A 72,089-nucleotide genomic window follows, 5' to 3' on the forward strand; every position below is an offset into this window, starting at 1 on the left:
TATGTTCACACGAACACATAAATTATGTTCACACAAACCCTATTTCATTATGTGTTCACGTGAACATAATTTATGTGTTCGCGTGAACATAATTTATGTGTTCACACGAACATATAATGAAAAAATGTTCACAACTTTATACATAATCTTTCACAATATGTTTGCTTGAACATATAATATATGTTTGTGGGAACAATGTGTTCGCGTGAACATGGGTCTTTTTTTTAAAACTTTGTTCTTTTTTAGAAAAAATTAAATTAAATGGCCTTTTGACCCTCAAAACTAGGATCAAATGACCTCCTACTGTAAATCTAAAAATATCAAATTGTGTTGCTCGGAGCAAGCTTTCCAAAGATTGTAATTTTAATCAGTATTATATTCATTACGACTTTCAAATATGAGTTTAACTCATTATAGGTTGATTGAAAATTATACATCAATTGACTTCAACACTTGGGAAAATCATAAATTAGGTCAAAAAATCTTGAAAATTCTCTAGGAAATAGGTTATTGAGTTAACTATCTATTGAAAAAAGAAAATTTGATTTATGATATACTAAGTTCAAGTTATGCTTGTCAAAGTGGACGTATGTCTGAGTTGCAATTGATGTCACTTCAAAACTTCATAAAATATACAATATTCAACCAAATTGAATCAAACCAAGTGAATCCTCTAGATATTGATGTTACAAATCTAACATCAAAATAATTTCCTCATTATCATTTGTAAAAAAAAAGTTATGCTTGTCAAGCAGACTGTCACTCCTTAAAATTTTGATTTTTCATATGTACCACTTTTCAAGGGAGAAGGAAAAATTGACTAAAAAATTTTTAAAATAATAATAATAAAATATGGTTACAAAGTAGGAACAACGTACTAGAAATCACTAGTTTACTTCATCTTCAAATTATTCATAATTTTAGAGATGTAGTCACTCAAATTTTAATGTTTGTTTCAAAAATGTTGATTTTAGTGTCAAAATTGGTCAAAAAGTGGCACCCACTATTGTGGGATCACCCTAATATGATGCTTTTATAACCAAGAAAATATATTTCCTTTATACCAATTCCTAATAACTAATTGAGTTGGCCTTGAGACTTTCTCATTGTACAATAAATAATAGAGGAGCATCATAAGATATTGCATTTAAATTCCACACACTACAATACAAGTTACATTAATAATATAACATAGTCAACCTCCAATGAATAACCCACATGTTATCCTTCACAACTCTTCACAAACTAAAAATCAAATTATGCCACCTCAAAAATAGCATCATGAACATGTCTCTAACCAAAATCCAAGTCTTTTGAACAAGCTTTAACTCTAGCAAAAAGATATAACATGATCAGCAACATACAATTTCTTATACACTAGCCTTCAACCAGTCATCAGCAAAAAAATTTGAACTCTCGTAAAAATCCATAACTCTTTCCACAAACATAGATATAAAATATATAAACATCTACAGACATATGTGTAACCTAGTTGAATGAAACTATGTAACCATAAATCTTTTCAAACAAAATTGTTGTTGTAACTCTACTTGAAATGTCCACAAAATTGATATGTTGACATCAATGACAAACCAAGTCATGAATGCACCACATAAGTACTCAGTTATAGATCCCAAGGAATACTGACAATCTCCATAGGCATTCATTCCAACAATATCCCTCTTTGGCATTGATGGAAATATATGACAAAAAATATCAAAGTACCAAAATATATTTCCTCCTCATCAGCTAAACTCATCCAGTAATACATGCACATAGATACTCTCCCCCATTCAAGCAACTCCCCCATGAATGTATATCTCTCCTATAACATCAATAACTAAATGAAAAGGGTGGTTTTCATGTATTACTCTCCTCCATTGACATCAATGACAATGGTTTCATCATGACAATTCTCGAAGTTTAATCATCTCTAATACTTGATCTAAAAAGGATCACCAAGTGTCAAAAGACACTAGTAAGTAATTCTCAAGAGTTATCAATAACTTTGTCCAAAACTGACTACTCCCCCTAAGGAATCATCTCCAACACATAGTCCAGATGTAAGGATAATCTCTAGATATATTGGACTGAGGCAATCCTGATTAACTGCTTTGAAGAAGATTGGGGTGTAACCCCAAGTATGTCTTGCAAATACTCAAAGGTGCCCCTTAGACAAAGGTTTTGTTAATATTTATATTATCTTCTCCTTTGTGCTAACATACTCCAATCTGATATATTTTCTCTCAAGAAATGATACTTTTTTTCAATGCGCTTAGTCTTCAAATATAACATTGGTTTCTTTGACATATTAATTGTGCTTGTGTTATTATAGTGAATAGCAATAGGTTTTGAAAATTCAATACCAATATCTTGTAACATTTTTTCATCCAAATAATTTGATTACACTTGTTTGTGGCTACTACAAACTCTACATCTCTTGTAGATTTTGATATGCGATCTTGTTTCTTACTTAGAAATGAAACCAATCTTGCTCCCAAAAAGAATACTTCACCACTCTTGCTTTCCTATCATCAACATTTCCTTCCTAGTCTGTATCATTTTATGCACATTAGGTAAAGTCATGTGACATGTCATACCATAAGACATAATTGGGTGTACCCTTCAAATATTTGAATATCCCCTTTGTTGATGCCAAATGTGTCTCTTTAGGATCTTCTTGGAATCTTGCCACAATTCCAACTGCATCATCTATATCTGGTCTTGTTTGAGTTAAGTATTGTAATCCTCCTATCGTATATTTGTATCTTTTTTGTTATACTCAAGAAGATTCATCTTTACTTGGCAGTTTGTATCCTGTAACCATAGGTGTTCCAAAAACTTTAGAATTCTCCCAACCAATCTATGATGTGAAAATGGCATCATCGCTATAATTTATTTGTAATCCAAAGAAATACTTTATTTCATCAATCATACTTGTCTCAAATTCATTCTTCATTTCTTCTAAAAATTTCTTACTATCCTCATTATTTCCTCCAAAAATAATGTTAACAAATACAACAATAATCAATAAACCATTATCATTCTTCCTTAAGTACATGTCATTATCTGCATTACCTTTCTTAAATCCAAAATTCTATAAATATTTATCCAATATTGCATACCAGGCTCTAGCTGCTAACTTCAATCCATACAATGTTTTCTTCAATCTACAAACTATGTCTTTTTCATTTGTTAGAAGAAATCCATCATGTTATTCAATGTAAACTTCTTCCTCAAGCTCACCATTAAGAAAAGCTAACTTAACATCTATCTGATAAACCTTAAAATTCTTGTTAGCAACATATGCCAAAAATATTGTTACTACTTCAAGTCTAGCAACAAGGGAAAAAGTTTTCTCAAATTCAATTCCATCTTTTTGTGAATAACCTTTGCATACTAACCTCATTTTATTTCTTACCATTTCTCCTTTCTCATTCATTTTATTTATACATACCCATTTAGTTTCAATAACATTCTTATCTTCAAGTCTAGGAACCAATTCATATGTCTTGTTCTTCTCAATATGCTCTAGTCCCTCTTTCATAGTTTTTATCCAAGATTCATCTTTATAAGCTTCATATATAGTCTTAAGTTCAACTTGAGATATCAAACATAATTATTCACTCACCTTGTTTCTTTTCATCACTTATTTGTTTGCACTTCCAATGATCTAATTCATAGGGTGATTCATTGTAACATGTATATTATATGGTCCTTTCTCTATTCTGATTTCTGCTCTTGGTTATGATCTAGGTTCTTCTTTTTGGATTTCAATCTACAAATTAGTGTTAGTCTCATACATAATTTCTTATCAAAATTCTAATTGTTAGTCCTTTGATTAGTATTTTCATCATAATCATATTCAAACATACTTTTTTCAATTCTAAATTTTTCATCCACTTTCACATTAACATTTTTAACAATAGTTTTCAATCTCTAATTAAAACATCTATATGCCTTACTTTCAATAAATATCCAAAGAGCATTCCTTCGTCACTTCTAGAGCCAAATTTCCCAATATCATCATCTCTTTTAATATAATACTTGCTTCTAAAGATTCTAGAGTACTTTACAGTGGATGTGTGTCCAACAATAGTTCATAGCATATCTTACTAGTACCTTTCCTTATCTACATTAATCTCATTGTGTATATTGTGATGTTCACTATGTCTCTCAAAAGATATGTGAAACATTATTCACAAACATCATTACTCTAGCTACCTCACTAACTACTATGTTCCTCCTTTATGTTATCCCATTCTGATGTAGGGTCTTAGGGGCTAAAAGTTATCTCTTAATTCCACTATTCTCACAAAAGATGTTAAACTCATTTGAAATGAATTCTTCACCTCTATCTAATCTTAAAACCATATTCATTCTCTACTTGATTCTTAAATAACTTGAATTTCTCAAAAGATTCAAACTTTTCTCTAGGAAATGCTACCTACACCATCCTTGTAAAGTCGTCAATGAAATGCATAAAGTACATTTTACCATAGAATACTCTTTTTCTTGTAGTACCACTCAAATATTTCTACACAATCTCCAACTTTCCTGTAGTAGTAATATATTGCTTAGAAATGAACTCTTAATCTACTTTGCCATCACACATTCCTTACAAACCATGTTAGAAAGTTGCACAATCTTAGGAGAATCTCTAATTACGTGTTTAGTACTAATATTCAAGAATTTATCAAAGTTAATGTGACAATCTCTTATGTCATAATAAATTTTCATCAACTTGTGCAACCAAACATGTCATCTTAGTAGAATTCAATTGAAAAACGTTACCTCTTGTCCTTGTTCGTATACCAATCGATTTACCATCTTTATCCTTGATAATACAAGTCTTATCTATGAATTGCAATAGATATCCCTTATCCACAAGTTGTCCAACACTCAAAAGATTATGTTTCAAACCATCGACAAAGTAAACATCTTTAGTGTTAGTTTTCTCATCAAGTGTAATAGATATCTTTCCTTTAATCTGACAAGGTGCATTATTTGCAACTCAAACTACTGCTCCATCCTAATTGTTAAACTCAACAAATTTATCCATATCTCCTATCATATGATGAGAGCTATTTATAATCCAACCAGACTTTTTTTTCAACATGTGATAATAAAACTTTCTCTTCTATTACATCTTCTTTGTCAAGAATTTGATCTTTAATAGCAACAAATCCAATTTCATCATCGCCATCATCACTTTCTAATAAATTTGTCACCTTAAAATTGAATTCATCATCCTCATCAATGTAGAAGAAATCTTGTGTAAAATTTGACTTATAATGCATCTTAGGTTTTGTCTTCTTTCCTCTTTTAGGACAACTAGATGAAAAATGATCAATTTGTTTCCAAGTCCCAAAAATAGAAAATTTATTACCTTTAGGTTCTCTCTTCATAAGCAATGCAAGTCCTTCATCAATCTTCTAATATTTTTCTTGTTTCATTGTCCATTCTCTAGCATAGTCTCCACTTGTGCTCACACCCCTTGTAAGGTTAGCTCTGTCTTTCTATAAATTAAAAGTTGATTATATTCTTATTACTCCTTGATTCTACTTTAACTTCTATTCAAATTATTGCAACTTCCCAAGTAAAGTTTCTTTTGTAAAATTTGGTGTCACGGAAATAATTTCTTCAATGATCTCAACTTTGTGTGCATACTCAGGGGTCAAAGAATTTAATATATTCCATACCACATCATCTTGAGTCATAATTTCTTAACAACTCTTGATCCCTGCAACAATCTCATATATTCTACCAAAATATGCTCTAATAGGTTCATCTTCCATCATCTTAGCATCATCCATATTCTTCCAATTCTCTAATCTAGACTACTTTGCAAAATTATCACCTTCAAATAAATTTTTTAGTTTAATCCAAATTTCATTTGCAAGACATAAACCTTTTACCTCAACTTACTCTAATTCTAGAAGAGCTAACAACAATACTTCTCTAGCTATATTTTGTACATTTATAGATTTTTTTCCTCCTATGTGCACTTCTCTAATTCTTTCTCCTCAATCATTGTCTTTCTTTTCCTTGTAACCAACCAGCAATATGCTCTCATGCATAGAAAATGAGTCATCGTCCTATCATTCCAGTTGTTCTAGTTTACTCCATCAAATTCCAAACTCTCTTTCATAAATGTAGCCATGGATCTCCTTAAGATGTTAAACTTTCTCTTCAAGGACTTGAGGCTTTGATACCAATTGTTAGAAAGTAATGTCCACCAATATAACTGGGAGAGAGAGGGTGAATTGCTTATGCACTTTAAATATTCTTCATCAACTTTAACAAAATTGAAATATTTAACCAAAAGATATAATAACCACAAGATGATAACCATGCAAAGTGACACAAGATATGTAAACTAGGGAAATCCTTGATCGGGGGGAAAATCCTAGTGGGAATGATGCACACAAGATGATGTACTAATATAAAAGTTCTTTGTGAAAAGATGTGACCCTTTTAGGAGTCAAATAAATACAAGCAATACATAAGTTTCCCTCAAATGAGACTTTGAATCTCTATCAGAATATTTCAACCCTATTAGGAGGTGATAAGAAGTCAACTAAACCCACTATCTAAATTGTTTCAAAATTGTTCTCACCAAACAATTCAAGATAACCTATCCAAGAAAATGAATTGACTAAAATAGCATCTTATCTTTTCAATAAAGTTATCCTAGGCATCACTCATTGCTTTGTTCTTCATATTTTCGCATCTAGATCTTGCATAACATTACATCACAATACATATGACCACGTATGATACTTTTACAACAAAGAAACATCTTTCCTTTATACCAAGTTCTAATAACTAATTGATTTTCCTTGAGGCTTCCCCAATGTAAAATAAATAATATAGGACCATTATAATATATTACATTTAAGTTCCACATACTACAATACAAGTTACATCAATAATATAACACAATCAGCCTCTAATAATAACCCACACATTATCCTTCACAAATCTTCACAGACTGAAAACCAAATTCCACCATCTTGAACATAGCATCATGAACATGTCTCTGACCAAAATCCAAACCTGTTGAATAAGCTTTAACTATAGCAAAGAGATACAATACGATCAACAACATACAGTTTCATGTACATTAGCTTACAACTATTCCTCAACAAAAAATTTGTAACTCTCATAGAAATCTATAACTCTTTCCACAAACATAGACATAGTATCTATAAACATCCACGAACATACTGCTAACCCCACTGAATGTAACTCTATAACCAAGAACATTGTCAAACAAATCTGTCTTTGCAAATTTCCCTAAACTATCCAAAAAAAATGATATGTTGACATTACTAACAAACCAATCCATAAATGCAACACATAAGCACTCAATCATCTCCCAAAGCATATTGACAATATCCATAAGGCATTCATGCCAATAGTATGTCCATAAAAGGTTCTTTTAAGTGCACTAAAAAATAAGTGTAAATTAAATAATCCATCTATTTAGTCATTAATTCAATCTACTATGTTGTCTAATCATTCTATAATATTAACAAACCTATCAATCCAAGCAAATGTCTACTTAATTGAGTTCACTCTTCAATCAATCTAAATTCAACTCTTAAATCAAAGTCAATCAATCCCACCAATCATAGAATCCTAATTGAAATCCTAAATTCCTTTAAATATAGAGTTTATTCTCATATTGTAAAACCACATAATTTGTGTTCTTGTGTTGTCCAAGTGAGCACTATCTACGATCTCGCATAGTTGCATAAAGGAGAAACATACTTTGAATTCTTATGTTGTTCAATCTTTTCCTATTCTTCATGATTCCTTAACTTTTTATTACCTTTGGAAGATTATCTCATACATTATTGTTTGGAATTTACGGTTGGAAAGAAACAACAAAGTTTTGAAAAGTTCAAATTCTTTTAGATACTATTAGAAATTGAGCACTCAATCCCTCAATCGGTTATCTTTTTGAGAAAGGTCATGTTGGTTCCCAAATAAATAGATTAGAAAATTCTAAGAACTTTCCAAACTTAATTCTTAAATTATCCACATGATTTGGCTAATTGACAAGAATGGTTGATTATGGTTCTCTTCCCTTGCTCTTTAGGCTCTACAAGACAAAGGTAGGTGTACTTATTCATTAACATTATTTCTTTGTTAAGGTTTTTTTTATAGAAAATGTGATTGTATTCTAACTTGTGCATGATCTCTCAAGATGGCAATGGGCTCCTAAGAAAGATTGAATTGTGTACTTCACAATTTAACTTAACTTCTGATAAGTTAGATTTTGAGAATGGTGAATGTTGTAAATGTATTTATATTATTTCTTGTCTATACTGAATATTTTCGTGTTGCTTCCTACTTGTAATATTTTTATAGACGAGTCACCTTCCTATTGGGCAATAAAGACAATTCCTTCCTCAACCCTATGTACAATTTTAGTGAGACAAGAAATATCTTTATAAAATATTGCTATCAACTACTTTTCTTTCAATGCTTGTAATGCCCGCCCCTACTTGACTTTTTTTATTTGTTTTGACTGGATTCTTTTAGGGTTGTTCTATTATTATGTTTTATGATTAGCAGTGCTGGATTATCGGAATTGATTAGTTGTATTTCATATTCAATTGATACTTACATACATATATATATATATATATATAGAGGTACTTAGTGCCAATTATTTCAGTTATTGAATTATGTTAATTAGACAAATGATTTATATGAATACTTACCCTATACTTGCATGTGTATGTTTTCTTTATGTTTGACATTTCTGATGTGGTTGAAGAAGGGAGTTGTAGTCACCTACTAGTCAGGATCTACACAATGAACCACTTCCTTTCATTGCCTGTTTAGTTTAGAATATTGTGTTTGTACAAGCTTGGATTTTATGCAGATTGCAGGGACTGGGTATCGACTTCCATGAATTGCCAAGATGAGCATACCCTATTGCAGTATTTCAATGGTATAAGTGGGGAGATAACACTTGAGTCCAAATCCTAAACCCTAAGTCAATTGTCCTAGAAAATAGGACAAGTATCTGATTTAGTTTACCCATCTGAATTCGTCAAGTGACATGAATTCGTGATTTTGACCCTAGAGTTTGATTATTTTCTTTACCTTCAGTTGAGTTGTCATTTTTAGTTTTGTGAGTATGTGGTGATTTTTTGTCATAATTAAATCAAATTAAAATATAATTTAATATTTTAATTTAATAGAAATTGTATATAGAAAATTCAATATTTAATTACATTTAATTAATTGAAAAAAAAATAATTAAATAAAAGAATTAAATTTAAAAGGATAAATTAAAGTTCTAATTTTGGCATATTTATAATTATTTAATTAAATAATAATTTATTTAGAAATTTTATTTTGATTAATAAACTCTAAATAATATTATTAGTTAAATTAATAAATATGATATTAAAAAAGTCTCATGATTAATTAAAGTGAGAAAGAAAATTAATTTAATAAAGATATTTTAATTTAAATTGCTTAAAATTGTTGCATGAAAATTGTATATAGAAAATTCAATATTTAATTAATTGAAAAATTAAATAAATAAAAGAATTAAATTTAAAAGATTAAATTAAAGTTCTAATTTTAGCATATTTATATTGATTTTATTTAATATTTATTATTTAAGAGTTATATTTTAATAGCAAACTCTAAATAATATTATTAGTTGAGTAATAAATATTATTTGATTAAAAAGAAAATATTAAAATATGTGAATATTTGATTATTTAAAAACTAATTAAATTTAAGCTTTCAATAAAAAAGTCCAAATTTAGAAAATTGGTTAAAGAAATATTAGAATATAATGTTATTTAATTAATTAGAAATTAATTAATTATGTACTTCAATTTAAAATATTTATTTTAAAAGTCTAATTTAAGAAGTTGGATAAAAATAGAATTAAAATATTAAAATATTAAAGATTTAATATTATTTTATTATGATTATTTAATTAATAATTATTAAATTAGAGTTACATTTAAATAATGATTTTTAATTATTTTTATTAATTTAAATAATAAACTATGTTTTAAATAGTGCTTACACTAATAAATAAGCGGAGGAAAAGAAAATCTAACAGAATATTTTAATTAAAAAGTTCTTTAAATGTGCATGAAAGAATTAAATTTAAAAGATTTGATTAAAATTCTAATTTAAACGTATTTATATTTATTTAATTTAATAATAATTTATTTAGGAGTTTATTTTTAATAAACTCTAAATAATATTATTAGTTAAATTAATAAATATTATATTAAAAATGTCACATGATTTAATAAGGGAGAGAAAGAGTTCATTTCTAGATACACAAGTTTGGAGGAGCCAATTTCTGAAAAGAGGGTTTTTGAAAGAAAAGGAAGATTTCTTACGTGTTTGTGCGTTCATTGTTTTAGCATCAGATCCAGGTAGGATCTTGTGGATTTGTGCAGTAGTTGTTCGTTCTTCGAATTCATGTCTTCTTCATGTTTGTTGTGTTTCTGTCTTCAGAAGTTCTCTGGGTTGAAACTCTTGTTTAAGAAAATTGATTTCCATTATATAATTGTTTGTGATTTAATCTCAAAACTTTTAGTAAATACTGAACTTTAGGGTTTTCAAAACCTAATGAACTATGAAATTCACTTTTGTATGCACTTTATGTAACGTGTGATTTACTGGTGTTGGGGTTTTCGGGTTTGACTTAGCTTTGGCCAATCGGGATGTTTACCAGAGGCTCAGGAGTTATGTTTTGTGATGTTATGATGATATTTTGATCTTGATCTTTTATACTCAACCATGGTAATGTGTCCGGTATACTCTATGAGATGTCTTGATGTATTGATTGTTATTGCTTTCCAGTGTTCTTGTGTGAAACTAAGGTGAATGGTGTGACCTATCTGATATAACCTTTGAGTCTTCGATCAGTTGTATTTGGATTGCTTTCTAGTCGCTTTTATAGGACTGAGGTGTTTGTATGATTTGTTCTTGGTGATGTCATGTTATGACATGGATTGGTTTATGTATACTTGATTTTGGGATTGATCAGTCTTGTTAGGATGATCATATTGGTGGAATCCATGATTATGATCAATGTTTTTCAATACTTGTCAATTGCTTGTTTAAGAACTGATGTATGGTATGTGGTCTTTTGTAATCTTTTGACTTTACTGAGCTTAGGGTAGGTTATATGTATGTTAAGTTTGGAAGTGGTTTGCAATGGAGGTCGAGGCCCAAAGTGACTGCGAAGGTAACCCATTGTAGGTTATTTAATAAGTGATAACATTTCATTAAATGGGTTTAAAATGAATTAACAAGATATTGGTACCACAGAAAGTCACTAAGGGGTCGGAGGATTAAAAGACTAGCCGAGTAACCTTAGAGTTGATTCGTTAGCATGCCTTGTCAATACAAAAGGTTACTAGTGCCGCATAGAGTCACTTGGGGGGCGAAGGATTAAAAGACTAGTCGGGTAACCCTAGAGTTGGTTCGTGCGATGACACTTGCCCACTTGCATAGTAGATTTCCTATGTGTCTGTGTTGCCTCTGGGATTAGTTGATAATTGTGTTTTAGTACCTTTGAGTTAGATTGCTTTCTGGTGATTCCTTGAACCTAGATGTTGGATCTGATTGTTGAGTTTGTTATCCTATTTGGGACTTGAGACTATCTCCTCAGTGCAGTGGGAGTGGACCTTTTTGGGTTTCACGAGGTATGGTGGTAGTGTTTTTTCTTATAGCATTGAGATCCAACCGTTAGATGTCGTTGTTGAATGTGTTTGTGCAAATGTTCATTTCTATCTGTTCTTGTATTTTTATGATGGATGGTTGTACTATTGTATTGTATTTGATTTCATAAGATCTTAAAAGATGATGTAATTTATTTCATGATGTATAGTATTTCAGCGTTTTATACCCTGTAACATGTACAGTGGATGATTGTGCATTCTGTTTATTGCCAAGTGGCATCATATATAATTGTATATTATTTAAATGGATTCATACTGGTATATTATTATTTGATGTGGATTTATTAATAATTAAACTTAAATGTGATTCAACATCATGGGACCCTTAAGAATTGTAATTTGTTTTATGGTATGTGTTTATGTGAATGTTAATTGCTTCCGCTATGTTATAACTATTGTTGTTAAGTTATTATCTTTAATTTATTTATTTAAAAAAATGTTTGAAAAACTTAGTAAAACTTTAGGTTAACTTCTTTTGGGTCACATGGCAGAGCGTTACAATGCTTCTTGATTATTTTGTCACACTACAATTAGTCTTATCAAATTTAACCCAAACTTAATGAGACCAATAAGATAGAAATATTAGTGCCTATTATTCTTAATGATCAAATTGCATAATAACATAAATATCTTCCACACAAAAATTTCAAAAGAAGCTTTACCTTCTATAGAAAAATCACAAAGGACTAACTGATTTGAAGCAATCGGATCCACAACACCAAAGTAGAGAAAATATTGATTTATATTAATTATTCTAAGTCTTTTGTATAATAAATTACTTGCAAAAAGTGGAGTAGAAAATAATATATTTGTGTTGTGATATTATTAAAATTTGAATTCCTTCTTTCTTTACATTTTACATCACATATATATGTGGTTGAATGGTTTTCACATCCCTTTAGGGTGAAAAGGCGTCACCCTTTTAAATACAAATAATCTCAAACCCTAAAGTTACATTTGTTTATGCAATTAACTACTATTTTACAAGTTGCTTAGGCATATCAGAGGTACATTAAGGTTATTTTAGGGTTATGTAGTGGATAAATGGTTTAGAAATTATGTAAATACCCTTTCCGACGATTCATAGTTCATTATTTATGCCCATCATTATATTTATGTTTTGGTTTCGCACTCTTCCACATAGGTAATACATGTCTTACATTTATTGACCTAAATGCATGTTATAACTAGCCTTGTTATATTAAGGTTACTTCAAAATTGGCCAAAAAGATTAGGGTTCCAATAGGTCTCAAACTCTCATATAGTTTTCTCCTCTTGAGATCATGCCATCCCCAAATAATGATATTCTAGCACTAGGAATAGTTGGAACATGCTCTAAATTTGACAAATCAAAAGCTTTTTAGTTTCCTTCTTGGTACTTCAAGTTCATTGTTTATGCCCATCATTACATTTATGTTTTAATTTCACACTCTTCTCCATGTGTAATACATATTACTTCCATTTGTTGCTCCTAAATGTATGTTATAACCAGCCTTTGTATATTAGAGGAACTTCAAAATTTGCCAAAAAAAATTAGGTTTCAAACTCTCATATAGTTTTCTCCTCTTGAGATCATGTCATCCTCAAATAATGTTAGCATCGGGAACAATTGGAACACGCTCTAAATTTGACAAATCAAAAGCTTTTTGGTTTCCTTCTTAAGCAAGTTGGATCAAAATGAATTTTGATGATGCCTCTAAGCGCAACTCAAAAATCTCAAGGATTGGGACCATTCTTAGGGATTCACAAGAGAAGGCTATCAAAGTTTCTTTCAAGCACATATCTCATGCCTCAAACAACATGGCTAAGTTCTCAACACTCATCCTAGGACTATCACTAGCAATTAAATGTGGGGTCTGAAATGTTAGTATCGAAGAGATTCAATGGTGACCAATAGGGCCCTCTCTTTACTCTATTCTAAAATGACAACTAAACTATTTCTTACAACAAGCCCTTGTATTTTTATAAGTATCTACTAATTTTGAGGTCTCACGCTACTATAGAGAAGCCAATAACTTGATTAGCACTTTGTAAAACCAAGCTATATCAACAAATCTAAAATATGTTGAATGGGCCAACTTCCATGTGTAATGATTAAGTTCTTTTATCTTATCCTTCACTTACATCTATCAATTCAGTTGGAGAAATGTGATTGACGGGTTTATCACAATATAGCTTTTTCAAAAAAATACACATGTTGGTAATCAAGCAATGTGTGGATTCTTCTTCAATTGATCAAAACTGTCCAAAATGACCCGTACTTTTGTTCGTCTTCATCTTCCATTTAGTTGTGTGTTTTATGACGGTTATAGTTTTGTTGTCCCTACTCTTACATGTCAATCGCATTGCACCCCTCGAAGGTCTTCACAATGCACCATCTCTTTTTGCTCAATCCCTTGTATGGCTTTCTTTGTGTTTTCACCTAAAACATATGGCCCAACTATTAGTACTCATATCTCTTATACCATCACATATAACTTCATTAGGTGTCATTCAAGGCTTATTATTTGTGGGTGCGAAAAATTCCCCCATCAAATTTTCAAGCTTTTATGAATTTAAATCTAATTTTTTATTGAATACTCGAAGAGGTATATGATGGTTATTAAATCATTTCCAATCTCTCAAGGCTTTGTAGAGCCATTATATACTGAGGGATTTTGATCCCTCTTTGGGAATGCATTTGACGACAAACATTTACGAGAAGTGGACACTTGGTGTTCAATTCTAGAAACCTATTCCATGCGTTACTTGATTGATTTTAAGCCACAACTTCCACAAACATTCCTTCTTTCCACAAAGGAGGGCCCACACCCTATAGAGATTGTGTGCATGGTACAAATTTTAAGTCAACTCCATATGCTCAAGTTCTGCCTAGGATGGTGAGTCTTCTCATCCTCAAGAAGGGAAATTGAAGGAAAAGTTGCTCGTAAAGGTTGAGAAATTTGTTCTCTACACTAGGAAGGGTTTTACTATGTAAATTTATTATGTGCACATTATCATTTGTTATAATAGCATATAGTATAGTACTCTATATTCAAATTGGTGCATATGGCCAATTTTTTTGTTCTATCGGTTTGATTCCACTTGAAGTATCTCCATGTCACATCTGCATAGTTTACAAAATATGTAGATTTCTTCTCCATATGCATTTTCTTCTTCATGTTAATCAAAGTTTAGGCTCTATGCCTTTTATTTTCTGAAAAATAAAACAAAGAAAACAATGGGGCAAGCTATGGTCATTGATTATTCATTAGTCTTGTCTTATGAATAAATCTTAAGCATTAATGAGTGTGTGTGCTTGGATGTTCCATTACATTAATTTTATTTCATGTCTTCCAGACATACACTAAGACGCTCAATTGCAACTAGGGAAAATAATTTTTTCATTATCATATTGAGAATACAAGCAAATGTAATGAATCAATTTCCTTGCACCAAGACATGATATTGTTGCTCTCTCCAATCTTTGAGAACTAAGATTGCACACTTAAACCCTCTATTATCACAATCTTCAACTCCTTTTTTTGTTAGGGCATCATGTGTGACTGACAAAGCGTTCCTTCCCCTTGTTCTCAAGGGTAAAATCAAACTTTCTCACTCATGTCTAGTTTGATCTCTATCCTTTCCCAATATTCCAGTGTCATATTGAGAATACAAGCAAATGTAATGAATCAAATTTCCTTGTGTTAAGGCATGATACTATCGTTCTCTCCAAACTTTGAGAACTAAAATTGCACACTTAAACCCTCTATTATCACAATCTTCCAAACCTTTTTTTGTTAGGGTGTCGTGTAACTGACAGAGTGTTCCTTACCCTTATTCTTGAAGGTAAAATCAAACCTTTCTCACTCGTGTCTAGTCTAATCTCCTTTCACATGCCTCATGTGAGCCTCTTGCTTGTGATGATCACTTCCTATATTTTTCCTACATGTCTTGTCTTTTATCACACCATGTTTTCCTTTTTTCAATGCCATATCCTCCTTACTACCACACACCCAAAACTTAAGGTTTCAAACTTTCCCACTAAACAATAGAATGTTTGACACCAAAAAAGCGAGGACATGAGTTACATTCTTCTATCAAATCAACCATTTATCAAGAAATAAATACACAACTCGAGGTTTTCAACACTCCTACCCAACAAATGAGTATTTGACACCACAATGCAAGGTCATGAAATGTGGTCTTCACTCAAATCAATCACTTCTAACCAAACAAGCATGCAATAAGGTTTTCAACATTCATACCCAACAAATGAGTGTTTGACACCAAAATGCAAAGGCACAAAATGTGATTTTTAATCAAAGCAAACCCTTCTGAAGAAAAAAGCAATTGGAAGGAAAATGTGAAGGCCATAACTATGAAACACAACCACCTACCAAGCATTTCTAAAAGAAAATTCACAAAAGAAAAAATAAAAGGAAAAAGTAATAGCTACTATAAAGCATTTTTTTTCCACAGCAAGTCAATTTGTGACATTGTTATGAAGATCAAGTTGTGTAAAGTTTACGTCAAACTCACTGACCCATATTTCATGATTCTACTGGATGGGTCACCTCTCAATAAGTTTTGGTGCTTCACCTTTGAAGGCATCACCTAAATGCAATAAGTGCAAAGAGTTCCATTCATTCTCATGAGAGATGAGTTCTTATGAACCACTACTTGCAAAACAAGGGTCAATCAATTTGACTAAAAAACTACACAATTCAATCCTAATAACATCATAATTTGAATTTATGTGAAAACCGTCTCCTACTTATTAATTGTTGAGCTTAAGGGCCTTTATAATGAATGGCTCATAAGACAACACATCAAGTTTTGCAAATGGAGTTGCAAGCAAAGTGAGTTAAACCTTGGAGGAAACTTTGTGATTAAGCACACTTGAACTAGGGTAAATCGATATGGGTGACCCCTCGAAAGGTCTTGATGCATCACCGTTGTGAACATTACCTAGATGCAATGAATGCTAAGTATTCCATTCATTCCCATGAGAAAATGGAGACCGCTACTTAAGAAACATGGGTTATGAAATTGACTTTAAAACTATGCAATTAAATCCTAATGTAAATATCATAATGAAGCATATTGCTAAGCAATGCTCCTACATTAGAGGAGTAAATAAGCTTTCCATCAATTGATCAACGAAAGGAAATGCCCGCCAATGGAGCAACTAAGAAAAAGTTTCGATGAAATAATGGTTCAAAAATGATTTAAAAACTTTTATAACAAAACAAAAAATCACCATAGATTTATGTGGTTCACATAATGGCCAAAAATATGTGGAATAAAGATTAACCTAATTTCCACATGTTGCTATAACTAAAGTATTTTACTACGATGGAGCATGTTGCAATATTGCACACCAAAACAAAAAGTGTGTAGAACTATAGTGCCACATCTAAGCAAACAAGAGTAGATCGTTGCTTAAAATGTTTAGGCCTAACAATTGTAATTCCAATATTTATGGCTTGTAATTAAATGGGAGATAAACCAAATGGAAGATAGATTGCATAATATGACATTTGAAAGCCTCAATAAGTGATGCTTTGACGTTTCTAAATAGCCCTTAGAGCATTGCCTATTGGATCATTTTTTACAGGAAAATAATTTTTTCCTGTATTTATCTCAGACCTCTGTTGCAAATAATGACTATACCTCTACAACCAAAGTGAAAAATAAAAGTGTTCCTAAACCCACATATCAAGAATTTGTTTTGATTAAGTAAAAACAGATTTTGAAAGGACCCAAAACCTTGTACAAAGGGACAAAAAAAATATAACAATGAAAGATCTTAATACAACTATTGAACACCACCCGACAAACTAGAGGGACATACCAAAGTTCCCAACAAGAGGGCTAATAGCCCAAAAAACCACAAACCATCAAAATTTACATTTTGGTCCAATTTTTTTAGAACGTAAAGACATATCAAGAACTTGTTAAGAATGCTCCCATGCCACAATTTTATGGTCTACAATTTATTGAATTTCTGCTTAATCAAAATGTATATTTAATCACACACTATCATCATCCACAATGGCAATCATGTCACTAGACTTGTGACAATGCACTAACCACCTTAATTTAAGGACTTACACTTATGCCTAGATAAAGTCGGTTTTGTTACCAAGTAGGTTTTATGGCCATAAATCTAGAACAGTAAGGCAAACTCAAATCCTCCGATTTTGTGTCTTGGTATTTAGAACAATATGACTAATATATGGTAAACTTCAATGCCACACAACATCGATGAAACTGGGGGGCAGAATGAAAAGTAGAATAAGATTACAACCACCCCTTGATTTAATGGTTCCAGGTCAGACTGTGTTTTCTGTGCATTAAGGTCATGTGACCTTGAGGTTTGTAAAACAAAATTATGGCCATCAGTCTAAAACAGTTGTGCAAACTTGAGTTCTTTGATTTTGTGTCGATGTTTTCAACAATATGACAAATATGTGGTAAACTTTGATGCCCTGGAACATCAATGAAACTGGTAAGCAGAATGAAAAGTAAAGAAAAATTACAACAATCTGTTGATTTAAAGGATCCAGGTCAAACTGTGTTTTCTGTGCATTAAGGTCCTCTGACCTCAGGTTTGTAAAACTAAATTATGGCCATCAATCTAGAACAATTAAGCAAACTCAAATCATTTGATTTTGTATGGTATTTTAAACAATATGAAAAATGTGGTAAACTTTGATGCCATAGAACATCGATGAAACTGGTAAGCTGAGTGAAAAGTAGACTAGACTACAACAATCCCTTGATTTAAAGATTCCAGGTAAAATTGTGTTTTCTGTTCATTAAGCTCATGTGAACTCTTGGGACCCCATCCGTAACACAAGTGGTTGAGGCAATACAGATATGGTTGATTTAATAAGTTTGTAAATGTTCTACTTGCCTCCTACATGTGTAATCCACATCAGAAGTGGGCACTCCATAGAAAACACAGCAAATTATTTAATTTCAATTCTTCTAACATTTCAAACATAATGACCATGAGTAAAATTTGGGGGCCCCTGGCAAAAGCAACGTCAAAAGCAAAAATAAAAACAACCAGATGACCTCCCAAGGGGCAGTCTACATTCTATGGGAGTGACTTCAAATTTAGGAGTTCATACATCTGCACTTGACTCCATTCTATAGAAATGTCATTGAGGTCCAATGAGAATCATCAAATAGTCCATTTGAGATCTCTTGTGAAAGAAATATCCAATTCAGTGTTAATCCTGAATTTCTGCAATTAGTACGAGTGAAGTCATGTTTTCATAGCTTTCTATTTAATGGGGAATCTGTTAGCATAATTCTTTACTCTCATTCAAATATAACTTCAGACAGAAATCAATCTCCTTTGGAACATTACTCAGTAGCTCTGCCACATAAGCAGTCTTGATGGTTATCTTGAATGTTCATAAGAAACTAGACCATGCTAGATGAACTTTAAATACACAATCCAGTTGCCCTCTAGTCCTCTACACTGTTCTGGATAGAAAACGAATCAAATAATTAACATAAGTAGGCCTTAAGGCATTCAAACTTTGTTCTTCCTCTTTGCTGTCAAACTTACTTTAAGCACTAGAATGTAGTTAACAAAACAAACATACAGGATAAAAGACGCATAATTCAAAAATCATACCTGGAGCCTGCAAGAGCACAGTTCTACATTGGAGAAGCTTCCAGCATTGGAAGCCCCTAATAAATGATTTTACACTATTGAATAAAAGAATAATTTTCTTTCAAGGGTCTAGCCCACAAGCAGATATGTTCATCCGATGCTTGCCTCCAATTAGGCATTCGCAAAACCAATGTGGCATATGCAAAAGCATCACTCACCGCTATGCCTGAACAAATTTTCATCTCCTCTTGAGATGCACTGTGTACACATGATGGTACATTATCTGTTAACATTACAATCTAGCATGAAGTGATCATCTCGTTTTAAGTACTTGGCCCAATAGGACTTATACCTTTTTATCCCTATCTCTAACCAAGGCTTCAAGGCACCATTATAATGCAAAACAGCAGAGCTTTTAATGTCATGTTGATCAATTCCATAGTTATGACCCAAACCAACTGAAAGCCAAGATTTATCCAAATTGTATGTCATATTATAGAATGTAGTCAAACTGGCTGGTAATGCTCCAAGCCTCCATGGAACTTTGTATCGGCTTTGCTGTGAAATCAAGAACAGAATCTCAGTAGTAAGAACATGGCAATTTCTGTATTTTAACCATACTATTATAATAGATAAACATGCATAAAGATGTTTCCTGATAATCTAACCATGGTTTCAAAAGCAGACCAACATTAGAAATTCTTATGCTTGTTCAGATGCTTCTGGCGAAGATCTCATTCAAAAATAAGGAGAATTTACCAGCTTTAGCCATCTCTTGTAAAGTCTTGTCAAATCTTGCTTTCTCCACTGTTGCAGATCAAGAATATTCATTCCAGACATCCATGTACATTGATTTCCATCAAAACCAGTCGCAAATAATTTTGAGCTATTGAGGTATTTCCTCAAGTGATGAAACCTCACTTCACAATCCTCCACTGCACCATTTACTTTTCCTTGCAAATCAATACTCCAAAGAGGTGTCAAATCCTTTTGCACAACTACATCTTCATCCAAAAGAAGCACCTTGTCTAAACTAGGTAAAATTTCAGGAAGCCAAAAATGAGGATGATTGAAGGTAGACAAATAATTAATCTTCCTGTTTGAAATAGAAGGATCACTAGTTTTTTTAGTGTAGCTTTCAACTGCAACACGAAACTCTTCTGATGATATAGAAGCTATCATAGAGTTGCTGGAATGAAAAAGGTTTAAATCATCAAGTTTCTGAACATGGACAGTTGAGCTGCGATAGGTGTTCTCCAGAAACCAAAACTTCATTGAAATGTAATTTTGTCTATCTGTTATGATATGAAACACATGCTTCTCTGGTTCCTGCAATGTATGACAAAAGAAGGAATTAAACCTATATAGTAAGAGCTATAACAACAACAGTCATATCATTTATTGCTCTTATTGATCATAGAGTCATACCTTTGCATTAATAATAGTTGAATTAATGACCACAGATGCTGCAAGGATATTAGTAGAATAAATGGCATAATGATAGAGACTCAAATCTTGCAAATTCTTGCTCAAGGGTGGCTCAAAACTGCCTTCATAAGTTCGAAAATATTCAACAGTCAATCTCATTGAGAGACAATGATGACTTTTAGGCATTGTTTGGACCGCTAGCTGATAGAGAAAGACACTTTGTTTTCTGTGGAAGTGGGCTTCATCCTCAGTAAGATCAAGGATTTGTCCCAACTTTTTAACAACATTATTACAATCAAGTGGGTAATTTCTTGCAAGAACAACTTCCATGGTCTTTTTCTTCTTCTGTGCACTACACAAAGAACACAACTTCAAATCACAACGGATTCAAATACAAGCAATTCTATTAAATGTTTCTTTTCATAAGCACTTACCCTTCTGGAAGATCAGCATCTGCAGTTGCCTCACTTAGCATATGTTCAATGCTCTGGATGTGCTGCTTGAGCTCATGTTGGATCTTCTCACGATTGCGGTGTTTGACAATACTTGGATAATAAGCCCTTGCAAGGAACAGTTGATTTTTTAACACTTTAACCAAAGAATCACCCATTTCTTCTCTATGCTCAGTGCTCCACTTGCAGTAACTTCCCAGAGCAACTTCACAATCTTTGTCCATGTCATCAGAGAAGCCATTGCCATTGATGTTTGTTTTAACATTACTCTCAGCTGAATTTTCACTCTGCTGAATTTTAAACAGTAGAGAGTTTTGGTAAAGTAAGGAAAATAATACATACAACAATCTCACATGAGATTGTGTAAATTAGAACAAGTCGAGACTCAAAAGAGAATTTTATAAAAAGCTTTTGAGACTACAGTACTACAGACTCTTACCTTCATTTCTACAGTGCTGTCTGGAAATGAAGAAGCATCGAATTTCTCTGGCAATCCTGCATTTTTTGCAGAATGCCAACTGAAATTCAGAACATCTGATCCTGTAAAGAAAAATAACTTATCTCAAAATTTTGGTGCTTTCCAAAATCTTGTCAAAGCTTACAGAATCTTACGTGTGTACCTCCTGAGATTGGATGCCTATTCAGCAATTTATCCAGGCTGTCTTTAAGTCCAGAATCTTTGGTAATTTTACCAGCCTTTATCTGGAAACCAAAAATCAAAACCACTAATTAGAATACATAATAATCACAGACACAATCATGAAAGAAAGTTACCATATTCCAAAAGCTATACTAATAGAATAAATAATAGAAGAAACAACAGCAGATCTGCATAATATGAGAAAAATAAAAGTACACTGGATTCTTAGACCAAGCCACTTAAGGGAGAAACCTTCAAGTGTCTTACAACAAGAACAGAATTTGCAGTATGATGGTTTTAAAACTACTCACAAACTACTATATATGTCATCGGGTAATAGTGATCCTTAATCCCAAAAAGGCCAACTACCAACACAGTTATTGAATCAAGGAACTAATAAATATGTCAGGGATTCTGCATGCTCAGGTTGTCCATCACATATCCAAATACATCCAATAGATTTAGACCATAACAAATCAATCATAAAAGTAAGGAGAAAGCTTCCTTTAAAGCCGTGAACTTGGAAAATCTTGAAATACTTGTGCTTACATCAGATGCAGAGAAATTTGAAAACTTTGTTACAACTCCACCATTGGAAATTTTTAACTGTGATGATTGTGATTTGTTGGGAAAACCAGCTACCTGACTAGAACTATGTCTCTGCAAAACAAAGACAACAAAAACGCTGCATCAATCATAAACGTGAAGCGGGGCAAAATGTAAAACAACCTAAAATCAAAATTTCAGAGGGAAAATAAACAAATAGATGTATTATGAAAAAATATAGTTATTCCAGTTAACCCTATGCTATAGCAGATGCAGGATTGTGGTCCACTTAAAACTGCCCGCAATGCCTCATAAAACATTCCAACAAGCAGTTTGCAAAATAAACCTAAACATATCAAGACTCGGCTAGGTGTAGCCATCCATACCACTGCTTCCAGCGAAGAATTGTCATGTTCAAGCATACTATGAAGCCTGGAATCCTCTGTCTGGTTCTGGACACAACGCAAAACATAAGAATAGTACATCTCAAATCTTCTGTGACATCACTGCAAAACTTGAAAATACTGGATTTCAAAATAAGAACACTAGTAGAAACCATTCCATTCCTCCAATTGGAAACTACTTCAAAGAGATTGAATCATATATATCACTTTCTGTGACTTCTTTTGGAAATACGTGAAGGTTATACTAACAATTTGACTAGAGAAAAGAAAAGCGAATCAAAAAAATTAAGGAATTTATTTAGAAAGAGGTTTAAGAGAAATATGATTGGATATCTATATAGCAATGAGATCAATTAGCATTAGGATTTGGTATGAGAGCCAATAAAGACTACTTGTCCACATACTGCAATTCTAATTCCTATATGTTACAAACTGGCTATGTAAGACATGATTGTAAACAAGCATCTTCTTGTGCAAATATATCTCCAAAAGAAGACACGTGCCTTGGCCAGTGTCCTAGAACAGGCAATACTTACCTATATAATACATACAAGGTCACTCATACCAACTCTTGTGCAACTTGTAACAGAATTTCTTCCTGGCATCAGCTTGTGTTATAAATTTATTATTGTGAGAGTAACACATCTATTCCTGGCAGGAAAGAAGAAAAGATATGACACACAGGTAGCAGCCATGGCAATGGATCAAATACATTAATGTCTGAATTTTAATGTGATCTGAATTCCATACCCTCATTTACATCAAAAAGCCTAGGTGATCCACACAAACCAACGATATGACACAGATGAAGTAGCATAAGGTTCAATTTTTGTGTTATGTGGGCTAATATGATGATGCCTCTGAATACAAATAACCATCCTAAAATAAAAATTCTAATATGATGATGCCTCTGGTGTGGGGCATGATCACCACACAAGAACATTCTGGAAATGGAAGTGTATGTTTTTATGGCAAAATCAACCCTGATTCCTGAGCTCTTTGGTAGGGTTGCAAGCTGGAAGAGAACTTTCCAAAACACATCAACATCATGAGTAACGTGTAATCCTGAATGATATTTGGCATTTGCCAAATACAAAAAAAAACATGCTTGTATTGCTATTAGATCAAGTAGAGGAAAGTCTGTTATCCCAATGATTTGAATTGTGCACATGTTATAAACAAAATTTATGTTTTTTGAATTTTAAAGGAGCTATGCTAGTATTATAATTTGATATTTTATTCATCACCAATGAAGAGAACTTGTAAGAGAGGGAGAATATTGAGATCAATGAGGCATGATAGTGTGTCAACTGGTGTGTTTAATGGAATCTTAAGTTATAATAATATTATTCCATGATTATATGATATTTGTTTAGATGTGAAAATCCTTCCAAAGTTTAGAACTAATTGTTTGCTTGTGACAAAAGGGGGCATGTGCCATGAGGAATAACAAGCATAATAACCAATTAGTCTATGGTAATGAAGCATATGATAATGGAACATTAAATTAAGTAAGAATCCAAACACAAACACAAACCTAAATCCAGATAAATGAAGACAAATTACACAAGCTACATGCAAACAAACAATTATGCAAGATGCAAACATCAACTACATTCAAATAGATGTATACAAAACATTGTACCCGAATATATAGGCCTTTGAGATCCATAAGTCAAAGAGATACTGTCTAGAGGCCATGTGTTTAGCTCTCAATCCCTCCCAATCAAGAGAGAAGTTAACTCACTTTAACTACTAAAAGGCAAAGTGTTGAATTGTGCAACAATGTATCACCCAACTCAATTTGACTAAGACAAAGATGGTCTTAACTAAATAGAAGCAGAACCTAACTAATATCAATTAAAGTGCAATGAGGTAAAGGCAACACTTATATATCTCAAATGAAGGTAAATACATGTCCTTATTAGCTGTTTAAATGAAGAACTAATTATTCCTAATATCATAGGTGTTAGCAAACAGGGGAACATAGACTAAACTGTCATGCCGATGCTCTTTAGTGTTGCACCTATATCCCAATTTAAGGATAAGAAGAGAATTGGAGCTTGTGAGGTGCATAACAGATCAGTGTAGTGGAGTACAGAAAAAATAAATCAAATGATATAAACATATCTATTCACATTACTTTCTGGTATACAATCATTAATATCTAACTTTATGTATTATACAATAATCTCAATTACATATCATATTGTCCTCATATCTCTTCCCTCTGTCTTCTCTGGTGTTTCTTTCTTCTACTATGCATTCCCTACATTGTTGCTCTATCTCTCTTATCTACTTATACATGCATTACATGAGTGTGCATTGTTCAGCACAGGAGCGTGTCCCTCTTCCTTCGATGCCACTTCCTTCTTGCTGCAAGTCAGTTGTATGCGCTGCATTCAATTTGCAGTGACCGTATCTTCATGAAAACTTCTTTGGGTGTGTACCTCGTGCTGCTAGCATTTGACACTCCTATGGATTTTCATCATTGGCCTCCATTAAGCCATCCTTTTGGACTTTTAGCCTAATGGGAGTGCCACAACTATGTAATCAAGCACTAAACTTATTAATAGGTGCAATATTGCACCAATAGGCCCAAAAATCCAACAGTTTAGACAAAAGGTGTACCTATCTACATGAAAAGTGTTTGAAGAGGTAAAACACAACCAAACTAGAAGGGACAAACAAAAGAATTACTAAACTTGAAAGAGTTGGCAAATTTGGAGCTGACACAAAAAAATGCAGCCAAATATAGATGTCAACTAGATAAATTTAGGTCTCCAAATCTAGAGAATACACCAGATATACTGGAATACTACAAATTTAGTGAACCTGTTCATTTTTCCACCAAATTTTGGATAGTTTGTTGTTTCTAAAGAAAGTCCATTGTCCATAGAAGGTAAAAAAGCCATGCAGATCCTCATATAAGCGGGTTACTGAAATGGTTGTAAATGCCATGTAGACAATGGCTGAAGAACAACAAGGGCAGCTCCAACAAATAAATTTGTGGCTCTTAGTAGTTGCAACCCTAACAATAGATCTTGGGCCTATGAAAACGGACACATACATTGTATAGTTTGTGCATTTTTCAGATGTCCCCCTTTTTATTTTAATTTATACTGTGAAAAAATCCTGTAAAAGAATATAGACAACTCGTACCTTAGAGAACAATAGCAATTCGTATACAAATCTTGCACAAAACTATATCTGCAAAATAGAGGCTTTAAAAACTTGCCTCCAATTACCTTACTCCAACATCAATTATTTTATAGTCGATTGAAGACAATGGCACAATCTTTTTTGAGCTATAAGATACACTGAAAATTGATCACTTGACCAGATTCAATCTGAAACCCCAAACCCTAAAGAGATTTGAAATGGCTCCAAACACCAATTAGTCTCTAATACCATGTGAGACTCAATGAGAAACAAAATGCAAAACCTAGATCTAACAGAATGAAGACAAGCTACATGCAAACAACAAATGTAGAATGTAAATATCAACTATATTCTAATATCAAAGATATAACACAAAACATCATAACGAATGAATAAGCCTCTAGGATGCACGGATCAAGGAGATGGCGTCCTTAGTCATGAGTTTAACTCTCAAACAGGAGGTGAGTTAGCTCGGTAAAACCAAATGGTCAAGAGCTGAGCTGCCAAACAGTAAATCATTTAACTCAATCTAATAAAGATAGAGGTGACCTCAACTTAACAGAGGTAGCACCTTACTACTGTTAACCAAGAAGTGATGAAGCACTAGCGGCATTTGTGTAACACAAATCAGTGTGTGTGTCTGTGTCTGTGTCTGTGTCTGTGTCTGTGTCTGTGTGCATGTGTATTAGCTACATACACACAGTCTATCGTGTTCTAAAGTTGAGATGAGATCTGTATGACTTTAGTTTTTATCTACTCGGGATCTTACTAATGTTTTCTTTACTGTTATGCATAAATCAGAGCAGCAAAACATGGTAGTCATTATTTACACTACATTTATTTGTTCTCCAAGGATGAAAATGATTTCCAAACAGGAGGGTACAGGAGGGCGCCTGTGGTAGCATGTATTACAGAAATATATTGATTCTGATCTATAATGGTCTTTTATGCAGAGTTAAGAATATATATATATATATATATGAAGTATATAGAGAATGAAAACTCTATTTTTCAATATTGACATGGATTGTTTTCATTATCACACATTCGTGTGACATGAAAACATTCTTCAGTGGGATAAATGATGAATGATACACTTTGTTTTGTTTCACAGGATATACATGATGAATAATTGTCTGTTTTGATCAATGCCATTGTTTAACTGGACTCTAATCATAATCAAGAGGTTCAAAGTCAGTGTTTCACTGTCTAACTAGGCTATAGTTGTTCCTTTTGTCATTTGTATTTCAATATTGGCAAAATCAAGGTAGAACTTGAATGATAAAATTGGTGATTGAACTGATGAAAGCTTATTCTGAAAATGAGCAAATTGATAGAGCTCTTGAAGGTGGCATGGCATTGAGACTGGATATATCAAGTTTGTTCAACCAAGTTAAAATAAAACAGATTAGAATGTACCTCGGATATACCTGGTCATGTTTCATGTGGACAAATTCTGGATATCATGCAACTTTTGCAATGCATTACCTCTTAAACTATGATAGATCCTGAGATTCCCAAATATTTATAATTCCGATGAGATCTCATACATAATTGCTAAAGAAAAGTGTTTCATCGGAAAACAATGTTTCTCCAAGTTTTGAAAGTGCAGGGAAATGTTTTGGGGATGGCAAAAAGTTCCATAGTTTGCAGACTCGGACTCAGAGAGCACTTAGCAAGCCCAAAAGTTTCAACTCGGCAAAATCTCGGAGAAAACTTGGCTACTTCGAAAAAACTAAAAATTATGATCTCTTTAAGAAACAATATTTTTTTGTAAAATCCAATTACAAAATGTATTGAATTAAAAATTGACATCTTGAAAGACAAAATGCATGGTTTTATATCAAAAACAGCATGTGGAAAAAATGTTTTAACCAGCGTTTTGCCTAAATCAATATTTTACCCATGGTTATTTGTGCCAAAAAAATGCAAGAGCTAAACTTGCGAGTACTCGCTCAACAAAAAAATAGAGAGTACTATATGACTCGGGGAGTACTCAGAGGGTTTGCACACTAGAGCAAAGTTGACAAACACAACTCCCAATTTTGCGAAGGCAGAGGAGCCAGCTATTATACACACACATACAAATAGATCAAAATACCTAAAATAACACAAAAGAAACTATGGGAAAATGAGAATTTTAAGTATAATAACAATTCACTGATTCTAAAATCTATCTGATCACTGATAAATTTATAATATGAAATATGATTTAAATTTAGAGATAAAGGAAAACAAAAAGAAATATCGGATCATATAATAATATAGTAAATAGGCAAATTGAGCAACAAGCTTAGAAATGTCTTGGAAACAGCATCCTCTCTCTTGTTTTCTCTTTTCCTATTTTCCACTTCCCTTTTGGCGAATGCAAAACTACAATGCATGCAGGTTTTAGAGGTATTTTTTTAAAATTGACAAACCTTGGTTATCCTCTCCTGTAGGGGTTTAATTGCTTAGAAAGTTCTTTTACTTTTTTAACTGTTTATCATGCATTTGATGTTGGGGTGCCCTAAGGTCTCAAGGACAAGTAGGGGTGATTGGAACACCTAGGAAATGCTGGTTAGTCACCAAAACCACCACAAGAAGGGGAATAGATAAAATATATATCCTCAAGATCCCCAAGTAGCTATTTCAGACATATGGGAGATTACTTAAATTCAGGGTGGTGTGCATTTCGAACATTGTTGAGCATATTGTTAGGATTTATGAGAAAAGCAACTATATTGATTTATAAAGGAGCAAGTTTTATATAAGAAATGAAATTAATATCAAGTTATTTAAATGATGTGGCAGGTAAATCTAGCTTTAGACTACTTCAATAAGTATTGAATGCATATTGTATGACACTTAGGGATACCCATCTTGTTGATAATGGGGAAATTTAACAATAAATCATGTCTAAAACATGGATGATGAATCGTGTCTAGTATTTTGGACCTTCTGGCATGACTAGTTTCTATGCTAGATATAATTTTATGTTATTCAGACATGTCAACCGGCCAAATAAGAGCCATCCATGCATGGAAACATCCTGGGGACACACAGATGGGTTGGAAACATCTCTGCTCCCCAAAAAAATCTACTAAGTGAAAACAAGAAGCATCTCCGCTCGCCCCAAAAACCTACTGAGTAAAATCAGGAAACATCCCGAGGATGTCTGAGCATATGCAGGAAACTCTTACGGACAGCTAGCCATCCCCTATGGCCCCGCAACAATATGTTTCTTTTCAAAAGAAAAAAAACAAATCAAAGAACTTTAATTTTTAACTGATATTTGTTGGCATTTTCAATGTTTTTGCCCAATTGTGTGGCTGGTATAGCAATTTTATAGATTCTCTTATGGTGAGACAAGGTTGCTACATCTTGGTTAAAAAACTTCAGTTGGTTTGTTTCTTCATCATAACTTTTGCTGTCTACCCTATATGTACAGGTACATTACCTGTCATACTGTGTAGCAAATGCACCAACTGGTACTGCTACAATGCTAGAATGGGCGAGCAGGTATGTGATGTAAATGCACATTTTTTTGGGAAAGTGTGCATGAATTTCTGTATTATTACATTCACATTTAATGATCAATCTAGCCAATATATTCTAATAGAAGCATGACCGAGAGATAACTAATGAGAGTACCCATGTTTCTGATTGTAAAAGTACTTAATCCTGGAGGGGTTATATGCTGATATGAATATAGTTTAATGAAATTTATACTTCTATATTTCAATATGAAATCTTGTTACAAGCTTTGCTCAACTGTTGCCCAGTTTGCTACAGATTAGATACGGGATCCCTTTGGGAGGATGCATCACTTGAATGTGTCATGCTACAATTGGACAATAAATTTATGTCATGCATGTGCATTTTAATGAAAAAACCTAATGCTATGTGTTAAGATTCCACAATGTATATGATGATTGTCTTAATCAATGCTATAATACAAATATTTAAAATTTTCTATATTTTTAAAACTTTCCAAATATTTTGAATAATAATCCCCTTAATGTCCGTGGGAAATGGCTCCTTCCCATCCTGTCCCCAAAACAAATCTCCCCATTGCCTGTCGTTTCCAGTTCCTGTGCTGGAGAGTTGGGTGACATAGATATATATTTGTAGGCTTGTTGTAGATAGTTCAGTTTAGCATTTATTAAGTATTCATTTATCTTGAGTGAGAACAGAATTGTCTAGAGAAGGAAAATTGCATAAAGAAGGAGGAGAATGTTATATGACAAAATTGCAATGGAGTAATTTATTGAATATTAATTAGAAGAGAGATTGTAACTATTAAAATTACTATCTTATGATTTCTAGTTTTCTTTCTATATCTATCATATTGGATTGTTTTGTCTAAACTGTAATAACACACACACATATACATATAGTTAAGTGAGGTTGAAAACATTTTTTTAACTCACCATTTTGAAAAGGTGAAAAAGGTGTTTGAATGGACAAGGTGTGACATAGGAAAGAAGTAGCTACTACAAATCTAAATAGATACCAGAAAAGTAAATAACATATAATGGCACTTATTAGATAGAAAGCGTCAAGAGTAATATGACCAGATTTTTTATATACATATGGTTGTAAATAATGTTATATTTGCATTCAACATTAGAACTCGAAATGCAAAACATGAGCAAACAACAAAAAGGCTGTGCATCAATCAATATTCAACAATGGAAATGGTCTTACCACTGTTGAGGGGCCTTCGTCAGTGATATAACCTGCAAAAGAAGCATAGAAATCCACAAAATTAGATAAAACCAAAATGTTTTCCTTAAGAAATAAGAAAAAAATCGAAGAAATTCACAGAGAGATCAAACTGCAAAGAAAAGTAAATGAGAAAACATCTGAAACACCAAAAGATGGAATTTGACGAAGAAAAGCTTGCAATTAAAGCATGTACAACTGACAATAAACCTACCAACCAGAAACGTTTCTCACTTATCACCAAAAAACAAAACTTAAAAACTATATTACGCTTCCTTTGGAAATAGCAATCCTCTTTCAAGTGTATTCATCAGAACCTCCGTTTTGTGACATGCTTGTGTCATAATTGTCATCGAGAAGAACATTCCTGGGTTACTACCACAGCAGGACTGGAATTGGAAGGAAATTCAAATTGAGACTTCTAATTCTCTCTCATATTTCCTATTGATTCTTTAGAGCTTCAATACAGAGCGCAAATGGGAGTCCACAGAGGACCATATTAAGCTAAAGCAGTCGCATTGACAGTATATGTAAAACGACTATAGAATTGCATTCGCAGGTAAATAAACCAGATGCGTATTTAGAGTGTTTATCAAGCAAGTACAGTAGTCCAATGTGGCCAATAACAGGACCACCTTGTGAACTGCGGCATATTAAGGACTTGTTGAAATCCAGATTCTCCCCAACATTACAGCAAAGATTCGTTGAAACCAACTCCTACACCACATTAACACTGAGGCACTTGAAGGCGAAAAAATAATAATGATAAATTCAGTAAACCCTTTCTCTTGCGTTTTTTCTAAATCTTGATCCGAAACGCTCTGACATTGAATCTGCCCTAAGAATGTATCTGTCCTCAAAACGTCGTGTACATGTCAAATCACTAAAATCGGCTTGCTAAAGAATGGATCGAGCCAAACTTGGGAAATCATTAAGAGTTCTTAACCTTTTGCTTCTGCTAAGCAAGATCTCATACAATCTAAAAGTGCCCATAAAGCACAAGTAATCTAGAAATGCCCGTTGTCTCAGCATACCCAAAACAGAAGAAGTGGATACAATCTGGTGAAGCAAAGCGCACCAAAAAAACTAGCAAATGGGTATTGATTGCACTTCAATAAGATCCCATAAGGGGCAATGCCACAATGTCTTATCATTATCTACTAGATTCATTGATCTCGCATTAGAGATGTTGATGTTTGACTTACCGGTTTGGAATCCTCCATAAAGTTCAAGCAAGAAGACCAATGGGACGAGCATGGACAACAGAACCAAAAAAACGACTGCAACTCCATATCTCCTCCATCCCTTCTTCAGAGACATGACTCTCGGCCTGCTCTTCCACTGAAAAAGTAAGGAATAAGAGAGTAAAACTTCAGATGTCAATCACAATGTCGGCCTTAATTGCAGCATTGGATCTGGGGATCCTTTGAATTACATGAGGTTTTTCCTTTCCCCCGTGTGTCCCTTCTGAGGCGTTTAGCAATGACCCGAAGCACCAAAACTCAGGAGTTATAAATTGCCACAAATCTTCTCGTCTTTGCGACAGACCAAAGCAAATAAGAAAACATAGTAATAAAGAATTACTAGTTTTGAATCTGGTTCTCAGGACCTACAGATTAATGCCGTTTTGGCCGACAATGTGAGCAGAGAACGGGTGCGCTTCCTACTAATCAATGTCGCTCGTATTTTCCGGAGTCTCAAACGATGCACTAGGCCTTACAATGACATACAACGCCCCTCTCTACTCCACTCCACTCCTCTATAGCTTGAGAGCCTTCCTCGTCCCCATCACAAACTCAAGGTCCATGTTACCGATTACCTATTGTTGCAAAAATGATGGGACAATTTCGTTTCCTACCATTTTTAATAAAATATTTCTTTTAAGTCTTGGTCCCTCCTATACAGTTCATATTAAATGTGTGAGCAGCTTAATTTGTATACCTTATGGTTAGCTTTTTTTCTTTTTTTCTTTTTAATAAATTGGGTTGATTTTTAAGGGGTGCCATTAAAATATTAAAAAAATCTAAAATAGATTAGAAAAAATTAGTTTTTTTTCGGAAAAATTTAGAAAAAATAAGTTTGACTTTTTTTTATTTTATAGTTCTTTAGTACATTTTGTATGGAGATTAGTCAACACACTCTCTAATTAAAAGGTATTTATTTAAGGTACAATTATATGTTCTCACATTTTTCTAAGATTTAGGAAAAATAAGTTTGACTTTTTTCTTGTTTGGTACATTTTGTGTGGAATTAGCCCATATAAACATTAAGAGGTTTTTTTTTTTCGGAGGTACACTTATATGATCTTTCATGTTGAGACTTTACACTAAGCATGCTCCTTTAGAACTATTTAACTTGGTTGATAGATTAAGAATCTATTGAGTAAAATATATTATTTTTTCAACATTGAATATTTGTTATAATTTACAATATATATATCATTTTATATTTCAAATTTTCACATCTTATTTTATTTTATCTTTAATTATTTATTTTTATATTTATTTTGAAGTATACTTCACCAATAGAATTTATAATATTTGATTATTATTATGTTATAAACTAATGTTATCACCAATGTTTATATATCATTCATATTGTATGTGTGCATGTTTAGACAGGTCATATTAATTTTTTATTTTTAAAATTGATTATCTTTAATTCAAAAATGATTTGAAATTTGAATATATATTTTTATTATTTTTTCCTGTACTTTGTCTTATATGATGTTTTGTTGAATTGTATTGATTAACAAATATTATTTTGACCTACTCCAAATCTACATCACAAACTCATAAGATACAATTATGTTGACCATTATTTCAAAATTATGGATGACAATCTCATCAAACCTTAATAAATAACTTTAAATATTGTGCACTCCTATTCTGTTCATATAGTCAAACACCATAATATGTTAGTTTCTATTTTTAATTTTTTTTTAATATTGTATACTTCCTTTGATTGATTGGTACTAAAATAAATAACTCCACCTTTTTCTTTCAATTTTTTCAAAAATGTAAAAGGTATAATACATATTTTTTAATTATTATGTTTTTTCAGTAATTTTAAAAATAATATGAGTGTTCTTATTGTAATATCGAAATAGTTAAGATACTATTATTGTAGTGAAAATGAATAAATCTTATTCAAATCTACGGAGATACTTAAATGAGTAAATTAAGTAAACAGTTGCAACATTATTAATAAAAGGAGCTAAGTTATGAGGCAAAAGCCTACAATACAATGATAAAATTGTAAGCCTCTTATTTGGGAGGTCTTGGGCTCGAGTGTACACGAGCTTAATAAATTATTATTATTAATAACAACACATAATAAGAATAATTAATCTTGGTCACCTATTGTATTATGTCATTATTGTTAGAAAAAATGTATTTTGATCTTGCTTTCGTTTGTGGTTGATAGACATATTGAGTTGTTGTTGGCATTGATTGTCATTGATGTCAAAACCTTCAACTAACATCTTGGTAGTATCGGTGATTATAGTTTTAGCAAATATAATGTGAATTATATACATCTTAAGTGTGACCTAGATTTAGAAAATTGTGGCACTTGATGTAATGTGTTACAAAGTGCTCTGAATAATGTTGTAGATTTAGGATCGGTGATAAAGTAGTAACATATGTATGATCAAATGTCTGTATAAATAAAAAATGTATTTTTTTATTTTAAGTGTGGAATGCAAGAGAAAGTGGAGTTTAGTGTGAGCATATGTAACTAAGATCTAAAGGTGATATAGTGGGAGTATATTTAATTATATCGGGTAGGAGAGTGGTTGAAGTAATGTTTTGCAAAAAGAAGACCATATATATACTAAGTTGCAAAAGATTGATGTATGTTGGTAGAGGATCTATATTGGATTTGGGTTATCAATGATGTGAGAGATATCAATTGGAACTATTTCATTCATAATTAAATGCAATAATATATTAGTTCATCTTTTGTCAGTGAAACTTGTGTTGGTAGTTATCCATATTCATATCTTGAGGTAATTTGTTCAATCAGTAGTGAGTCAACCTTCAGTGAGAAAATTGACATTGAGCCTTTATAAAATTCACATTAACCAATGTTCATTTCATGAGAATTAGCTTCTCTGTAGTTTTTCCTAATTTGGGCTTGTTGAACAGGTTGAATAACTTAAAGGGGGTGAATCAGTTATTCCCACTCACTTATAAAAACTTTTGATTTTTTATTTAACACTTAACAACCATCAACCATCACTTAAGATATTTTGGGCAAAGCATGTTAAATCACCAGAAGAATGATAAGCATGAAAGCACATGAATACCAACAGAATCAATATCAAGATTTATGTGGAAAACCATAGAGAAGTTGATTCTCATAAAGTGAAAAACACCAGTTTGGGTGACACTAGTTGCGGTGATTTTGTACAACAAGGCTATCTGCCTAAAATTCTCATTGCAATAAGAAGGGGTACTACATGTAGGTCTCACAACTAGAGTAGCCACACCCAAAAAATAGATTAGGTCTCATTATTGATAAGATGAAAGTTGAACCAACATATAGTACAATTGTCAAGTCTTTGCAATCATAGTTTTTTTTTTCACCTCCTTAAATAAACTATATGAGTAAGTTCCTACTTGTGTCATATATACATGCTTTACACACAGCACATATGTATCATCACTCACAACTAATGGAAGTGTAACATCTTGCTTTCCTAGGTGTAAATTATCATCTAACATTCTCAAAGAAATATAGTTTCTACTTTGTTTCATAGGAAGACAGTTATATCATTCATGTTCATGTGAATAAGATTTACCGTTAAAATCAGTTAGACAAAATTTTCTTAGCTAAAAACTTGAAATACCATCAAATGAAATTTCTATAGAAATTGAAAAGCTCATACCTCAAAAAACTAAGATCGAAATCAAACTAGGGATGCTTCTGCAACCACCCGGGTTAGTCCACAAATACACTATAACAATTTCATATGATGACTATCATCTACAAACCGCTATCTTAAATTTAAATGATAATTATAATTAAATACTACTATATTTTAAATTAGGGCATCACATACCACTATTTCAATTAGGGCATCGTTTACCTTCGATTCATTTAGGGCTTTTAATACCGCTATCTCATTTAGGGCTTCTGCTACCACGAATTCATCTAGGGCTTCCGATACCATGGATTTAAATTAGGGCTTATGTGACCACATATTCAATTTAGGGCTTTCGCAACGACAGAATCACATAGGGCTTCATATTTCCTTTCCTTTCGATTGCTTAACTATGACAGTAACTCAAGGTTAGAAATATACTTATATTTGATACGAAAAACAATCCACATTTTTCTAATTGTAACAATAAATTAACTCAAACATAACTAAAAATGATAATACATGTTTTCGATAAACAATTGAATGCATAGCTTGTATTTGTCTGATGCAAATCTAACATCTTGAGAGAGGTGAAGCATTGTCAGGGGCTTAACCACCCAACCTTGGACCACAACATATCCCCACATGATATCTAACAAGAAAGGCCCTCCCTACCTGAAATTGACAAGGAACATCTTACCATCTACTGGGCATCATGATATAAAACATGCCATACGACTTGGCAGCAGGAGGTCACCATTACAGGAACATGCATGAGCTATTAATTAATTCATATTATATGATACATATTGAAATTCCATAACTGATACTGGTTCATATTATTGATGATTCCTTTCTCACACCTCATCACCCATCTTTCCCAGGTATCCAGAATTCTTAGAGCAAACGACTCTAACAATTATTCAAGAAGATTACATATAATCATTATTTCACATTCTGTGATTATCTTCTTTAAAAATCTCAAAATTGACAACATTCTTCCTGAGTGAAACATACATGAACTAATGTTATTATTTATCATGTTATTGTCTTATTTTGATGACATTCTTGTTTATTGTAGATTCTCTGCACCTCCTCACCTTTCTCAGGCCATCAAGTCGGTGACTCCTTGGTGATATCAAATTAAATTTATTGTGATACTTTGCACCTTCTTCACCATATTGTAGTATTCCACCTGGTGAATTCCTTGGTGTACTATATCCAGTATCTCAATATCAGCTATTTGTATTATATTAGGTTTTAATTAATATCCAACTAGATGATAATCTTCTTAGTCATTGAACTTAAATGATTTAGAGAATTCTTACTTGGATATATATAAGGATAAAGAAAAATCATCAATCTTATATTAAGCAGTGTATGTTATTATAGAAAGAGAAATCATTACTCCTCTTATTGACTATGACAGACTGTAAGTAATTATTGTCGAATAACCCCAAAAAGATTACAAAAAACTTAATAATGGAAAAATGGTAGGCTATATTCAAAACAGGTTTTATTTCCACTTGCTAATGCCAAAGAATTCATTATCAAAATTGTCAACTCATAGATTATATCCTGCATTCTTATCATAAAAAGAAAATAAAATGGTTATACAAGTTTATCAATAGCTTACGTGGCTCATTGTCACCAAACAATGAGATGGGCATGAGCTTGAATTAAATCCGCCAATCTATTATGCAACTTGTGGTAGTTGATATTGTTTTGAATTGTAATCAAGATATGATCTGGACAAGGTTCGGTCAATATAGTGAGGGTTGATAGGGAACTCGACTGCTAATGGTTTATGGAAGCTGAAAGAGAGAGAAGAAGAGAATGTCGAAAGATGACTAAGGTTCTCTCGAGTTACTAGCTTCAGCCAACCATAAGGTAAAAGGAAAAATGCAAAGTATATATATGTTGCCTTCAAAAAAAATGATTGAAGATATTCTATTAAATTTGGCCCGACCTTAGCTCTTCGGCTACCTTCAGTTATAAAGATGGCCATTCAAATGCCTCTCAAATCAAATTTGAAAAGAAAAGATAGGAAGTTTTAAAAGTTATTATAATTATTAGAATCTAGAAAGTACAAGCAAAATTACTTTATTAATTATTAAATTATAATGGTGCTAAATCATTTTATATTTAAATGTACGTTTATAAATATTAATTAAAATAATATGATGAAAGATATATTAAAATCCTTTGAGATATGTTTATATGTTTTAACCCAATTATTTTAATTAAATTATTTATTTAAATAACTCATGAAGTTCCACAAATGTATCATGTTTCAAATCGCTAGGTCCTCTACCTATCTGCCCAGTGATGGAGAAGACTTGCCTAATTCTTTTCTGACAATGCTTCCACCCCTTCAACATGCTCCCTACAAGGAATTTCTCAGTAATTAAATTATAAATTATTTTATCATAAATAATCATAACAGTTAACCTTTCATCTTAATTCCATGAATTTGCAATTAACGATCAACTAACATGTCATCTTCACTTGAAATCATAACGACCAACTATTTTATCACTTCGCCAAATTATATCAAATTAAACTGCCAACTGACTTCATGCGAACCTCAATGGCTATATATCAAGCTAGGTCAAAAATTGGGATGTAATAGGAAGCTTCAACAACAACTTCAAAGTATCTTCACAAGGATATAAGAAGTTCTTTATTTGTATTAGTATATGGATATACATATGTCAGCTTCACGAAAAAACATGTGATAACATTGATGCACTAGCTAAAATGTTACATTTGATTTTTAAAATAAATCATAAATCTAGAATTACATAACCACCACATTACATTATGAATGGGAGGTTGCATATGATATATTACAATATTTATCATAACTTTTAATGACATTAGTTCGTTCTAAAAGGAGTAGAGGGGATTTGGTGGGCCTGAAATCTTCTTTTGGCCCCTCGATTTTCACTCACCAGCAATTCGTGGATGATACCATTTTGGGGGGTGAGGCCTCGATGAGAGAAGCTAGGACTATGAAATGCATCCTCAATACTTACTCCAAGGCCTTTGGGTAGCTCATCAACTAGGACAAGAGTTTGAATTTCTTCTTCAACACCCCTTTACACAAACAGAAGAAAATTGCTGGCATTTTGGGCTGTAATATTGGGGCCCTCCCTTCCATCTATTTAGGCCTCCCCTTGGGGATCAAACCTCCTGAAAACTTTGGAACAATCTAATTGACAGATTCAACATGAAGTTGGCAGGATGGAAAGGCATCACTCTGAGTTAGGGTAGCAAAGTGTTGCTGATAAAATCCACTTTGCAGAACTTACCCACTTATGCTCTTAGCCTCTTCTCTATCCCTTCTAAGGTGTCTAATCATTTGGAAGCTATTTAGAGGAATTCCATGTGGTTAGGCACTGATGAGAACAAGAAATACCCTCTGGTGGCTTGGGACAACATCTGCAAATCTAAGAAGAAAGGGGTTCTAGGGATTAGAAAGATGAAACAATTCAATTGTGCTCTTCAAGAAAAATAGATTTGGAGACTCTTTAATACCAATGGTGAATGGAGAGATATACTGAAGTTAAAGTATGTTGTAAATCTCAATCTCAAATAGTTCATCAGCAGAGATCCTGACCCTAGAGGCTCTAATATTTGGAATGGCCTTCTAAGGATGAAGAGCTTAGCCTTTGAGAAAGTGAAATGGCAACTGGGTAATGGTGAGGATATCAATTTCTGGCATGATGATTGGCTTAGGTCTAGACCTCTTTGGGATATTGAGCCTTTTAATAGATGGGCTAATGCTTGTATTGAAAGATTTGGGAGCAAGGTGAGTGACTACAGGATTCATAATGACTGGATTGATTTGGCTAAGATGTCCCAGGAGCTCAAGCCACTAATAGACATGGTCATGCATATTCCTTTGTCACATAACAAAGATTCCATTACCTAGGGGGAAACTGTGAATGGAACTTATACAGTGGCCTCTAGCTAGGAGACTTTGCAAAACCATGGTCCGGCCCCTGTGTGGGCCTGGTACCTGGGTCTTATCACAAAAATTAACATTTTCATTTGGATTATGCTCCAAAATCATATCCTTATGGTGTACAACCTCACCAAGAGGGGAAATATGATGCCCAATAAGTGCATTTTATGCAAAATTCATTGTGAGAGTGTTGAGCATATTTTAATCCACTGCCCTTACATCAAAACCATATGGTCTCTTTTCCTATCTTTTTTCAACATGTCCTAGTGCTAGCCTTCCAACATCTTGGGGCTCTTTGAACAATGGCACCTTGGGATATTAGGAAGTGACACCATGGCTTTGTGGAATTGGACCTTACCCCATGTGTGATGTGGGGTTTGGAAAGAGAAAAGCAATAGAATTTTTAGGGATAAGGAAACTAAGACAGACATTGTTTTTCACAAATGCCTTAATGCCTTAATGGAAAACTACACCAAAATCAAAGGCCCGATCCCCCCTCTTGGTACAAAGGGTAGGGACAATAACAAGAGAGATGAATGTAGATGGCCTCTTCTGCCTGAGGGATGGAAAAAAGCTAATTTTGATGGGGCAACCAAAGGTAACTCAAGAAAGGCTAGGGTGGGAGGCATCATCATAAATGCTTTTGGTATAGGGATTGTTGTGGTTGCATCCCCCCTTGGAATACAAACTAATCATTATGTGGAGGCTATAGTGGCTCACCATACTATTAAACTGGCAAGAGAAATGGGAGTGAAATATCTTTGGTTGGAAGGAGATTCAAAAAATATTATTGATTTCCTGAATGAGAAGAATAAGCCAACGTGGATGACTGCAAATATCATTGATGACTACATCCAACATCTCAAGACGTTTGAAAATATCTATGTGGCACATGAGCACCAGGAAGCCAATCAAGTGGCGAATAGGCTGGCTAACTGGGAAGTTAAGTATAATGAAGTGGCAAAGTGGATAGATGGCTATAATATCCCGTTAGAAATTAATGAGTTAATCGAAAGGGAAAGGATCCCAGGTAGATTGGGTATCATAAAAAGTTCATCATGATTGTTAATGAGTTACAGGAAGTAGCCAGAAATATAATGTGTAGATTTATTATGATTGCTAGTGATTTATGGGGAATGTGCAGAATTGTGATGTGGAAGTACGATAGCACTTGTACTTCTCACATCAATAATTTCTATAAACTTATTTCAAGGACTGGTTTTGGGTAGAAAATTCACAAGGCAAAAAAAAGGTCCAAGAAAATGAGGAGCGCCAAAGTTTTTCTGAACTTGAAGGGCTTTGATGCTGGTTACAGAGCTTGTATGGAGGAGGATAACATGGTGGGGGAAAGACACAAAACTAGAGGACAAAGCCCAAAAGTGGCAGAGGCATTCCAAAGTGTAGAACATTTTGGAAAAAGGGGAAATCACAAATTTCATTGAATGACTCCATGGTTGGGAACCCTCTGTTACCAGGAGTATGGTAAAGAGTTGGAATGAGGGAATAGTTAAAATTGATGGGGTGGACTTTACAGTGATGGAGGATGTCATATCCATTTTTATTGGCATTCCCATCATGGAAAAGAAATTCTACAGAGACATGAAAATCTCAAGGCAAGTGGTGGTGGAATTCATAAAGGATCAAGAGGAAAAAAAGGCACTGGTGAAGAAAGGAACTCATTATCTCTCGAGCTCTATCAAGCCGTTGTGGAGGTTCATGTTGCAAGTTATCATCAAATATATCTCCCTCGACACTAGATTTGACCACCTTTGCACCCACCACTTTGTGTTACTCAACCACTTTAGGTATGGGGCAAAAATTTATATTTCCTTCTACCTATACTATTCCATGAATGAGAACATTAATGATTATCAAGAGAAGCATGCTAGGAATCAGGCACTCCATGAGGGGATTTTACTATTAATCTATGAATTCTTTAAGGCTAGGGCAATGGGGAAACAAATTAAGTATAGGAAGGAGGGCAAGAAGGGCAGAAGGGATTCCGAAGAATCAAAAGAGGACTATTTTCCTTCTGATATACAAGATAGCCTTGAGATGCATATGGACTCAGAGGGGGATGACTCCTCATAGTGAGGCTCTGGCAAAAAAATAACCAAAACAAACAGGAAGGAGAAAAAAGCTCTTCCTGAACCCAAGCAGGGCCTTGACACCTCCTTAGATAGGGACTATAATGAAAGGGCTAAAGGAATGGATATAGGGGAAGAAAGTGTAGAAGGAGAGGAGGATCTTAGAGAAGGGGAAGGCATGGAGAGGAAGAGAGGCAAGAGAAACACCATCATCAAAATACTGACTAACAAAGAGGATGAAGTCATGACATCCTAGAGTCGAAAGAGGAAACTCTCTAAGGCCAAGGAGGATAAACAGGGGTGGAGAAAGAGGGGGTCAAAAGGGACCTCAAGTAGAGTGATAGGGAGGAGCAGGAGTAGGGCTATGAGGAATTCAACACCAGCAAATATAGATGCTCAATCATGGGGAAGGATAGGAATGTGGTGTGGCAAAATTTTGACACAACTTCTGCTAGAATGGGGATCAATCATGAGTTGATCAGAAATTTGGTCAAAGAGAACGAGGAGGGTAAAATACAAATGGAAGAGTTGATCGATCCTGTCCTGATGATTTTTAGCGACACCACTAAGGAAAATCCAGATATGGATGTCCTCAATAATGCCAAAAATAATGCGATGGACAACTTCCACACCACCAAGTGGATTTTTCATGAAATCCAAGAGCTCAAATATAGGGTGAGTAGCTTGGAAAGGGAGAACTACAACTTGAAGAATAGGATAATAGAGGAAGAAAAGAGCATGGACAATAGAGTGGAAGAGGTCAAGAATAGAGTCCAAACGATGGAGAGCTCAATGCAGATTATAGTGGAACAAAGCTACAATATTCTCAAAGAGGCCAATGAGAACATTAAGCTACTCATTAACAATACAGAGGAGCAAAGAATCAATAAGGAGGTGGGCGCTGCCGCCCACAATGCAAAGGATAGGACCCCTGATGATAGCTTGAGGAAGCGCACTAGATCTAGCATAAGGAAGAAGGACACCCTAGAACTTAACTAGGAACTATCAGACATGAAGGAGGTGGTTGGTAGACTAACGAAGCTGGAAACAAGTGTAGCAGAAATGCTGGGAGATAACTCCTAAGCACCCTGGCTTTTTTTGGCTAGTCCTAGTTTTTTTTCTTGACTCCCTAGCTTTTTACTAGTTTTATCTTTTAGTTTGGGGAGTTGTTCTAGCTATTTTCTTTTAGTTTCTTTTGATACTTTAAGCATTCCCTTTTTGTTTGTTCTATGTATTGTATGGATTTTAGGGCCTAGCTAAATCATGTTTTCCTTAATCAAAAACTTTCAATGACATTGGAATGCCACAACCAAGACCAAAAGATGGAAATCCAAAGATCTTTAATACAACTAATAAACCAAGGTACCACAACATGATATGGTTAAAACTCTAAAAAAAACTAATGATTTTCATAGTTTCTAGCTATCAAATATATCTAAATGATCACTTTACAATCACAACAACCATCAAGAACCAATCAAGTGTACCAATAAATAAAACTAGGTACATAGACTCAATGATACTAGGAAGTATGAGGTATCTTCATTCTAGAACATTTCTGTATACACCTAAACTTATGTCAGGCTATCCTCACTAATATACCACAAAAAAATACCTATCACCAAATAACTACTACCACACCATTTTGAAACATTCTTGTATAAAGGTCCAAAACCTATTACCAAATAACTAATACCACCAAAATGTTAGTGTCTTTGTTTTGAGATCAATGACAAACAATGTCTACACCATTATGTCATGTATAACTTGGTAATATGCTCCTTTTGGAATTGATGAAAAACATCTAGAAATGAAAAGGTAAGAAATGCTAGAAACTACCCTTGGGTAGATGTATGTTTTCTTTTTGTCTTAACTAAAAACTTCTCCCTCTTTTTCCAGAAAGGAAAAGGACCAAAAAAATTTTAAAGAAATTTCACTATGGTAAAACAATAGTTAACTTTTTGTATCTATCTTTCAACATGGGAAACTTGTTCTTCCATCCTGCAATAATAGTCTCCATGTGAACACACAAGCAATTATACTATACCATTTTTATCAAATAATCTTGTCCAATTCAAACTAAGAAATTTTTGTACAAAGCTTTTGGCATCAGAAATCATGTTAGAAACACGCTCCATCCTAACCTCTATCATGTATCAGAGCCCGTGTTTCAGCACTAGGAACCTAAAACCATTATGCTTCTAAACTTAACTAAAAAACTTAAATTGTGTAGGATGCCTCCTATTACTCGGAGCAACCGGCGAGGTAGAGGTCGTAGGGTGAGAGGTGGTAGAGCAGGACAGGAGGATGGACCTCCACCTCCACCACCACCTCCGCCTCCACCACCACCGAACCCGAACCAGGACATTATAGATGCACTTTAGACTTTGATCGGTGTAGTTTAGCAGAGGGTAGTACCTGTAGTTCAACCAGGTCATTAGATTCCAGTTGTGGAAGCAGAGGGACCCGGAGGAGGCGGACCTAGAGTCCGAGAGAGGACTAGGAGTCCCCCACCGAGACAGTTAGAGGGACAGGGTGAGCACGAGGAAGAGTCAATACACCAGAGAGGACCCCCACATGACAGACTTCCTAGGCATATAGGAGATGATATCAGGGAATTGATTCACCTCGGGCCACCTTTACTTACCGGTTCCACTGAGGGGACAGTAGCAGAGGCATGGTTACAGAGTCTACAACGATGCTTTGGATTACGTCCATATGGGAGTAATCTAAAGGCATGACTAGCAATTCATCAGTTGAGAGGGGATGCCTCCAATTGGTGGCATCAGGAGGAGACCATTGGAGGAGTGAGCATGGATACCCTCACCTGGGAGTCATTCCTAGAGAGGTTCAGGGAGAGGTACCTATCTGAGCATTTCAGGCAGAAGCAGATAGAGGAATTTCATTCATTACATATGAGGGGTCTCACCGTGGCCCAGTATGAGAGCAAGTTTCTCGAGCTCCTTCCTTATGTCGAGTACATGAAGGACAAGAAACTGCGAGTGCACCGATTTATCATGGGCCTGAATTTCTCACTTCAAGGTCCAGTTCGCATGGCCTTTCCTACCACCTTCAGACAGGTTGTTGAGATGGCACTAGTGGCAGAGGACACTCGGGGTAGACAGGAGTCACGGGATCGGTCTCAGAACCGAAACCCTACCCAGCAGAGACTCCCTTAGAAAGGGAATCAGAACTACACAGCAGGGTCCTCTAAGGGCCAATAGCCTCAGCAGCATAAACCCCAACAACATCAGCAACTGAAGCCCTCACAGGGTTATCAGGGCTCCAAGCCCAAGCAGTGGCATTCACAGGGTCCAAGGCAGGATCAGAAAATACAGGTTCCACAGTCACAGCCAGCGAAGACTCAGCAGTCTTCTAGGGGTGGATTCAGTGGATCTAGCAGGTTAGGAGGCCCACAGCCGTCTGGATCGCAGGGTGCCTGATCCTATACACGAGGTCCATGTTACACTTGTGGTGGCATGGGGCATATTGCTAGAGAGTTCTCTCAGGGACAGTCCTCTAGTGGTCAGAGAGGGGCTTTTTCAGAGCTGACAGTTGGCGACGTAGGCAGATCTCACAGAATTTTTGCAGCGGTTGACAACCGCCAGGCCGAGCATCAGGCCACGGTCATTGAGGCTACAGGTAGTATACGAGGTAGCATGGTTACCATTTTATTTGATTCTAGAGCTACTGATTCTTTTATATCTCCTTTCATCATGGAGCATTGCCAGCTAGTGGCAGTTAGTCAGGATGTCAGCTGGGAGGTAGAGTTAGCCTCAGGATCCAGAGTGTTAGTTAGTTCCATGGTGCATAGTTGCCTGATTCAGATTAGAGACATTTCCATGATGTCTGATCTACGTATTACCCCTCTAGGTTCTTATGATGTTGTCCTTGGCATGGACTGGCTGTATGGCCACAGCACCAAGATGGACTGTCGACAAAAGAGAGTGGAATGTGTGGATGAGTATGGTATCTCTAGAGTGATCCTTGGGGTTAAGAGACCCATATCCCTTCGTATGATTTCTGCTATGCAGCTTAGACGGTGCATGCGGAAGGGATGTTAGTTGTTCGCTATCATCATCAGTGATAAGGAGGAAGATCCTGAGGGGGAGCCATCCCTTGATGATTTTCCTATATTGCAGGAGTTTGCAGATGTCTTTCCTTCAGAGCTTCCTGGTAGGCCTCCACCTAGAGCAGTGGATTTTCATATTGATCTTGTGCCAAGAGCAGAGCCAATGTCGAGAGCACCATACAGGATGACTACCCATGAGCTTAGTGAACTTAAGATTCAGTTGGAGGAACTCTTAGAGAAGGGGCATATTCGACCTAGTGTGTCACCTTGGGGCGCACCAGTGATCTTCATTAAGAAGAAGGACGGATCACTTAGGTTGTGTATTGATTATCGGCAATTGAACAAAGTAACCATCAAGAACCGATACCCTCTTCCTAGGATTGATGACCTCTTTGATCAGTTTCAGGGCGCTTGAGTATTCTCGAAGATCGATCTCAAGTCAGGCTATCATCAGTTGAGGATTGTGGATAGTGATATTCCTAAGACTGCATTTCGTACTAGGTATGGCTACTACGAGTTCACTGTGGTACCATTCGGCCTCACGAATGCTCCAGCTGTATTCATGAGCCTCGTGAATGGAGTATTTCGCACCTTTTTGGATAAGTTTGTGGTTTTTTTCTTGGATGACATCTTGATATATTCACGTGACGAGAAGGAACACGAAGAGCACTTGAGACAGGTATTGCAAAAATTGAGGGAGAACCAATTGTTTGGCAGCTTGTCGAAGTGTGCATTCTTTAGACCTGAGATACGTTATTTGGGTCATGTCATATCAGGCGATGGCATCTCAGTAGACCCATCGAAGATTAGGGCCATCATGGATTGGCTGGCACCCACCAGTGTCACTGAGGTGAGGAGCTTTATGGGACTAGCAGGGTATTATCGACGCTTTATTGCAGGATTCTCTAGATTGGCACATCCCATCACATCTCTTCAAAGGAAGGTAAAGAAGTATGAGTGGGCAGAGAAGTGTGACAGAGCTTTTCAAGAGCTCAAGAGAGCCCTTACGAGTGCACCGATTGTTGTAGTACCAGATCCATCCGCAGACTTCATGGTGTGCACTGATGCATCTTTGGACGGCATAGGGGCAGTTCTTATGCAGGATGGCTGACCCATCTCCTTTGAGTCTAGGAAGTTGAAGACTCATGAACTCAACTACCCTACTCATGACCTAGAGCTTGCGGCAGTAGTTCATGCCCTAGTAAGGTGGCGACATTTTCTACTGGGTCACAGATTTGAGCTTCATTCTGACCACCAGAGCTTACAGTCATATTCACACAGCCAAACCTTAATGCTAGGCAGAGAAGGTGGATGGAGTTCCTTTGTGAGTACGATTTTGATGTTCATTACATCAAGGGGAAGGAGAATGTAGTCGCAGATGCCTTAAGTAGAAGGCGCCATGAGTTATCATCTATGACTACTTGTATTGATTTGAGGGAAAAGATTCTCCAGCACTTGCCAGCGGATGAGCTTTATATAGAGGTTAGTCAGGTGGTGCATTCTCAGAGACCGTTAGAAGGGAAGTATTCAGAGTATTCCTTGGAGTCTGATGGACTCTTGCGCCATAGAGGACGTATGTATGTACCCCTCACTGGGGGATTGCGTGAGTTCATTATACTTGAGGCTCACAGAGCACCTTATGCAGCGCACCCCGGTGTTAAAAAGTTACATGCAGATTTGAGGCAGTTATATCACTGGCAAGGCATGAGAGTGCAGATTGCTGACATAGTTGTGAGATGCCTTGAGTTTCAAAGGGTGAAGACGGAGCATCAACATCCCGGTGGGCTCCTTCAGCCTCACGAGATCGTGGAGTGGAAGTGGGATGTTATATCTATGGACTTTATTGTTGGTCTCCCCTTGTCATCTCATCGCCATGATGCCATTTTGGTGACAGTTGACACATTGACCAAAGTTGCCCACTTCTCTCCTATGCGTACTACATATACTGCACGGAACATAGCGTAGGTGTTTCTACGGGATATTGTTAGACTTCATGGCGTTCCTCGTAAGATCATCTCCGATAGGGACTCGTTGTTTACCTCATCTTTTTGGAGAGAGTTGCAGTTGGCATTGGGCACTAAGCTCAATTTTAGTACAGCGTACCATCCTCAAACTGATGGGCAGACTGAGCGAGTGAATTAGGTTTTGGAGGACATATTGCGTATGTACGTGATGGACCACCAGGTCAAGTGGGAGGAATACCTACATCTTGTCGAGTTTTCCTATAACAATGGGCACCATTCTTCCATAGGTATGCCGCCTTATGAGGCCTTGTATGGAAGACCTTGTAGGACGCCGTTGAGTTGGGACAGGATTGAGGACCGAGTATCTATTGGCCCTTAGTTGGTTAAGGAGATGGACCAGCAGGTGACTCTGATTAGACAACGCTTGAGAGAGGCACAAGATCGACATAAGAAGTATGCAAATGCGAAGAGGATAGATCGGGAATATCAGGTCGGCAATAGAGTTTTCTTGAGGGTGCGGGCACATAAGAGTTCGATTCGATTCGAAAAGGGCTCTAAGTTGGCACCCTGGTTCAATGGATTGTTCGAGATCCTAGAGAGGATAGGACCAGTTGCCTACCGTTTAGCCCTGCCACCTAGCCTGTCACGCATCCACGATGTGTTTCACATTTCTGTACTCAGAGGATATATTTATGATGAGTCTCATATTATAGATTGGGATGCTTTGCAGGTGGAGTCAGACGGCCAGTTAGCGCTACAGCCCATCCGTATTATTGCCCGACAGACCCTAGCACTTCGAGGTCGAGAGCTGGACCAGGTTAGAGTCCAGTGGGATTGCTACGATGAGGTTACAGCTTCTTGGGAGGATGCAGCACAGAACCCTTATCTTTTTGATGAACTCCAAGAGGGAGTTCATGCCTAGTGGGGGAGGATGTGAGGCCTCACCCCGACCCATCCTAACTCCTATGATACATTGTTATTTTGATACTCATGCTGACATGTCAGAACATTATTGGATACGTTGAACATTGTTATGCTATTTTTCGATGTGTGATGCTTACTTCAGTTAGTTGATTTTGCCATTTAATGCTTATAAATATGTATAATGATGAAAGAAAATGTATGCAACGCTAACACATTTGGTTATGCAAGTCGAAAGGTTAGAAATATGAGTAGAATTAGATAAACAACTATTTATTAAGAAGTAGATGCTTTAAATTATATATAATTCCTTTAGCATGTTATTCACATTATGCACGTGATTTTTGGACCTACTGATGTGTGCAATGAGTGTGCAGGAAAATCAGCCAAGATAACCCAATGGAAGAAACGGAGTTAAATTTTTTGTTAATTTTGTGCTAATCTTATATTGTAATTCTTTAAAGGTTGTAATTTGATCTTACTATTCTACTAACTTTTAATTATTCCTAATAAGCCTTTAAAGGCTTAGAAACATTAAATTTAAGTACCCCTATGGGTAAGGGTATGGGTAGGGGTACTTTCCAACCCTTTAGCCTCCTAGGTTGACTCTTAGGGTCTCTTAAAAACCCTATTATAGGCTGATTTCGAAAATGGGTTGTTCTTTACTTGGGTTAGTAAAACCAACCTCCATCTGGGGTTACTTGAGGCTTAGTGGAGTTAAGGACCATACTTAGAGGCCTTTTGGGAGAGTTTTTGGTTCAGTCACCCAATCCTCTAGTTTTGGAGGAAGTCTTGAAGATTGAAGAAAGAAAAAGGGAAGCTCTTCTCAAACCACCATTGCCATAACTCTTTTAGGAAGGTAGGAGTTCTTCACTCCATGAATGGTTCTTTGTGTGTGTGTTCATGTTTTGAATCTTGTTTGAATCATGTTGGAGACATTGTGTAGCTATGCATTCCTTGCTTGTGTGTTGAGGGTGGTATTGGGAGGGATTTTATCTTGTTTTCCTTTGAGGCCATTCATATGTCTTCTTGATGTTTTGTTTGTTTTGAGAGGTTTTCATGGGGATGTTCTTGGCAACACTCACCCTCGGATAGGGAAGAAGTGGCCATGCTTGGGGAAAGGGCCTTAGTTGGACCTCAATAGTGTAGAGTCTCCTCTCATGGAGAGAGGAGGGAAAAAGGGTAGGGTGTATGGGCCCCTACTTGTCATCCCATACCTTGTTGTTATTGAAAATTCTTGGATGTGGTAAAGAATGAAAATCCTTGTGGATATAGCCTCGAAAGGGCCTTGTGAAAGAATGAAAATTCTTGAAGTTATAGCCCCGAAAGGGCTAAGTGAAGGTATGGTGATAGACTTCTCCTATTGAGAAAATCCACCTTTCCCCTATATTGGTTCATTGTTGGACCTATTGTGCAACCGGGTGGGAATGTATGTTCTTTTTGCTTGTCTCCTTGTGTTGTTATCCCCATGTTGGTTCTTGTATCTTCCATGGTTACTCTTGATGCAATGAAGAAATTTGATAAAAGTCTCTTGTGGAAGCCTTGAAGAAAACTCAATGAATTGTAATGTTATGTAAATTGTAGTTGAATTTGATGTAGTGGCAAAGACATCAGGTTTTCTTACTGGTTCTTTCCCGATGGAGCCTTGAACCAGGATGAATAATAGAGGAAAGAAAAGATTATGAAATTTTACTTGCATTGATCTCATGTGTTTTCAATTTTTGCATATGTTGTGAGAAAATTAGAATGATAGTAAATGTCTAGAAATGGAAAATATGAGTTTTCAATTATAATGGTAAAAGGCAATTGGATGTGTTGAAGTTTCAATTCAATGTTGAACATTACCATGTTATAATATCAATCCCATATTGTGATCACCAAGCTAGCATTTTTTATTGTTAAGTACAATAATGATACAATTGAATTTGATAAGAATCATTCATCACCTTTCTTTTTATTTCTGAATATAGGTTCATGATTCCTTGATAAGATTCACAAAGTTAACTCTTTCATTGCCAAGTTTCATGTTGAATATAAACAATCGATCTAAAGATCATGTATTCCTTAAATTCAAATAGAAGGAAGATTCACCATTGTGATGTAGTGAACAAATAAATCATAATTTATGAGATGTAAGACACAAATATACCCTTGCATAACCTTGGAATTTGATACTAGTTGTAACAATGCATGTTGTCATTAGATTGGAATGCATTATTGAGATAAAGATGTATACATATATGTATCAAAAAAAATGCCAACTCTTAGCCAAAATTGGCTTCCAAAAACAAGTTCACCTCCAGGCCCAAAAGGCTCTCTGGAAAATGTATGGAAGTAATTTTAATTCTTCTAGCCATAGAGAATATTCTCTGTATTATTCTCTTGGATCTCAAATAAACACCATTATTAAATCCTTAAAAGAATATATATTATATACTTTGAAATCTAAAATATGCTATAGAAAAATGTTGTTGACATCCTTTTCACCAATAAAACTTTGGGCATTTAATTTCCATAAGACTTGTGATACAAGTCGAATTGCATAAAAGATCTTCTTAATTTTTTTTTTGAAAAAAAAACCCACCTCCTGCCAGCAAGTACAAGGGTTGCATCATGCAGGAGGGCAGGAGAGTTGATGTCTTTTAGCAAAGTATTTAAGAGAGGAAGGGGGGGAAATGGGTTCTCACCAACTTACCCCCCCCCACACCATGCGCTGACCTGTCGGAGGTACGCGAGTTGGAGAAGGGAACCATGGGGAAGCTCTCGTACTTCGCCCCTATCGCCACGATTTTGCAGGACGTCCTGCGTGGTGTGTCCCCCACGCAAGGACAGGGGACGGTCCTACCACGCGCAGGCCTTGGGCAGTGCGTGGGCAAGCCCCCATGTTGGGTACGGAGGGGTAGGCATTCGATTGGAGGGTGGGGTTTAGTTAGTATGTTAGTGTTAGTTAGTGGTAGATTTTAGGTTAGTATAGGGGTAGTTAGTAATTGTTTTTAGCTATTTGTTCTTAGTTAAATTCATTAATTGCAATTTAGTTTGTTGTATAGTTAATTGTTATTGAATTAGTTTAAGTTATTTTAATTCGAAGTTTAGTTAGATTAGTATTAAATTTAGTTGAATATCCTTAGTTTAGTAATTAGGATAGTTTTAAATTTAAGACTTAGTTTTTCTTTAGTAATGGTTGTTTTGTTTAAGTTTTGTTAATTGTTTAAGAGTTAGGTAGCTTAAATTTAATTGAGTTTAGATTTACGCTAATTGATGTAATGTTAGCTTAAATTGAGAGTCCTTACGTAAATTGTATATTGCAATTTGAGTTAAGTATAGATATTATATGTGTAGGGTAGTACTAAATCATGTTGATTCAAAACTTAATTCATGTTAATTTATATCATAGCCCAGGTTCGTTCAAGTTAGTATTTATGTTTTGTTAGTGGAAATGCATGTTAGTTTCGAATGAGGATTGTGGTTACTTGATTTTTAGTATTCAAGCTAGGATCTTAGATGTTTAGTTAAGTTATAGATTGTTATATTTTAAAGTAGGTATGGTGTTTATCTATAAACTAGATTAGTAATTTTGATGGCTTTAGGAATTAATGTATTAATTTTTAAGTAACAATGTAATTACTAATTAGGGATTTGAATGTTAAAATATTAAATTCATTTCAATTTAAAAGTTGAATGTGAAATTTGAATATCTCCATTAGAACAATTTTTACGTTTCATTAATTAGTTCTATACTCTTATGAGCTTTATAGATCAATTTTAATATGAGTTTAAATTTATGATAATTCAAATAAAGCTTAGATTAAAATATAGAGTCATTGAATTTACTCTTGTCATCAACTTTAATGGCAAACACTAAACTAATTATTAGATGGTTATAAGTATGTTGGAGAAAATTTAAGTTAAGTTAAATTTTGGATTGAAGTTTAACGAAGTTGAAAGAAGTTAATTCATGACACTAAGCCTAGGGCAATGTATTAAAGATGTATCGACAATCAAGTTATTCATTTAGTAGTGCGGGCCTAACTAATTAGAACATCCTTAAGGTCATAACAATTGAACATGACTAGTCCCATTATAGTTAAACCCTAAAACTTTTTCGACCATGTTGTCTTGCTTAATCTTAAGTTAACCACAAGAACAATATCTTTATTAGCAAAAAAAAAAAAAAAATTGTGTGCGTTTTTGCCCCTTATATTTTGGGCATGACATCATGTTTGTCATAATTCAAAGGTCTTTATCATATCTTCTCTATGTCTTTACTAAGATAAAAAATCAACCCAGATATCTCCCTCTTTTCTCCTTTGCATGGCGTCCTTGTCACTAAATATGTCATGTTTTTCCAAGTTCATTGAGCTTGATTTCAATCTTTTCACTCCTAGATAATTTTCAAGAACTACTTAATCATGGAGAAATGAGTAGATTTTGGTGTGTCTAGATGATTCATGGCCAATGATGGTACAAATCATGTGGGATTCTAGGGAATTGTAGGAAGGATGATGTAGCTCTTCCACCAGGAACTCATAGTGGGATTCATACTCTTGTAATTGAAATACAAATGAAGAGGTAGTAATTGCATTAATAGCTTTGTTCTCATTCCTCACAATTTTATGTTAGGTAAAAAAATAAATTTCTTCTTTATATAATCTATTATTCATTTTTAGAACACCAAAGCTTCTACTAAGATAACAACTCATCCCATAGCTCTCCCACTTTTCTCCTTTGCATGGCATCCTTGTTACTAAATATGTATATTTTTCCAAGCTCATTGAGCTTAATCTCAATCTTTTCACACTAATCCTTGAAGTTGTCCATTGAAAACGATCATCAAAGATAATACATTAGTGATCTATTCCAAGCAATTCTTATCTAATCAATAATTAGAGACAATTTTGCACAATAGTACATGTATTTCCAATCTTCTTCTCCACAAGTAAGCAATCAACATTGAATTATATCAAGTTTATCTTAACCTCTAAGACTAATTCACCAGGTAGCATATAAGATATACTAACAACTACAGTGGTTTTGCTAGGTAGACGATCAACCAATAGTCTCAACACATGGGTTTTATTGGCCAAGGAAAATTCAACCCACAGACCACCAACTTTGTCAAATTTGACATTATCCAACATGACCATGATAACATCAGGATCAATTACATATGGTCCTATTCATGAATCAACATACTTGTATTCTTCCTCTACTTTAACTTCTTTAAACACTAAAACTATGATAATTTTCTTCCCTTTCTCACTAAATTTCGTCCGCTTGGGTTCAAAAGGTGAACCATTGATAACTACATCTAATCTCCTATGTTCTAAAAAGGAACCATCATCAATCTATTTTATCGACACAGAAATAGTAAACATAGAATCAAAATTGAGTTTCTCTTAAAGAGATAGCAAATATGACTTGTAGGCACAAGTTTGTTCTTGAGTCCTTCCAACTATCTATGTATTTGGTTCCCCACATAAATTTTCTTTGTCAGGAAAAGAACCACATGAAATAGAACTTTGGGCACACAACCAATGAATCAAGATTATAACTATAACAATCTTTATTTGCCATTTTTACATTTAATATAAATTTGTCTAACAAAATCTTAGACATCCACATTCAACATTTTGCATGTCATATATACTACTACAACCAAAGTAGAACATTCACAATTATAAAATTGAACTTTGTAAGATATGTCATATGTAACATACCTTATAATGGGATCCTTAATTAAGTTGATTATGAATGTGAGTAGATCCCTTTCAATTACCTTTAGGGCTTCCACCTCTTTATAACTTGTTAATCTCTTTATAAGCACATATCCCTCACTAAGTAAGTAATTTCCTTGATCACATACTTTGTTATGATACATGGTGATGAAGTGTGCTCCCCGTAATACCACAACACACAATAGAAAAAAAGAAACAACACAAGTTGAGAGAACAAAATATGGGCTTCTTATTATTGGCACAAATACAAAATTACATAATTACAATATGAAAAACCACATTGTAATATCCCTTGCAATTTTGGTTTTAGTTTTCTGATTTCTTAACTCGAGAATTTCGTCAAACACTTTGCACAAAAGGGATATATCATAGATCTAAATTCTGACTTCTTTCTAAATGCCAATTTTTTAATAAATATGATTGTAAAGAACTCCAAAACATCTAACAATGAAGATGCACATGTTTTTGTATTTTTTGAAACATATTACACTGGTTACAAATGAGAAAATATGCATCTACACCAACAAGACATTAGGGAAATAGATTCTGATGTAAAACTTTGATATAAATCAGATCATAAATGATTTCTAAATTCCTAAACATGCCCTAAGATATTCAAATCTATCCTCCATGCAATGCAAAATGAAATGGATAGGAACCTAGAAATCGCTCAAGAAATATGGATTTTACATGTAGTGAGTCACTGTAGCAGCGATGACACTATAATATCTGACTTATTCCTCCAATCATACTCCACAATCTGGCCCTAGGCCACACATTTGGTACAATGAAAAGACTGATTTGTCCTCTTTAATAGTTGTAACCCTTCAGAAGATCTTTCACCAATATGCTCAAATAGAACACCTATATGATGTCCTCCCAATACCAATTGATTGCATATTTCACCAGCTCAAATGGAGGCACACAAAAGAAATTTTTTCTCTAGTGGAAAATGTTGAAACTCTTGCTCAGAGCTCAAAGAAATCAAATAATCAAATAATGGATGCCTAACAATGAAGCTCTCGCCTCTATTTATTATTTTTCTTCACCCTTCTAGAAGGAAATAAAATATTATTTAATTACACTTTCTAGAAGCTTCCCCCTTTCCAATACAATAATTAGTCATTATTCTAGAAAATGCACTCTTTAGAAGCTTCCCCTTTTCCAATACAATAATTAGTTGTACTTCTAGAAAATTAAATTAATTAAATATAGTCACCTTTAGATTTATTTATTGACTTTAATTTAATTTATTTCTCCTTATTTTTCCACTTAGCCTTCGAAGAATGAAAGGCTAAGAACTCCACTGAGGATCTAAAAGATGGGGGACATTACACACATGGCCTCCTTCCTTACAACAGTTGGCAAGACAAAGCTACAAATATCATTTAAAACTTCCCTAGATAACTTATGAGCCTTCCTTATATAAGAATTTTTTACCACCTAAGAAGGTTTTAGACACTAAACCCTAACCCATGAAGCTGACCAACCTCATATTATATTATTTTATTACACTTTATTACATAGGATCTTTGAAGAAAAAATATAAACTCTAGTTTCAGATAGGTCCACTTATGGAGACCATAACTAGCAAGTGATTGACATGATGGGCTATTATAACCCTATTTTGGAATCCTCGGTTAAAGATCTACTATGGCTAATTGAACAAGTGTTCATTAACTAAGGTTTCCCCTTGTTGCAGAGTCATTTAGGCCTTCATCACTGGACCTAAAGTTTGGATAGCCAAAATTCATACCAAAAGTCTGCAATAACTACACTAATATATATGATATGACAATAAAACTCATTCGGCGGGCTGATATGTCTAAGATGAGCCCCCACATAGGAGATTAGAACAATCTAAGCACATAATACCAACTTACTAAAATTAGAAAGCTCCCACAAATATAAAATTTGCATTAGAATATCCCTTATTAGAAACACAAACTAGAAAACTGGAAGTAGAAATATTTCTCAGTGATGCAAGATTGCCGTTACACCCAGGATGCTCCGGCATCACATGTTCTTCCCAATAACAAAGTTTCTTGTTGAATCCTCTTCAACACAAAGAATATGAACTATGTGTCACCACACCATGAGAATTTTCTTCAAATACCATGCAATAGATTCTTCACTTTCTTCATTTCATCCTCTGGGAAGCCAAATTCTAAGTCCTTCATGTGCTCTTGATAAACTCATTCATTTTAATTTCTCTTTTTCCCTTCTTTGAAACACCTACATGAGTAGAATATTTAAGAGCCACACGAACTCCATAAGGTTCTCTATTTTGAATGCCTTGTAATGAATTCAAACACAACTTGAAGATATAGTGCCGCTTGATTTTAAAATTTATCCTTTTAAAGGTCATGAATGTCTACAATTACAAATCCTACTCAATTAGATTATCACTGATGTAATCCACATAATATTTGTAAATGTATATTTTTATCATTAATGCATTAACATTTTCAAATGGTAACAAATTTATTGCAATCAAGACCACTCTAGACAAGGAGGTATAGCATTTTTAATTAATTAATGCTCACCTTGAGCCAAAGTATTGACTATACTTGACATTCAAACTAGTGCAAGGATCTAGAACTATTGGTTTTCCTCGCTATAATTTTCTTCTCAATTTCTTCTTTATCTTTAGTGTTTCATTGATTTCCACATTCTAAAGATACTTTTCATTATCAATTGATACATTCATAGTTCTAGAGAATTTAGCCTAGTATTTGGCATGCCCACACCTGAAACATTTCACATTCCTCTTTACCAATGGATGCCTTGATCTATATTGACTAGCCTTGTGCCTAAAATTACTGTATACATAACAAATTCCATGAAAAATATTTAGCATTGTCTTTCTTTCCTATGTAATCACATTTTGACTCTTGCATTCTTTTTCCTTATGACAAATTGTATGCAAGAAAATCTAACTTGTTGGGAGCAAGAGTAAACAAGCAAACATTAGTTGTATACATATATCAAATATTTAAAACAAAACCAAATACAACCAACACTATGCTTAAATTTCTCAACTCAATGCAATTGAAAAGAAAAGTCCTCATGCAACCTCAAAGTAGCTCAACAAAGGCACCCATGAGAGGCCATGTTCACGTGCTTTAGATTGGAGGGATGTGGGTGTGCTCTTCCAAAACACAACTATTTGAATCCCTTGATAAAATGCAATATGAGATGAATGAACCTAAGACTAAATGAGTGGAGAAACCTTCAAGAAATGGCTATGAGTGAGCCAATCCTCAAAGGATTCTAGGAATGAGATGAAAATGCAATGCAAGAAAGCAACCTAGAACATCCTACTACCATGAAAGCTAATGCAAACTAGAAATCTAAGTAATGCAAACAACTACCAAAGGTTAGTTCTATGTATAAAATCTCTAAAAAGCTCTAGAATCACACTAGCATGATAACAATGCAAATGAAGGAGATGTAAAATGCTTGAAACAAGGGCTCTATTTATAGGCTTGAGAGAGACCTTGGTGAGGTGGTATCTATTTGGCATCCACATAGGTGCCACAAGGGAGACATGGAGACAAGTCATGCAAGGGTCAACATTCAAAGTTTGCTCACACACGTGTGAGCAAACTTGAAGGAAGGAGTGAGGGACAAAGGTGTAAGAAGTGTTGAAGGTGTGAGAGGTGTGAGAAGTGTGAAGGGTTCCTCACACATGTGTGAGCACACACTTAGGAACTAAAAGGGGTTTAGCAAGGTGTTTAAGAAAATAAGTGGGATTAAGTAGTGGGTAGGCTTAAAAGGATGAAAGTGATGGGTGTATATTGGGTTTTAGGATAGATTTAAGACTAAATTAAATAGGATTTAATTTAATCATAGGTTTAGAGAATTTAATGGAAATAGAGGGAATTAAATAAATAAGATTTATTTAAAAGGGGATTTATGGAGGAGCATGCATTAAATAAATTTAACACATTAGGGATGGAAGAATTTAAATTAAATTTTAATACATTAGGAAGGTGAACCTATTTAATTAAATAAGTAGAAGAATATGACAAATATAAATAATTAGTAAATAATTAATTATAATGTCAAGGGAAATATTAAATAAATTAATATAGTGTTTAGGACAATTTTAAGTGTCTACACAAACATCATGGAAAACTCTTGTGTCTTGTGAACTTTTCTCATCTTACAATCAAATACCTTATAACCAAAATTATTGTATATGTAAATGACCTGGTCATCCTATTGGCCTACATTCCAAAACCATCTTCATACTTGTTAAATTTTGGTGCTTCCTTCCTATACAACTTGAGATCTTTTCCCTAAGTAGATAGGCTTCCAAATGATGGACCAAAGCTCTGATACTAGTTGTACGTACATGATTGATTACTGGGGGGGGGGATTAGTAATCACTAAACTAATGAAACCTTTTCTTTTAACTTTTAGACTATTTATCGATAAGATTCAATTTAGCCTGTAATGTTGTTATTATTTAAGTGTACCATCAATCACATTAAATAGTAAAAGCATTCACACAATAGTAACACCAATATTTATCTTGTGGAAACCCAATTTCGGTGAAAACCATGGTGTGAGAATGGTTCTTAGAAATATTATACTCTTCTAGAATACACTCTGTAATGAGCTTGCCTGATTAAGGGTTACAAATCATTGTTAAGTGTACCTTGTTGTAGGATTTTCCTCTAGATCTATTAGGATAATTACTCTACTAAGAGTAACCTTAATAAAGGATTTCAACACTCAAATCTAAGAATACTACCTTGTTAGAGGTTTTACAATAGACTGATTAAGGTCACCCTTTCAAGGGATTTAAACTGTTACAATGATAAGAAGGTAACATAAATAAAAATTATATGTAGCTTGCACTACCTTGCTATATTAGATCCCACAAATCTATTTAATACAACAACATCTCATTAACTATTCTTATACAATTGTAACACACTTTCTTCTATTGCACTTCAATAGCTCTATCTTTTCTTCTTCTTTTTCCTTCAGTCACTTCTCCTAATCGTGATACCTTATCTTCATCTCTCTCTTCTCCTCATGATCCAACAATCACAAAGACATCTTTCCATATGTGTAGAATCTTCTTGAACAATCTTCCTTTTCTAAACCTAAAGCTTGAATTTTTTTTGCTTCACTGATAAGAGATTACTTTGACGACAAGCCTTAGTATACAATAGTCTAATAAGATAATTCACCACTTACAATTACTTTCATTGATCATTCCAACTGTTACCTGATAAATCTCCTTTCTTAATTCCTTCTTGGTTTCTTAGTGCCCTAAGTAATGTATTTGTTAAAGATATGGTAACAAGATGAAATAATATGTCAAACATTTGGCATCAATGACAAATAGTATAACTAATGAACATAGAATACATTTCCTTTCTCCATCAACAACTTGTAACAACTTGTAGATTAGTTATGCCAACAAGGTCTATGTGTTAAATGTAAATAATCAACCTACTCAAGATATGAAAATAGGTCTAGATCAAAAGATGAAACAAATGATAAAATACTCACCTTGAAGTGTGTAGAGGAATATGATTTTTTGTTCTATAAATCATAGCTTTGGGACTGTAGGGGAACTTTTGACTATGGATTTACGATCACAACCAAAAACCCAAAAGATAAATAAATTGAAAGGCATCAAGAAGATGTTGATCAGGTCACCATTTTTGGGACACTTTATGATGAAGTCACCATGTTCCTAAGAGACTGTAACAACTTCAACCCAATTTCTTTAGAAATGGTTTAATCTAGAAATGGTTTGATTGCAAATGTTTTTTAGATCTATAGTCTGAATTTTGCCAACCTTCTTCTACATAGAGAAAATCTTATTTTTTGTTTTGGGTGGATGAGGGCTTGCCTTGGTCAAACCCTAGATTGAGAAATCAACCTCAAAATTAAAATATTAATGTATAAATGAAAGCAAGACAATGCAAATATTCACCTTACATGTGAAACACATTATCAATAAAGATTCACAATATTTGAATGTTGTAGATGTTGAACTTGTTGTACGATATCTCCACAAATACAATGGATCTACCAAAACCCCATAATTGAGCCATAGATGTAAATGTTCATAAATGAAGATGATGATGAATGCCTAAATAAAGGATCCTTGAATCTTTAAATTTCTTGAATGCTTGATGGAAATATTTTTTCTTCAATGCTTGAGCTTACCTTGTGATTTCTTAGTTGAGTTTGGATTTGGATGTCAAAATGAGGTACCTAAACTTATTTTTATGCTAATTTTTGGGCATGAAAATAGTGCAAGATAATATGACCTATTGACCTAAGTGTTGAAGACTAATTGGTAGACATACTAATAGACTTAGTCATCAAAGGTTTTGTCATTACTGGCAACATGTAAGTGAAGGGATCATGACAGGTAGATAGGCACAACTGACAAGGCATGCCAATGTGTGACCCTAACTCTTAAGTGAAATTAAGAGAGATGAAAAGATTAGTGGAAGTAATGACAAAGGTAATGCACTTAGACAAAGCATGCTAAGTGAAGTCTACGTAAGCAGAAGGTCCACAAATACAATGGATCTACCATAACCACATCATTGTGCCATAGATCTAAATGTTCATAAATAAAGAAGAAGATGAATTCCTAAATAAAGGATACTTGAATCTTTAAATGTCTTGAATGCTTGATGGAAATATTCTTTCTTTAATGCTTGAGCTTACCTTCTAATTACTTATTTTATTTTGGATGCGGATGTCAAAATGAGGTACCTAGGCTTATTTTTATGTTAATTTTTGGGCATGAAAACGATGAAAGATAATATGACATATTGGCCTAAGTGTTGAAGACTAACTAGTAGACATACCAATAGACTTAGTCATCAAAGGTGTTGTCATAACTCCAATTAAAGCTAGTCACCAAGAACACATAGCACATGTTACTCTTGTACAAACATGTCACAACCCAACAAGAGCAGTGCATCCCTACAACATGTGACTGAGTCAATAGTAGGGAGGGAATTCAAATTTTGAATTCTTAGATCAAATATACAAAGCATAGAAACACGATGAAAATAAAGAAAACAATGTTGAAATGGAGAAGGATAGATTGCCAAGTGAATAGCCAGAGAACCGACAGAGCCAAGCTAAAGTGGAATCTCATAAAGTGAAAAAGAGTGATCGAGGAGAAATGAGAAGAGAAATCCTAAACAATACAAAGAGTATTGTGCACTCAAGCCAAGAGCGTAAAGCACACAAGTAATTGAAGACTAAAGTTGTAGAGCCTAGAGAAGGTAGATCACAGTTCTATGATTGGCCAAGCAAGTGAAAGAAATATTTAAACCAAGCTAAGTTTAGTAGCTAAACTATTAGACTATTTCTCTATTGTTTACTTACCTATAAAACAATAAAATCCATTGAGGATTGACCTTAATAATTTCTATGTACAAATCCCTTGACAAGGTGACAAATTAACTTATGTTTTAAGGTCCTTTAACCAAGTTGCTTCTAACAAAGCTAGATCTTAATAGGTCTCATTAAAATAACCTAATAGAATGGCACTTCATAGTGTTGTTGTAATATTTTAACAACGATAAGCTCTTGATTAGGTGCACTTCACAAGAGTGAAAACTTGTGAGGATCAATTCACACACCATGGTTTATACCCTAGATGGGTTTACATGAGATAACTATTGTGTTATGTGTTGCTATTTTCATGTGATGTATTTTTTCTTAATGCTAATTGATTGAGTTATAGCCTGCACTAACCTTTATAGAAGTAGTGAGTGTGATTTGAAGTAAAAATTTGTGTATAGTGAGTATATTAATTCACCCCCTCTCAATATATTGACTCAGGTGGGACCAACAATTGATATCAGGGCCTACATCCTCAAGAGACAAGAGTTTAATAGATCAAGGAAAATATTGAGATGTTTAAAAGAGATGCACCAAAGTTCATTAGGAAAAACTATAGTTCATGGTGTAGACATATGTGTTTGCATTTGAAGAATCTTAGAGATGCTTACTGGACCCATGCACAGGTAAAATATATTGAACTAGCTAGCCAACTCAATGTCAACTAGTTGAAGGAGAAGGAGATACACACAACCACAATGGATTCTCTACTGAGCACCATGTCATACTCTGAATATAAAGATGTGGAGGAACTAAAGATAGACTAGAAAATGTGGGAGAAGTTGAAAGTCATCCATGGTATAAATAAGCATGTCATGAGGGATAAATCTAAGAGCCTACAAGTAGAATTTGATGACATGAGAATGCAATAAGGTGAAGATATTGAAGCCTATGGTAAGAAATTGAAGGACATCATGCTATCCATCAGAGCATGTGGTGGATAAATATCAAAAGATGAGTATGTGACCAAGATTCTAAGAACCTTGTTGTCCAAATATGCCATAAGGGTGTCATCCATCCAAGAGATAAGAACCATAGACAAGATGGAGGTGTTGTGCAATGCCTTGATAGACATGTTCTTTACATTTGAACTTAGCAACTTCAATAACAATCAACCACCTAAGGTTGACATTGCATTCAAGGCCTTAGTTGCAACAATGAAAGAAAGAGGAGAACCAAGCTCATCCAGAAATAAAAAGGAGCTAGACATCATGTATGTTGAAGAAGTTGAACAAGAAGAGATATAGGCTCCTTTTGAAAAAAGAATGGTTAGAGGTAAAGAGAAGTACAAGGGTAAGCTTTCTTTCAATTGCTTCAAATTCAAAAAGGTGGGACATTATGTTGCTAGATGTCCAGACCTGTCAGAAAGGATAACAACTATTGGAGAGAAAGAAACAACTAGAAAGGTTCAAGCAAGAAGTGGTCAAAGGAAAAAGAAAAGATGCAGTGTTACATCATCAAAGAAGGTGTAATTGATGAAGAGTCAACCAATGATGAGGATGGAGTATCCTTTGTTGCCATCATAGAAGAAAGGGTGGAGAGAGCCCTGATAACAAGTATTAGTATCCACAAAAAATAAATAATAGATAGTGGTTGCTCACATCATATGTCAGGTGGTAGGAGAAAGTTCCACGAGGTTGAGGCCTATGATGGAGGAATGGTGAAGTTTGGAAACAACTCGCCATGCATAGTGATAGGTAAGGGTATTGCAGATTTAAATGAATCCACTACTTGTAAAGATGTGTATCTAGTAGAAGGATTGAAATACAACCTGTTGAGTGCGGCTCAACTCATGGACAAAGGCTACAAGTTTGAGTTCAATAAAAGGTCTTGCAAAATATTTGATAAGACATGCAAGTTGCTCACTATAGGAGAACAAAGTAGAGGCAACCTTTTCTACCTCAATATTTATGGTAACACTTGCATGGTAGCTAGAAATGATAATAGTTGGTTATGGCATAGGAGGCTATGCAATGTAAACTTTGAAATAATTTTCAAACTAGGAAGGAGAAACTATGTAGGGGGTTCACCCTCTATTACTAAACTTGACAATTATATGTGTAAAGATTGTCAACTAGGAAAGTTGACAAGTTCAAGTTTTTATAGGAAGTCATTCATGTTAGAGCACGTATTAGATCTTGTTCATATTGACTTGTGGGGACCTATGAGGAAAAAGAGTGTATCTAGTGATATAAAATTTGTGTGGGTCATTGATGACTTTTATATAACAACATGGACTATTTATTTGGAAGACAAGTTAGAAGCCTTTCACATGTTTAAAGTGTATAAGGAAAAGGTGGAAAGAGAGACTGATGGAGCATTGAAGTGCTTGATATCAAATTGGGGAGGTGACTTCATCTCATAAGAATTTCAAAGCTATTGTGAGGAGCATAAAATCATAAGGCAAATATCAACTCCCAAAACACCATAGTAGAATGATGTCTTTGAAAGAAGAAATAAAACAATCATAGACTATGCCATAACATTAATGATTCAAAATAATGTTGCACAAATCTACTAAAGAGAAGTTGTAAGCACAACATTGTACACATTAAATCAAGTACAAGTAAAGAAAGTGACAAATAAGACTCTCTATGAACTATATTTTGGTCATATACCATCCGTTAGTTACTTCAAGGTATTCAAAAGTAAGTGTTATATCAAGAGAGATGAATACCAAGAGAAGTTTGAGTCTAAGAACAATGAAGGTATCTTTTTGGGATACACTACCAAGAGAAGAATGTATTGATGTTTATATCTTTGGATAAACAAAACTATGGAATGTGCAAATGTAAAGGTTTATGAGTTTGCAAAGAAGAATGAGGAAGATACCAGAAAGGAACATAGGATTAAAAAAATTTGAGACATTCCACTAAGTGATAGTGTGGAGAGGGTACCAATTAAGGTAGAACCTATACAAGAAGATGTATTGGTTTGAGCAAAAGAAGCCCAACCTAAAGAGCAGAGGGTAGATACACCCAAAGCGGAACTAGTGCTAGCTAAGCACATGAGAAGACACCACTCAATAGACTAGATCATTGGAGATAATGATGTTGGAGTAATAACTAGGAGAAAGGAAAGAGAAATAATATGTCTACTCTCACACATGGAGCCCAAGGCTATAAGAGAGGCTCTAAAGGATAAATATTGGAAGAAGGCCATAGAAGAATAAATTGATTAGATAGAATAAAATGATACATAAACCTTAGTAGCTCGACTAGTTGACAAGAATGCCATCGACACAAAGTGAGTATTCCAAAATAAAATGAACAAAGATGGAGAAGTGGCCAAAAACAAGGCCAAAATTGTTTGCAAGGGAAATGCATAAGAAGAAGGTATAGATTATGGAGAAACCTTCACACTAGTGGCCAGATTGGAAGGAGTCAGGATAATCCTAGAATTTAGGGCACAAAAAAACTTTAAGGTATATTAGATGGACATAAAGTTTGAATTCTTGAATGGAGTTTTGGAAGAGGAAGTCTACATTGAGCAACCTAAGGGATTTGAAAATTAAAAAAGGCAAGAACCAAGTGTGTAGACTAAGAAAAGCCCTACATGGAGTAAAAATGACACCAAGAGCATGACATGAGAGGCTACACTTATACCTGATAAGTACTGGGTTTGTAAGAACCACTGATAATTGCAATCTACATATGAAGCAAGAGATAGAAACAAGCCTATTGATCACAAAGATCTTAGTAGGTGATATCATCTTTGGTGGAGATGACATGCTAAGAGTTGATTTTGTTGAAGCCATGAAGAAGGTATTTGAAATGTCTATGATTGGAGAAATTAAGTTCTTCATTGGATTTCAAGTTGTAATCATCCAAAAATGGTCATCTAGACTATGAGCCCCCTTTCTAGCATTTTTTCTTAATTTATTCATTGCTTATCTTTGATCAAATTCTCAAAAATCTATTTATTTAATTATGATCTATAGTTTGACCACTTTATCCTAAGTCTCTTATTTAATTAAAAGATCATGCTTCCTTTTAATTAAATAAAAAGCCTCACTTCCCACTTATCCTAAGTGTGCACGCATAAAGCATTATTCCTATTTTAAAAATAAAAGAAAAGGTATTTATGTCTACACATGAATGCACAATTTTCTATGTGAGAGGAATCTTCTATTTTTAAAATAACTTTAATTCTCCTCCACACATTTCAAACCCTCTCAAAAGTCAACTATTGATTGTAATTGGTGGAGATGCTTGTGCAAATGGATCACTCAAGATGCATTCTCCTCCCTTGATTAAGCCTCTCTTGGCTTTTAATCTTAATCATCCATTTTTCTTTCAAAGAGAGGGCTCTCTCCTCATTCTTAAAATCTTAGTCTCTCATGCTATTGTTATGTTGTAGGTTTTGTTGATGAGTTTTGGAGTTTTTGGAGACTTGGATAATTCTTACATCTTGGAATTTTAGCTTAGCTCTCATTCTACTTGCATTATGACATACTTTTTAGATTAGTTTCCTTTAAGCTTTAGCTTAGTTATTTTTGTTAGCTCTTGCATTTCATTTAGTTTAGATCTTGCATTTGCATTACATTCATTGTGATTCTTGGATGCTAGCACTCTTGCTCTCATCTTTGAATATCTAATTCTATGGTGCACCTTGCAAGGGTTGCACACCTTGGTTCATTTGAGAGCCACCATACTATTATTTTGCACCTTTTCACATCATAGATATAGAGATATAAGTTTCCTCTTATAATGCTCTCTTTCATGGGTATTCATGAGAATAATGGTTTATAGAAGTGTGACACATTTTTGTACACACACAAGTGTCCTAGCTAAAAGGAGGTACCTTCAGATTGAAAATGAAGTATGTTAGAGAAATACCTAAAACATTTGGCATGGAAGATGCACGACTGGTAAGCACTCTAATAGAAATCAGTAGCAAGCTATCAAAGAAGTATGAAATCCCTAAAGTGAATGAGACACTTTATTGGTCAATGATTAGAAAACTACAATATGTGGTGCATAGTTGATTGGACACAACACAAGTAGTTAGGTTAGTGGCTAGATTCTTGACCAACCCAAAGGAATCATGTATCTAAAAGGTACTAGAGAATATGGTCTATGGTATCCTTGCAAGGGTAATTTTGAACTTGGTGTCTTTATAGATGTTGATTGGGCAGGGATCACAGATGGTCTAGGAAGAGCACAACTAGAGCTCCATTCTTCCTTGGAGGAAGACTCATGGCCTGGACCAACAAGATGCAAAATTGCATATTGTAGTTGAATACTAATGAAAAATATGTTATTGCAACTATGAAATACACTCAAGTCATTTAGATCAAAAAACTACTTGAAGGAATTCAAGAGAAAATGGAGTAACCAGTAGTTATCAATTGTGATAACACTAGTGCTATGAATTTATCTAAAAATCTTCTCATGCACTCGAAGACAACACATATCTATTAAGTACCATTTTTGAGGGAACAAGTGTAAGAAAATGAGGTCTAGATGGAATATGTCCCAACTAGGGAGAAACTAGATGATATCTTCACTAAGCCTCTTTAGAAAGATATGCTTGAGTATTTAAGAGAGAGGTTAGGGGTCTTACCCCTATTCATCCTAAATGAAGCCAAGTCGGACAAACATCAATCCATGATCAAGGAACACAACAAACTCCAAGTAGATTGATGAGAATAAAGGAGTACTCCATTTGGGGAGTAGTCAAGAAAGAAACATACAAGGAAAGATCATTGCCTTTGGCATTGGTGGAAAAGGGGGAGAAGTTGAGAGGAAGAAAACAAACTATAAATGGTCAAAGCATGGACATACACTATCCTAGATGGAGACAATGGAGGAAGGAACGAAGATGAATGCACACACTCAATGCAAAAAGTGCCAAACTGACTAAATATTTCCATCAATGCCAAAGGGGAACATTGTTGGCCTAAGTGTTGAATAATAACTAGTAGACTTAATCATCAAAGGTGTTGTCATTTCTAGCAAAATAAGTGAAGGGATCATGACTGGTAGATAGGTACAATCGACAAGTCATGTCAACGCGTGACCCTACCTCTTAAGAAAAATTAAGAGAGATGACAAGCTTAGTGGAAGTAATGACAAAGGTAATCCACTTAATCAAAGCATGCTAAGTGAAGTTGATGCAAGAAGAAGGTAGCCAAGTGGAAAAAACAATAAACATAATAGCAAGATGAATCAACATAATAAGCATGAAGTAAGATAACCATGATGACCTAGTCATGTATAGGGTAAGAGTGCACTTGACATCACATTGAATGGTGATGGGACAAAGGAATGAGGAATAGTTGAAAGAATTTGAATTTGAATTCTTTCTAATTAAATCTAGTCACTAGGAACACATAGAACTCGTGACTCTTATATGAACACCCCACAACCTGACAAGAGCACACACCACTGTAATGGGTGATTGAGTTAGTAATAAGAAGGGAATTCAAATTTTTAATTCTTAGATCAAAGATTTGAGGGGTAGAAAGAAGAAGAATATAAAATAAAATTAAGTTGAAAGGGAGAAGGTTAGATTGCCAAGTGAATAGTAGAGAACCAACAGAGCCAAGCTAAACTGGAATGTCATAAAGTGAATAAGAGTGATTAGGGAGAGCTCATCTTCAAGGTAGTGATTATGCTAAGAAGAGAAGAGAAATCCTAGAAAATGTAGAGAGTATCATGTGCTCATCCAAGAAAGTAAAGAACACAAGTGATTAGAGACTAAAGTTGCAAAGCCCAAAGAAGGTCGAGCACAATTCTATGACTAGTCAAGCAAGTGGAAGAATGATCTAAACCAAGATAAGTTCAATAGATAAACTATTAGATCATTTCTCTATTGTTTACTTACCTATACAATAAAAAATCATGTCGAGGGTGGACCCTAACAGGTTCTTTGTACAAATCCCTTAATAGGGTGACACATTAACTTGTGTTTTAAAGTCCTTTAACTAGGTTGCTTCTAACAGAGAAATATCTTAATAGTGTTAGAAATGCTTTAGAATAACTGAGGAGGGGGGGGGGGGGGGGGGTGTGAATCAGTTATTCAAGGTCCAAATGTCCAATTCAAACTTTTCATCAAGTAAAGTGTGCCCATCTAACTATTCATTCATCCAAGCTTTAACTTTCCTATTCAGCAAGTTAATGTAAATCAACATGCAAACATAGCTCATGAAAATATCAACACATAACATAGTGATTTATGTGGAAACCCAATTTGGGAAAAACCACCAGTAACATGCTACTCAATTCTCACTCTTCTAAAGTGATGTCTTGTGAAAGGCCTGCCATGTTAAAGGCTACAACACACTGTTAAATGTGACCTGGTTAAAGGATTTAACCACCCCGTTAGAAGTGGGCCTAGTTAGAGGACTTTAGAACATCCACTTGGAATGTCACCCTGTTAAAGGATTTACATATGGCTACTAAACCAACCTAAGTCCATAGGATTTTCTTTTACCCTAACTGATACAATTGCTAGAGAGTAACAATAAGGGGTTTTGACCTGATTACAACATACAACTTATCTTGCAAATTTTATATCACTCTTTAGCTCATAACATTGTCTGGCTTTCAGTCTTTGCAATTTTGATAGCCTTCTCTCCTTTCAAACTTTGCCTTCTTGAGTCTCCATGCTCAATGTACCAATGCAATCCTCTCTTTCTAACCACTAATCAAAGCAGAGTCTTTGTGCTCTTTTCTTCCTTCTCCTAGATGTCTTCTCCTTGACACCCTTTCAACCACTACGCAATTTGGCACTCTAGTAGCTCTTACTTCTTGGTTTATGACTCCTTAAATAGAAGTCTAGAATTTCTTTTCCTGCTCGATTCTTTCCTCCTTTGATTTTCAATTCGAATGGATTAGGTAGGATTTATTAAATCTAACCCACATTTTGTTCCTTCTAGAAACATCATGAAAAATCCTCTTGAATTCACTCAAAATAGTTTACATAGAATTCTATGCCACCAAATCATCATCCTTATCCTCCAACTAGTTCACAAAATTCAAGGTAACAAACTTTTCAGCTTAGATCTAGCGAATCTTTGACATTTCCAATAATGTAATAAATCGACACTATTGAAATTTTGGTGCTTGGCACATACTATGTTACTCTGCATCGACTATGTTTTATTGATGCTCAACACCTATTGTGGATTCACTTGGCATCCACTAAGGTTTTCTATTTTCTTGGCTTCTATATCACTCAGCACTTGAACTTCACTCGACATCTAAAGTTTACTCAGTACACACTAGATTTTGCATTTGCTTGGCTCTAACTTAAAATTTTCTCGGCTTAAACTAGCTTACGTAGCACTCACTAATGAACTTAGTTTAAGCTTTGTAATCAACCTTGTTCGAACTAATTCCTTCAATGTTTCTAAGTGCGTCCAACCTCTATGTCTTCAAGTATGTTATCAATACATCATTTAACCATTGTCTTAACTGTTCCTTGCACTTTATGACAAAACCATAACTCAACCTTTCCCTTAGGTGATTTTGTTACATCTTGTTGATTAAATCCTCTTCATCAATCAACTAAGTGATAGTACTTGGATCTTATAAGCAATTGTCATTCCTACAAGTAGCAGGTTTGACATCGATGACAAAATAATGATTGAAAACATTCTTTATTAACAATCAATCTTCTTCTTACAATGATCTTTTTCAATTAAATTTCCAACAATCTCCCTCTCTGGCATTGATGGCAAACCAAAATGATCAACCATTAGACCAAACTATTCAACCATGTAGATTACACAATTTCTTTCTTGATCTACTATCCTGATTGCTTTACTTCTACTTCTCGCTCTTAGTTGTTGTATCCTTTTTCATTTTCTCCCTCTTTATGCATTGCTCATCTTCTACTATTTTTTGTCCATAGATCTGATCATTTTCTTCATTCTTCTTCATCTTCTCACTCAACTGTTGATCAATTTCTGATATTTCTCCCTCTTTGACAACAATGCCAAAGACATATTATCTTTGCATCTTTAGCATGCAAGTGTAGCATTTGTGGATTCTTTCAATTTCTCCCTCTATCACCTTGCTTGTGATTGATTTGGAACTTTGTCACTTTAATTACTTCAGGAAAATTTTTAAAGTAAGTATCCTCTGCATCAATGTGTAATGTTTCAATAATCAATTCATTTGATGTAGGGAAATTCTTGTTTTATCCTAAGTAGCCTTGGCTAGGGGCATCACCCCTAACTTCCCTCTAAGATACTCAAAAGCATCTTTAGGTAGAGCTTTTGTAAAAATGTCAGCAATCTATTCCTTTGAATTGACATATTCCATCCTCACTTGCTTATCTTCCACCAATTCTCTTACATAGTGATACTTGATTGCAGTATGCTTGGTTTTGGCATGTATTACAAGATTCTTTGATATGTTGATAGAACTTGTATTATCACAATAAAGTATCATAGGCTCATTTACCTCTTCCTTCATACCTTGCAACAAATGTTTGATCCATACAATATTAGTGCAGTTGATAGTAGCTGCAACACATTCAACTTCTACTATTGACTGTGAGGTACAACTTTGCTTTTTGTTGGTCCAAGTAATCAATCTTTTTCCCAAGAAAAGTGCTCCTCCACTGGTGCTTTTTCTATCATTAATATTACCTCCCCAATCTACATTAGTGTAGGCTCTTAGCTCAAACTTTTCACTTCTCTTGTAATACAATCCAAAGTCATCAATTCCTTTTAGGTACCTTAGTATTCTTTTTACTACCATTAGATGATTTTATCTTGGATTTGCAAAAAATCTTGCCACTATTCCAATAGCTAATGCAATGTTTGGTCTACTATCTACAACATACTGCAATTTTCCAATCATTGATCTATACAATGTTTGATTCACTTCAACTGACTCATCATTCATTGATAACTTATGTCTTGTTACCATTGGTGTGCTGACTAGTTTTGAGTCTTCTAATCCAAATGTCTTGAGTATTTCCTTGATGTAGTTTGATTGGGTCACAAATATGCCATGCTTCAATTGATGCACTTGCAATCCGACAAAGAATTTGATTTCTCCAAACATTGACATTTCAAACTCATGTTTCATTTGATCAGCAAAATCTTTGCATAGGACATCTTTTCCTCCAAATATTATATCATCAACAAAGATTTCAGATATCAAAATGTCTTTACCTTTTTTTGCCTTGATATACAGGTTGTTGTTGTCATCTATTCTCTTAAATCCTATCTTCACAAGATACTTGTGCAATCTCTCATACCATGCTCTAAGTGCTTGCTTTAGACCATAGAGTGCCTTATGCAATTTGCAAACCATATCCTTTTTGTTGTCATCAATAAATCCCTTTGTTTTTTCTATGTAGACTTTGTCTTCTAGTACACCATTTAGAAAAGTAGACTTTACATCCATTTGTTAG

General features: G+C 34.5%; 1 protein-coding gene across 4 annotated transcripts; it reads right to left on the reverse strand.

Annotated features, from left to right (window-relative positions):
* Nucleotides 1-19,366: 19,366 nt before the first annotated feature.
* On the reverse strand, nucleotides 19,367-32,532 carry GAUT7 (galacturonosyltransferase 7). Of its 4 annotated transcripts, none has more exons than XM_089792571.1 (10): nucleotides 31,904-32,532; nucleotides 30,681-30,712; nucleotides 22,812-22,877; nucleotides 22,429-22,539; nucleotides 21,860-21,941; nucleotides 21,679-21,734; nucleotides 21,222-21,526; nucleotides 20,788-21,139; nucleotides 20,119-20,688; nucleotides 19,367-19,917 (listed from the first exon to the last, which is right to left on the reverse strand). In XM_089792571.1, the coding sequence occupies exons 1-10, from the start codon at nucleotides 32,016-32,018 to the stop codon at nucleotides 19,639-19,641; spliced, it is 1,968 nt and encodes a 655-aa protein (XP_089648697.1). In that variant the 5' UTR covers nucleotides 32,019-32,532; the 3' UTR covers nucleotides 19,367-19,638. The 4 variants fall into 4 exon arrangements, with proteins under 4 accessions (XP_089648697.1, XP_089648696.1, XP_089648695.1 ...); XM_089792570.1 differs by having other exon boundaries at nucleotides 21,222-21,529; XM_089792569.1 differs by having other exon boundaries at nucleotides 21,679-21,779.
* Between the last annotated feature and the right edge of the window lie 39,557 nt (nucleotides 32,533-72,089).

Source organism: Cupressus sempervirens, chromosome 7, assembly GCF_028749045.1.
Source record: "Cupressus sempervirens isolate cs-2001-9-10 chromosome 7, ASM2874904v1, whole genome shotgun sequence".
In the NCBI taxonomy this organism is placed as follows: domain Eukaryota; kingdom Viridiplantae; phylum Streptophyta; class Pinopsida; order Cupressales; family Cupressaceae; genus Cupressus; species Cupressus sempervirens.

Coding starts and splice junctions, on each gene's coding strand:
- GAUT7 (XM_089792568.1), bottom strand. CDS start 32,018: ATGTCTCTGAAGAAGGGATGGAGGAGATATGGAGTTGCAGTCGTTTTT. Junction 21,140..21,221: donor GATGCTGATCTTCCAGAAGG/GTAAGTGCTTAT, acceptor TTCTTTGTGTAG/TGCACAGAAGAAGAAAAAGA. Junction 20,689..20,787: donor CAACTATTATTAATGCAAAG/GTATGACTCTAT, acceptor CATACATTGCAG/GAACCAGAGAAGCATGTGTT.